Source organism: Pan paniscus, chromosome 1 (assembly GCF_029289425.2).
Source record: "Pan paniscus chromosome 1, NHGRI_mPanPan1-v2.0_pri, whole genome shotgun sequence".
NCBI classification, from domain to species: domain Eukaryota; kingdom Metazoa; phylum Chordata; class Mammalia; order Primates; family Hominidae; genus Pan; species Pan paniscus.
This window is the reverse complement of record NC_073249.2, coordinates 183,887,839-183,948,786: the sequence shown is the minus strand read 5'-3', so window position 1 is coordinate 183,948,786 and position 60,948 is coordinate 183,887,839. Positions and strand designations below refer to the sequence as shown.

The following is a 60,948-nucleotide window of genomic DNA, read 5'->3' as shown; positions in this document are numbered from 1 at the left end:
CAACAGCGAGACTCCGTCTCAAAAAAAAAAAAAAAAAAAAAGGGATTCAAAATAATGATGTTAAGGAAATTCAGGAAGCCGGGCACAGTGGCTCATGCCTGTAATCCCAGTACTTTGGGAGGCCAAGGCGGGTGGATCACTTGAGGCCAAAAGTTCAAGACCTGCCTGGCCAACATGGCGAAACCTCATCTCTACTAAAAATACAAAAAAATTAGCTCAGCATGGTGGTGCATGCCTGTAATCCCAGCTACTTGGGAGGCTGAGGCGCAAGAATTGCTTGAACCCAGGAGGCAGAGGTAGCAGTGAGCTAAGATCATGTCAGTGTACTCCAGCCTGGGTGACAGAGTGAGACTCAATCTCAGAAAAAAAAAAAAAAAAGAAAGAAAGAAAGAAAAAAGCCTATATGACATATAGGACACCATCAAGAAAATAAACATTTGTATTTTTGGTATTTCAGAAGAAGAGATGGCAAAGGCATAGAAAACCTACTTAATGAAATAATCACTGGAAATGTCTCAAGTCTTGAGAGAGAAATATAGACATCCAGATATGGAAAGCTCAAAAGTCTCCAGATTGATTCAACCCCAAAAGGTCCTTTCTGGGACACATTATAAAACTGTCAAAAGTCAAAGACAAAGAGAATTCTAAAAACAAGAGAAAAGCATCAAGTCATATATATAAGGGAATTCCCATCACACTAACAACAGCATAAACCTTACAAGCCAGGAGAGAAAGGACTCATATATTCAAAGTGCTAAAGGAAAAAAAAAAAACAAAACAAAACTACTAGCCAAGAATACCCACCAAAGGTATCCTTCAGAAATGAAGGAGAAATAAAGTTTTTCTCAGATAAGCAAAAACTGAGGGACTTCATCACCACTAGACTGGTCCTAAAAGAAATGCTTAAGGGACTCCTACATCTGCAAGCAAAAAGATTATATCAACACTTATGAAAACACAGAAAGGTATAAAACTCACTGGTAGAGTTGATATACAAATAAAAAAAAGAATCAAATATTATCACTAGAGAAAAACCACCAAATTGCAAGGATAAACAGTAAGAAAGGAGTAAATGATATATAAAACAATCAGAAAACAATTACAAAATGACAAGAGTAAATCCTCACCTATCAATAGTAACCCTGAATATAAACGTTTCAAATTCCTCAATTAAAAGATATAGAACAGCTGGATGGATTTAAAAAAAACCGAACTATATGCTGCTTACAAGAAAGTCACTTCACCTTTAAACGTATAATAGACTGAAAGTGAAGGGATGGGAAAAGATATTCTACACAAATGGAAACCAAAAGCACGCAAGGATAGCTATACTTTTATCAGACAATATACACTTTAAGTGAAAAAACGGAGACAGAGGTCATTATATAATGATAAAGGGATCAATTCGGAAAGAGGATTGTGAATATATATGCATACAACACCAGAACACCCAGATATGTAAAGTGTATTAGAGCTGAAGAGAGACCACAATACAATAATAGATGGGGACTCCAACACCCCACTTTCAACATTGGACAGATCATCTGGACAGAAAATCAACAAGGTAATATCAGAATCGGAAATTCATTTTTCTATTTTTTTCCTCCTTCTTCCTTTACATAGAAATATGTTTTTCTATGTTTAACTTTATCTATTAACTTTTATCTATAGCTGGTTAGATTTTTCTCTCTTTTTTTTTCTCTTTTGTTTTTTATGACCACAAAGATCCAGAAGATATCTACAGTTGGTTCGAAAGTTATATTTTATACTTCTGGAGGTTTCCCTAACTTACCTACACTCACTTTTATACTTTTTACATACATAATCACAAGGTCCCACAATAGGCTGTCTGCAAGCTGAGGAGAAAGGAGAGCCAGTCCAAATCCCAAAACTGAAGAACCTGGAGTCCAATGTTTAAAGGCAGGAAGCATCCAACACAGGAGAAAGATGTAGCCTGTGGTCATTTCTCCAGTGCCAGAATGCATAATTGGCATAGACATACTTACCAGCTGGCAGAACCCCCACATTGGCTCCCTGACTGGTAGGGTAAGGGCTATTATGGTGGGAAAGGCCAAATGGAAGCCATTAGAGCTGCCTCTACCTAGAAAAATCAAAAACAATATGGCATCCATGGAGGGATTGTGGAGATTAGTTTCACCATCAAGGACTTAGAAGATGCAGGAGTGGTGATTCCCACCACATCCCCATTTAACTCTCTTATTTGACTTATGCAGAGGACAGATGGATCTTGGAGAATGACAGTGGATTATCATAAGCTTAACCAAGTCATGACTCCAATTGCAGCTGCTGTACCAGATGTGGTTTCATTGCTTGAGCAAATTAACACATCTCCTGGTACCTGATACGCAGCCATTGATTTGGCAAATGCTTTTTCCCCATTCCTGTCCATGAGGCCCACGAGTAGCAATTTGCCTTCAGTTGGCAGGGCCAGCAATATACCTTTACTGTCCTACCTCATGGGTTTATCAACTCTCCGGCTTTGTGTCATAATCTTGTTTGGAGAGACGTTGATCAATTTTCTTTTCCACAAGACATCACACTGGTCCATTACATTGATATCATTATGCTGATTGGATCCAGTGAGTGAGAAGTAGCAAACACGCTGGACTTATTGGTGAGACATTTGTGTACCAGAGGATGGAAAATAAATCTGACTAAAATTCAGGGACCTTCTATCTCAGTAAGATTTCTAGGGGTTCAGTGGTGTGGGGCCTGTCAAAATATTCCTTCTAAGGTGAAGGATAGGTTGCTGCATTTGGTCCCTCCTACAACCAAGAAAGAGGCACAACACCTACTGGGCCTATTTGGATTATGGAGGCAACACATTCTCTACGTGGGTGTGTTACTCTGGCCCATTTATTGAATGACCTGAAAGGCTGCCAGTTTTTATTGGGGTCCAGAACAGAGAAGGCTCTGCAACAGGTCCAGGCTGCTGTGCAAGCTGCTCTGCCACTTGGACCATAAGACCCAGTAGATCCAATGGTGCTTGAGATGTCAGTGGCAATAGAGATGCTATTTGGAGCCTTTGACAGGACCCCATAGGTGAATCACAGTGGAGACCTCTAGGATTTTGGAGCAAGGCCCTGCCATCTTCTGCAGATAATGTCTCTTCTTTGGAGAGACAGCTCTTGGCCTGTTACTGGGCTTTGGTGGAAACTGAACATTTGACTATGGGTCATCAAGTCACCAGGCAACCTGAACTACCTATCATGAACTGGGTGCTTTCTGACCTGTCTAGCCATAAAGTGGGGCATACACAGCAGCATTCCATCATCAAATGGAAGTAGTATATATGTGATTAGGGTCGAGCAGGTCCTGAAGATACAAGTCAGTTACATGAAGAAGTGTCTCAAATGCCCATGGTCTCCACTTCTGCCACCCTGCCTTCTCTCCCCCAGCCTGCACTGATGGCCTCATGGGGAGTTCCCTATGATCAGTTGACAGAGGAAGGGAAAACTGGGGCTTGGTTCACAGATGGTTCTGCATGATATGCAGTCACCACCTGAAAGTGGATAGCTGCAGCAGTACAGCCCCTTTCTAGGACATTCCTGAAGGACAGCGGTGAAGGAAAATCTTCCCAGTGGGCATAACTTTGAGCAGTGCACCTGGTTGTGCACTTTGCATAGAAGGAAAAATGGCCAGATATGCGATTATGTACTGATTCATGGACTGTAGCCAATAGTTTGGTTGGATGGTCAGGGACTTGGAAGAAGCATGATTAGAAAATTGGTGACAAAGAAATTTGGGGAAGAGGTATGTGGATGACCTCTCTGAGTGGTCAAAAACTGTGCAGATATTTGTATCCCATGTAAGTGCTCATCAATGGGTGACCTCAGCAGAGGAGGATTTTAATAAGTGGATGGGATGACCCGTTCTGTGGACACACTCAGCCTCTTTCCCCAGCCACCCCTGTCATTGTCCAATGGGCCCATGAACAAAGTGGCCATGGTGGTAGGGATGGAGGCTACACATGGGCTCAGCAACATGGACTTCCACTCACCAAGGCTGACCTGGCTACAGCCACTGCTGAGTGCTCAATTGCCAGCAGCAGAGACCAACACTGAGCCCTTGATATGGCACCATTCCTTGGGGTGATCAGCCAGCTACCTGGTAGCAGGTTGATTATATTGGACCTCTTCCATCACAGAAAGGGCAGAGGCTTGTCCTCACTGGAATAGACACTTATTCCAGATATGGGTTTGCCTATCTTGCATGCAATGCTTCTGCCAAGACTACCATCCATGGATTCATGGAATGCCTTATTCACCATCATGGTATTCCAAAGAGGATTGCCTCTGACCAAAGCACTCACTTTACGGCTAAAGACGTGTGGCAGTGGGCTCATGCTCATGGAATTCACTGGTTTTACCATGTTCTCCATCATACTGAATCAGCTGGATTGACAGAATGGTGGAATGGCCTTTTGAAGTCACAATTACAACACCAACTAGGTGACTGTACTTTGCAAGGCTGGGGTGAAGTTCTCCAGAAGGCTGTGTATGCTCTGAATCAATGTCCAGTATATGGTACTGTTTCTTTTATAGCCAAGATCATGAGTCCAGGAATCAAGGGGTAGAAGTGGAAGTGGCACCACTCATCATTACCCCTAGTGACCCACTAGCAAAATTTTTCTTTCTGTTCCTGTGACATTATGTTCTGCTGACCTAGAGGTCTTAGTTCCAGAGGGAGGAATGCTGCCGCCAGGAGACACAACAACAGTTCCATTAAACTGGAAATTAAGATTGCCACCTGGACACTTTGGGTTCCTCCTACATTTAAGCCAACAGGCTAAGAAGAGAGTTACAGTGTTGGCTGGGGTGATTGACCCAGACTATCAAGATGAAATCAGTCTGCTGCTCCACCACGGAAGTAAGAAAGAGTATGCATGAAATACAGGAGATCCATTAGGGCATCTCTTAGTATTACCATGCCCTGTGACTAAGGTCAGTGGGAAACTACAACAGCCCAATCCAAGCAGGACTACAAATGGCCCAGACCCTTCAGGAATGAAGGTTTGGGTTACTCCACCAGGCAAAAAATTATGACCTGCTGAGGTGCTTGCTGAAGGCAAAGGGAATAAGGAATAGGTAGTAGAAGAAAGTAGTCATCAATACCAGCTATGACCACATGACCAGATGCAGAAATGACTGTAGTTGTCATGAGTATATTTCTCCTTCTTTTGTTAAAAACATGTTTGTGCATGTGTACACTTGTACTAAGAAAATTTTCTTCATTTTTATTTCCTTTTTTCCTTTATCATGTGATATAAGATTTATTGACTTCATATCAGCATTTAAGTGTTGTTAATTTTACGTAATAGCATTTGGGTTGGGGATTGGTGCCCAAAAGATAGTTGTATTATGTTAGGTGTAATTATGTCTTTATTTGAAGATTATGTTTTTATTGTCTTATTTGAAGATTATGTATGATCTCAGGAGATGTGTATGGGTTCAAGTTGACAGGGGGTGGACTTGTGATGGTTAATACTGAGTGTCAACTTTATTGGAATGAAGAATGCAAAATATTGTTCCTGGGTGTGTCTGTGAGGGTGTTGCCAAAGGAGATTAACATTTGAGTCAGTTGACCGGGAAAGGCAGATCCACCCTTAATCTGGGTGGGCACAATCTAATCAGCTGCCAGCGTGGCCAGAATAAAAAGCAGGCAGAAGAACATGAACAGACTAGACTGGCTTAGCCTCCCAACCTACATCTTTTTCCTATGCTGGATGCTTCCTGCCCTTGAACATTGGACTCCAAGTTCTTCAGCTTTGGGACTCAGACTGGCTTCCTTGCTCCTTAGCTTGCAGATGGCCTATTGTGGGACCTTGTGATTGTGTGAGTTAATATTCCTTAATAAACTCCCCTTTATATATACATCTATCCTATTAGTTCTGTCCCTCTAGAGAACCCTAATACACATACAATGGAAGATTATGCAGCCTTTGAAAAGAATGAAATCCTGTCATATGCTGCAACGTGGATGAAACTTTGGGACATTATGCTAAGGGAAATAAGCCAATCACAAAAAGCAAACACTGCAACACTGCATGATTTTACTCAAATGAGTTATCTAATGCAATCAAACTCATAGAAGCAGAAAGTAGAATGGTGGTTGCAAGTCTATAGAGTGAGGGAAATAGGAAGTTATTATTCCATGGGTACAGAGTTTGAGACATGTGAGGTGAAGATGTTCTGAAGATCTGTCATATAACGATGTGCACATAGTTAACAAGACTGTAGTGTACACTTAAAAACTGAGAGGGTAGGCCGGGTGCGGTGGCTCATGCCTATAATCTCAGCACTTTGGGAGGCTGAGGTGGGTGGATCACCTGAGGTAGGGAGTTCGAGACCAGCCTGGCCAATATGGTGAAACTCCGTCTCTACTAAAAATGCAAAAATTAGCTGGGCGTGGTGGTGGGTGCTTGTAATCCCAGCTACTTGGGAAGCTGAGGCAGGAGAATCGCTTGAACCTGGGAGGCAGAGTTTGCAATGAGCCGAGATTGCACCACTGCACTCCAGCCTGGGTGAAAAGAACAAAATTCCGTTTCAAAAAAAAAAAAATTGAGAGGGTAAATTTATTTTATGTATTTTTTTTTAACCACGAAAAAATAAAAAGAAAGAAATGAGCTAAGGCAAGAATTGGCTTTACCGTTTATGTCCTAGAATGCACAGATTTGGAAGGAAAGATATGATAGGGGTTCAGGAGTCTCAAAGAGCAAAACCAAGACTGCTCAAAACTTTTGTAAAGCACCCTTTACACTTCTCAGTTATGTAATGGGAAATAAGTCTGTGTCTTGGATTAGACCAGGGATATTGCTTTTTCACTCAGTACTATTGTTTCAGTTGTCCTCCAGATAGCAGCCATTAAACTGAAGAATAGAGGGATGGGATGGATGGTATAAGGAAATTAGAAATGGTCTTTGTTGTCTAAATAATTAAATGCCATTTTAAAAAGATTAGATTTCCCTAACAATCTAGAGTTAAAGCTTCCCATGATTTCAAAGTGTCAGGGAGGTAATCAAGAGACAGAGAGAGAGAGTTAAATGCATGCCAAGATTCTTAATTTGTTTGGGGTAAAGATTTAGATACCGTGAGTTTTAGGCAATCATAAGAAAAAAAAAGTATAAATGTGAGTGTAGGTAAGTTAGGGGAAATCTCCAGAAGTATAAAAATATAACTTTCAAACCAGTTGTAGATATCTTCTGGATCTTTGTGGTCAGAAAAAAGAAAAGAGAAAAAAGAAAAATCAAACCAGCTGTAGATGAAAAATTAAACATAGAAAAACATATTTCTATGTAGAGGAAGAAGAAGGAGAAAAACAAAAATGAATTTCCAATTCTGGTAATTCTGTGGACTAAAAAACCATTTATAAAGCACCTACAGTTGTGCAATTGCTACATAAAACACAGCAAATATCCACTTAGATGCATGCAACTTTTTTCTTTAGTTTACAGAGACTCAGTTTGTATTTATTTATTTTTTGATTATACAAGTAAATTTTAATGAAAACAATGTGCATACATTTTGTGGCTAAATCTAATTATAATGCTCATTATTGGCATAGAACTTTCCAGTTTATAAAGAACTTAAAAAAAACCTTGTAGTTATGAGGTACATGTGCAGGTTTGTTATATAGGTAAATTGTGTGTTGTAGGGGTTTGCTGTATGGATTATTTCATCATTCAGGTAATAAGCATAGTACTCAGTAGGTGGTTTTTCAATCCTCATCCTTCTCCCACCCTCTACTGTCAAGCAGGCCCTGGTGTCTATTGTTTCTTTCTTTGTGTCCATGTGTACTCAATGTTTAGCTCTCACTTATTAGTGAGAACATGCGAACATGCAGTATTTGGTTTTCTATTCCTGCTTAGTTTGCTAAGGATAATGGCCTCCACCTCTATTCATGTTGCTGGAAAAGACATGATCTCGTTCTTTTTTATGCCTCAGTAGTATTCCATGGTGTATATATACCACATTTTCTTTATCCAGTCTACCATGGGTGGGCACTTAGGTTGATTCCAGATCTTTGTTATTATGAATAGTGCTGTGATGAACATATGCATGTATGTGTCTTTTACGGTAGAACAATATATTCCTTTGATTATATATCCATTAATGGGATTGCCAGGTCAAATAGTACTTCTGTTTTAAGTTCTTTGAGAAATAGCCAAACCACTTTCCACAGTGGCTGACCTAATTTACACTCCCACCAGCAGTGTGTAAGCATTCCCTTTGGTCTGCAGCCTTGCCAACATCTGTTATTATTATTATTATTGCTTTTTAATAAAGCTGACTGGTGTGAGATGGTATCTCATTGTGGTTTTGATTTGCATTTATCTAATAATTCGTGATGTTGAGCATTTTGTCATATGCTTGTTGGCCACGTGTATGTCTTCTTTTGAAGTGTCTGTTCATGTCCTTTGCCCACTTTTTAATGGGGTTGTTTCTTGCTTGTTAATTTGTTTAAGTTCCTTATGGATTCTGGATATTAGACCTTTGTCAGATGCATAGTTTGAAAATATTTTATTCCATCCTGTGGGTTGTCTGTTTATTCTATTGATAGTTTCTTTTGGTGTGTGGCAGCTCTTTAGTTTAATTAAGTCCCATTTGTCAATTTTTGTTTTTGTCACAATTGCTTTTGGCATCTTTTCATGAAATCTTTGCCAGGGCCTATGTCCAGAATGGCATTTCCTAGGTTTTCTTCAAGGATTTTTATAGTTTTAGGTTTTACATTTAAGTCTCTAATCCATCTTGGGTTGATTTTTGTATATAGTGTAAGGAAGGGTTCCAGTTTCAATCTTCTGCATATGGCTAGCCAGTTATCCCAGTACTACTTATTGAATAGGGAGTCCTTTCCTCTTTGCTTGTTTTTGTTGATTTTCTCAAAGATCAGATGGTTATAGGTGTACAGCTTTATTTCTGGGCTCTCCATTCTGTTCTATTGGGTTATGTGTCTGTTTTTGTACCAGTACCATACTGTTTTGATTACTGTAGCCTTGTAACATAGTTTGAAGTTGGGTAATGTGTCATGCCTCCAGCTTTGTTCTTTTTGCTTAGGATTCCTTTGGCTATTCAGGCGTTTTTTTAAGTTCCATATGAATTTTAGAATATTTTTTTCTAATTCTATGAAGAATGTCATTGGTAGTTTGATAGGAACAGTGTTGAATCTGTAAATTGCTTTGGGCAGTATGGCCATTTTAACAATATTGGTTCTTCCTATCCATGAGCATGAAATGATTTTCCATTTGTTTCTGTCATGTCTGATTTTTTTCAACAGTATCTTGTAATTCTCATTGTAGAGATCTTTTACTTCCCTGGTTAACTGTATTACTAGGTATTTTATTTTATTTTCATTTTTTGCAGTTATTGTGAATGAGATTGTGTTTTTATTTGGCACTCAGCTTGAATGTTATTATTGTATAGAAATGCTACTGATTTGTGTATTTTGATTTTATATCCTGAAACTTGCTGAAATTGTTTATCAGGTCTAGGAGCTTTTGGGCAGAGACTACAGGGTTTTCTAGGTATAGAATCATATCATCTGCAAACAGAGATAGTTTGACTTCCTCTTTTCTTATTTGTATGCCTTTTGTTTCTTTCTCTTGCCTGATTGCTCCGGCTAGGACTTCCAGTACTGTGTTGAATAGGAGTGGTGAGAGCAGGCATACTTGTCTTGTTCTGATTCTAAAGGGGAATGCTTCCAGCTTTGGCCCCTTAATTATGCTGGCTTTGGGTTTGTCATAGGTGGATCTTATTATTTTGAGGTATGTTCCTTCAATGCCTAGTTTGTTAAGAATTTTTAATATGAAGATATATTGAATTTTATTGAAAGCCCTTTCTGTATTTATTGAAATTAACATGTGGTTGTTTTTAGTTCTGTTTTCATGATGAATCACATTTATTGATTTGCATATGTTGAGCCAACCTTGCATCCCAGGGATAAGGCCTTCTTGATCATGGTGAACTAGCTTTTTGATATGCTGCTGGATTCTGTTTGCTAGTATTTTGCTGAGGATTTTCGCATTGATGTTCATGAAAAATATGGTCTGAAGTTTTCTTTTTCTGTTGTTTCTCTGCCAGGTTTTGGTATCAGAATGATGCTGGCCTCATAGGTTGAGTTAGGAAGGAGTCCCTCTTCTTCAATTTTTTTGAAATAGGTTTAGTAGTAATGGTACTAGCTCTTCTTTATATATCTGGTAGAACTTGGCTGTGAATCCATCTGGTTCTGGGCTTTTTCTGGTTGGTAGACTTTTTTTTTTTTTTTTTTTTTTTTTTTTGAGATGCAGTCTTGCTCTTGTTACCCAGGCTGGAGTGCAATGGCGCGATCTCAGCTCACTGCAACCTCTGCCTCCCATGTTCAAGCGATTCTTCTGCCTCAGCTTCCCAAAGTGCTGGGATTACAGGCGTGAGCCACCACACTTGGGTGGCTTTTTATTACTTACTTAATTTTGGAACTCATTATTAGTCTGTTCAGGGTTTCAGTTTCCTCTTGTTTCAATCTTGAGAGGTTGTATGTTTCCAGGAATTTATCCCTTTCCTGTAAGCTTTCTAGTTTGTGTTTGCACAGAGGTGTTTGTAATGGTCTCTGAGAGCCTTTTGTATTTCTCTGGTGTCAGTGTTAATGTCTCCTTTGTCATTTCTGATTGTGTTTATTTGGATCTTCTCTCTTTTTCTTTGTCTATCTAGCAGTCTATCAATCTTATTTATTTTTTCAAAGAACCAACTTCTGGTTTTATTGATCTTATGTGTGTGTGTGTGTGTGTGTGTGTGTGTGTGTGTGTGTGTGTTTCATTCTGTTCAGCTCTAATTTTGGCTATTTCTTGTCTTCTGTTAGCTTCAGGGTTGGTTTACTCTTATTTTTCTAGTTCCTCTAGGTGTAATGTTAGGTTGTTAACTTGACTTACATCTTTGTAACTTTTTGATATGGGCACTTAATGCTATAAACTTCCCTCTTAACACTGATTTAGCTGTGTCCCAGAAATTCTGGTATTTTTATATCTTTGTTCTCATTAGTTTCAAAGAATTTCTTGATTTCTGGCTTTATTTCATTGTTTATGCAGATGTCATTCAGGAGCAGGTTGTTTAATTTCCATGTAATTGTATGACTTTGAGTGATCTTAGTATTGATTTCTATTTTTATTACACTGTAGTTCAAGAGTGTGGCTGGTATGATTTTGCTTTCTTAATTTTGCTGAGAATTGTTTTATGGCCAATTTTGTGGTCAATTTTAAGGCATGTGCCATGTGCAAATGAGAAAAATGTACATCCTGCTGTTTGGGGGTAGAGAGTTCTGTAGATTTCTGTTAGGTCCATTTGGTCAAGTATTGAGTTCAGTTCCTGAAAATCTTTGTTAGTTTTCTGTCTCAGTGATCTGTCTTATACTGCTAATGGGGTGTTGAAGTCTCCCACTCTTATTGTGTGGTTACCTAAGTCCCTCTGCAGGTCTCTAAGAACTTGTTTTATGAATCTGCATGCTCCTGTAATGGATGCATATTTATTTATGATAGCTAAGTGTTTCTTGTTGAATTGAACCCTTTACCAATATGTAATGCTCTTTTTTGTCTTTTTCCATCATTGTTAGTTTAAAATCTGTTTTGTCTGAAATTAGAATAGCAACCCCTGCTTTTTTTTTTTTTTCCTTTGCTTTGTTGTATATGTTTCTCTATCCTTTTACTTTGAGCCAATGGGTGTCACTGCATGTGAGATAGATCTCTTGTAGACAACATAGATTTGGGTCTTGCTTCTTTATCCAAATTACCACTCTGTGCCTTTTAACTGGGGGCATTTAGCCCACTTACATTCAAGGTTAATATTGATTTGTGTTTATTTGATCTTGTCATCATGCTGTTAGCTGGTCATTATGCAGACTTGATTGTGTAATTACTTTATAGTGTCAATAGTCTGTGTGTTTTTGTGGTGGCTGGTAATGGTCTTTCCTTTCCATATTTAGCACTCTCTTAAAGACCTCTTGTAAGGCAGGTCTGGTGGTAATGAATTCCCTTAGCATTTGCTTGCCTAAAAAGGATCTTATTTCTGTTTCAGTTATGAAGCTTAATTTAGCTGGTTATGAAATTCTTGAATGGAGTCTCTTTTCTTTAAGAATGCTGAATGTAGGCCCCTAGTCTCTTTAGGTTAATAGAGTTTCTGCTGAATGGTCCACTGTTAGTCTGATGAGGTTCCCTTTATAAGTGACCTGCCCCTTCTTTTTAGCTGCCTTTAATATTTTTTCTCTCATGCTGACCTTGGAGAATCTGAAAACTATGTGTATTGGGGATGGTCATCTTATATAGTATCTTGCTCAGGTTCTGTGCATTTTCTGAATTTGAATGTTGGCCTCTTTTGTGAGGTTGGGGAAATTTCCATGGATGATATCCTCAAATATGTCTTCAAGTTCTTTGCTTTCTCTCCCTCTCTTTCAGGGATACCAAAGAGTCATAGATTTGGTCTCTACATAATCCTGTATTTCTCAGAAGTTTTGTTTATTCTGTGTTTTTTTTTTCTGTTGTTGCCTGAGTTAATTCAGAGAACCAATCTTCAGGCTCTGAGATTCTTTCCTCTGCTTGGTCGATTTTGCTGTTAATACTTGCAATTGTATTATGAAATTTTTGTAGTGTTTTTCAGCTCTATCAGATTAAGTGTGCTTTTTTCTTTAAATGCCCACTTTATTTTTCAGCTCCTGTATCATTTTATTGTGTTCCTTAGATTCTTTGGATTGGGTTCAACTTTCTCTTGAATCCCGATGATCTTTGTTCCTATTTATATTCTAAATTCTATGTTTGTCATTTCACCCATTTCAGCCTGCTTAAGAACCATTGCTGAGGAACTAGTGTGGTCATTTGGAGGTAAGAAGACACTCTTACTAGGGTTTTTGTGCTGGTTCTTTCTCATCTATGTGGGCTGATGCTCCTTTAATATTTGAATGTGCTGTCCTTTTGATGGGGTGTTTTGCTTTTATATTCTTTGATGCCCTTGGGGGTTTGATAATGGCATAATGTGGGTTCAGTTGATGGGCTTTGTTTATAGAAGATTTCAAGAGGCCAAGGCAGAGCTCAACACTCCTGGGCTTTGTACTCTAACTCTGGGGGCATGGTACTGAGCCCCCAGCTTTGTTGTCTGGTCCCCCAAGGTTAGGAACTTGTTACACTGGAGAGGCTGAGGTATTCCCAGACTGCTGGCCACACAACATTCCAGTGGAGAGTGCCAGCCAAAGTACTTCACAGGGGCAGTGGCAGCAGGATCTGTGCTCACTTGCACATGCTAGCATCTGCAGAGGCACAGTGGGGTGCACGCACATTAGCTGGGATGGGGCACTGGCAGGAGTGGAGCAGCAGTGTCTGTCATTACCAGCTTTCAAGAAAATTAGGAAAATTCCTAGAGGTAAAAAACAAACAGGAAGCTGAAAACCAAGTGATAAGTGGGTGCTGACACTTTGGATGTTCTGAGCATGTTTACTGGTCTTATAAGTCAGGGCTGTGAGTCTAATGACAAGACAATGACAAGAAAATGGGGACTTGGATTTATGCAGGGTGAAGATTTGTAACTGAGATCTCTGGACAAAGATGATACCCTCAATTACCTACACCTTAGTGAAAAAGTGATCTAGGAGAGAAAGAAAACCAAAACACTTTGCTTGCTTTTATGGGCTTGTATTGAATGGTATTGATCTGGTTTATATATTGAAATAATTAGAAGAAGATGTTTGCAGTAAGGCATTTAAAATTCTGTAATTATTCAGGTAAAGGGAAAAATATTAATTTTTGAGATTAAGCATTCCTGTGAAAATGGTAAGGAAGGCACTAAAGCAATAAATTGAATTCCAATTAGTAAAGGGGAAAACCTGGATTAATGAAAACAAATCAATCCCAAAGAAAAATAGGACAAATAGAAATATTTGTCTAAATAAATGTGAAATGGAATGAACTAACCAGTTAAAACACAAAAATTTTTCAGATTAGTTAAGAAAACCCCTGTGGCTTACTCCTGTAATCCCAGCACTTTGGGAGACTGGGGCAGGAGGATTTATTGAGGCCAGGAGTTCCAGGCCAACCTGGGCAACATCCCTGTAATCCGAGCTACTCAGGAAGCTGAGGCAGGAGGATCTTTTTACAGGAGTTCGAGGCTGCAGTATGCTATAATCATGCCACTGCACTTCAGTCTGGGCAACAGAGTGAGACCCTGTTGCTAAAGAAAAAAAGAAGGAAAGAAAGAAAAAAAGAAACCCTCAAATCCTGTTATATGTTATTTATAAGAAATAAACCTAAAATGTAAGCACACAGAAAGGTTGAAAGTACAAGAATTTAAAAAATTATCCCAAGGAATTACCAATTAAAAGAAATTTAGTGTGTAGAAAATATAGACTTTAAAGAAAAAAGCATTATTAGGGATACAAATGGCCACATAATGAGGAGTTACAATTCATTAGTAATATATATTTCCAAAGTTATAAGCACCTCAAAAGTTATGTGTAGCCTTGTTTCTTTGAGTGGAAGCTCTAAGAATCGGTGTGTATTTTGCCACAGTGCTCTTTTTCCACTGCTATGGCAACGAGGATTGTTCTAGGTAGTACCTTCTCCATCAGCCCAGGTCCCAGACTGAGGACGAGGACAATACTCCTAGCCAATTCATGATGGACATGTGTCATGAGCAAGAAATAAATCTTTGGCTGGGTGTGGTGGCTCACGCCTGTAATCCCAGCACTTTGGGAGGCCGAGGCGGGTGGATCCCGAGGTCAGGAGATCGAGACTATCCTAGCTAACATGGTGAAACCCCATCTCTACTAAAAATACAAAAAATTAGCTGGGCATGGTTGCGGGCACCTGTAGTCCCAGCTACTCGGGAGGCTGAGGCAGGAGAATGGCGTGAATCCGGGAGGCAGAGCTTGCAGTGAGCCAAGATCGCACCACTGCACTCCAGCCTGGGTGAAAGAGTGAAACTCCATCTCAAAAAAAAAAAAAAAGAAAGAAAGAAATCTTTGATGGGTTCTTCTTTTTTGACAGCTTTATTGAGGCACAGCTGACACAATTTGATAAGTTTTGACATAGGTTTGCACCTATAAAGCCATCACCACATCAAGATAATGAACACATCTATCACACCTAAAAGTTTCTTCATGCCCTTTGTGATCCCTTTCCCTCATCCCTCTTCTCTGTCCACTGGCTTTCAGGTGAACATTGAATCTGCTTTTGTCACTGTAGATTAGCTTACATTTTCTAGAATTTTGTATAAATGGGATCATGCAGTATGTATTCTTGTTTTGGTTGGTCTGCTTTCTTTCACTCAGCATAATTATTTTGAGATTCATGCATTATGTAGTGTATATAAATATCCATTTTTATTGTTGAGTTTTATTTCATTGGATGGCCATACATTTATATGTTTATCCATTCACCTCTTGATGGACATTTTGAGTGTGTCCAGTTTGGGGTTATTACAAATAAAGCTGCTATGAACATTTCTGTAGAATTCTTTGTATAGCCAAATTGTCACAGGATCCTTAGGGTGTCACTTTTCCAGCTGGAAGCCTCTGTGGCCAGTGGCACCTTTGCCCGAGTTGTGCTTGGGTCTACTAGGCTCATTCTGCCCACTCAACCTCACAGGCTGTGCTCAGCTTGTTCTACTGGCCCGGATCCCATGCCTGCCAAGGGTGAGCCAGGTGCAGAGTGATGAGAGGTGCATGAGAGAGGTGCATGGGGTCCAGCCACTGCACACAGCCAGGCACACCAGCTGCTGTGGGTGGGCAGCTCCAGGTGCTGGCCCAGGTGCTGGCTCCATGGGAGGCTGTGGCTGGACCAGGCATACTGCACGTGGCTTCCACTGTGGGCTCCAGGGAATGTGGTGCCTCCAGGAAGCTTGGAGATACCAGGAACCACAGAGCCCCAAAGAGGGTGTCACAGCCCTGGCTCAGAGAGCCCTTAGGTTTGGACTCCCTGAAGGACTGCAGCTCTTCTCTCCTTCTCATCACTTGCAATGTGGCAAGCCAGTGGGAGGGGGTGGGATGTGTTTCAGCCCTGTTTGTGTTACAGCTCTTTCAGCCCTACCATTTGGCGGGTCCCGAGTTCTTGTCCTGCATCCAGGAAGAATGAGGTATGCAGACAACTGGAAGGTAAGCAAGGCGAAAAGGTGCTTTATTGACCAACAGTACAGCTCTCAGGAGACCCAATGTAGGTAGCTCCTTTCCACAGGCAGTTCATCCTGTCAAGTGCAGCCCTCAGAAGAGAGGAGACCCAGAGTGGGTAGCTCCTATCTGCAGGCAGGTTGTCCCAACATCTGTGTGACTCTGAGTCTGGCTGAGTCTGGGTTTTTTATGGGCTTCAGAAGGGAGGAAGTGTGTGCTTATTGATCCATGGGTGGCCACACGTGGGCCCAGAAAAAGCACCATAAGTTCTCATTCCAGGCTGCAGACTCCATCCAGAACTGACAGCCCAGTTCCCATGCTCCAGGACGTTTCTGGCATGAAGATGGGGCTTCACCGGGGACCTGCCCAGAATCCTGTCAGCCTCCTGCCACCATCAATCATGTCATCCACAGTGCCCAGGCTGTTTGTGCTGAGGGGTGCCTGCAGGCCCATGCCTAGATGCCCTCAGAACCCCCTCAATCTCAAAGTCTGGAGGTGGCCGAGGCAGCATGGGGCTGGTGTGTCAACGCCACCCTGAGTGCACTCCCACACCCTGCTGGGTTGTGACAGTGCCCAGGCTTGGCCTCAACTTTGTTCCAAAATCAGAGCATGCACTGGATACAGGGATAGGCCAGGCAAGGGGAGCAAGTACTTCCAAGCCTGCAGGAGCAGGGGGGCTTCCTGGGCCCCCGAGAGTGCAAGGATGCCTGGATCCATAGCCACAGCTGGGTGGCTGCAGCTGTGCCTGGGATGGCAGGTCTCCCACCCTGCCAACTTGGAAAAAGTTGGGGCTCCTACCTGTTTCCAGCTCCCAGCTCTTTGGTGCATGCAGTTCCAGCTGGGTCTCCTCCATTGCAAAGCCAGCAACTTTGCAGTGGCCACTCTAGATGGGCTGCAGCTGCCATCAATATGCTTTCATTTCTCTTGGGTAAATAAATAACTAGAAATGGCTGGCTCAAGTGGTAGGTATATGCTTACCTTTTTAAAAAACTGCCAAACTGTTTTCCAAAGTATACTGTTGTGATTTTCATGTTTGTTTCCCTAGTGGCCAATGATGTTGAAAATATTTTTATGTGCTTATTTGCATCCATATATCTTATTTGGTGAAGTGTCTGTTTACATATTTTTTTCCATTTTTTACTGGGTTGTTTTCTTTTTCAATTCAAAATTTCTGGTCCTTGAAAGATACTTTAAACAGAATGGAAAGACAATTGGATATGTGTGAATATAAATAGTAGCACAGGGAGATCTTTATAATAATATAATTGTTCTGTATCTTGATTGTTGTGGTGGTTACACAAATATACACATGTGATAAAATGATATAGAACTATACACATACATTGTATCCATGTGTTATTCCTGGTTTTGATAGTGTACCTTAATTATGTCAGATACAACCATTGGGGGAAACTGATTGAAGGGTATACAGGGACTCTGTACTATCTTTGCAACTACCTCTGAATCTAAAATTATTTCAAAATTAAAAATTTTAAAATAGACAATTCACAGACCTTCTAAAGTAAATTGTATGTGGATGATTGATTATAAGGGGAAAAATAAAATGGATCCCTATCTTACAACATACACAAAAGTCAATTCCTAGAGTATTTGAGACCTGTATATAAACAGAAAAATTGTTAGACAAGACAATATAGAAGATTATCTTTTTGACTACTGGATAGGAAAATATTTCTTAAATTGGTCAAAAATGGACAAACTAAAAGAAAGAATATCAATGAATTTGACTACATTAACATTAAACATGTCACATAAAAAGAGTGAAAAGGGCCGGGCACAGTGGCTCACGCCTGTAATCCCAGCACTTTGGGAGGCCGAGATGGGCAGATAACCTGAGGACAGTAGTTCGAGCCCAGCCTGGATGACATGGTGAAACCCTGCCTCTACTAAAAATACAAAAATTAGCCGGGCATGGTGGCACATGCCTGTAATCCCACCTACTCGGGAGGCTGAGGCAGGAGAATCACTTGAACCTAGGAGGTGGAGGTTGCAGTGAGCTGAGATTATGCCATTGCACTCCAGCCTGGGCAACAGAGCAAGACTCTGTCTCAGAAAAAAAGAGTGAAAAGATGAGCTACAAAATGAGAGAATAATTGCAACACATAAAGCTAAGTAAGATTTGATATGTAGAATATGTAAATAATTTCTTAAGTCAATAAGAAGAGACAATTCAGTTAGCAAAATGGACAAAAAAAGCATTATTTCCACTCAATAAAAAGCATAAACAATATGTAAACATATTTTAAAATGTTCAGGTTCATTCAAAGTCAGGAAAATGTGTGTTGAGACCACAGTAAAATCCAGTTTCACAACCGCCAAATATAAAAGTTGGATAATACCAAATGTTAACTAGAATATGGCATAATAGGAACTTTCGTATGTTTCTAATATTGGTATAAATTGGAAAATTCCCATAGGAAAATTGTATGGCATTACCTTAAAAAGTTGAACATGCATGTACCCTACAATCTAGCAATTCTACTACAAGGTATATTCCCTAGGGAAACTCTTGCATGTGGGCACCAAGAAACATGTAGAAGACTGTGTATAGTAGTACACAAAAATAACAAAAGCAACTGGAAAAAACTGAAATGTCCAATATTATAGTTTTGAGATTTATCTATGTTGTCACATGTATTCTTTGATTTTTACTGCTCTATAGTTTTATAGAGTATGAATTTTATTGTATTCTTTTTAGGGGAATGCTGCAAATTATTTATTATCATTAAAGTCACTAAAGCCAGACCATTTGTTTTTTTGTTTTTTTTTTTTTTGAGACGGAGTCTCACTCTGTCAAGAAGGCTAGAGTACAATGGCACGATCTCGGCTCACTGCAACCTCCACCTCCCAGGTTCAAGCCATTCTCCTGCCTCAGCCTCCCAAGTAGCTGGGATTACAGGTGCCCACCATCACGCCCGGATACTTTTTTGTATTTTTAGTAGAGATGGGGTTTCACTATGTTGGCCCAGTGGGTCTTGAACTCCTGACCTCGTGATCCGCCCACAAGCCAGACCATTTTACTAGTGAGCTTTTACTAAACTTTCAAAGGAACTGATGATTCTTATCTTATACATGTTGTTCCAAAGGGGAAAAAATTTTCAACTCATTTTTAAGAGGTTGAAATAATGTTGATAACAAAAACATTTAAGGGCAATAGAATGGACAATCTTATTTATGACATGGATGCAAAAATTTTAATAAAATATTAATTTTAAGTCCAGTATTAAATTTAAAAATAACACATTCACAAAGTATAGCTTATTCCAGAAACGTAAAGAGTTTTCAAAATTAGAAACTCCATCAGTGCTTTTGGCTTCCCAGCCTAGTCTCATTACTTCATCTGAGGCAATGGCACAGGCAATGAGAACAATGTAAGCAATCAGCCGCTACAATTACTCTGATCCAAGCCAAATTATACAGAGGACTAGGGGAATGAACATTTGGGTTCATTCCAGACAATAAGGCTAATGACTTCAACACAGAGATAAAACAGATGTGTAACTGCATGATTTATTTATTTATTCATTCATTTTTGAGATTGAGTCCTGCTCTGTCGCCCAAGCTGGAGTGCAGTGGCATGATCTCGGCTCACTGCAACCTCCACCTCTCAGGTTCAAGCAATTCTCCTGCCTCAGCCTCCCGAGCAGCTGGGATTACAGGCACACATCACCATGCCCAGCTAATTTCTTTGTACTTTTAGTAGAGATGGGTTTTTGCCATGTGGGCCAGGCTGGCCTTGAACTCCTGACCTCAGGTGATCCGCCTGCCTCAGCCTCCCAAAGTGCTGGGATTGCAGGCATGAGCCGCCGAGCCCAGCCCAACTGACGATTTATTAACATAAACTGACTTGGCTAAAGTTGACAGGAGAAACAACTGTTCTATGGATCTAAAACCTAGAAACTTTCTTGACTGTAGAAACTCAAGATAATCTTTTCATTTATGACATTATCTCTTTGTCTTCTGCTTAAATCTCTTGAAAATGCCTCCCCAGTCCTCCTCCTAAGGTAGAGCTAAGTTCTCTAATAGCATTTGCATGTGGTATTGCCTTAGAAGATCACTATTTTACAATCATGAGCGTAATAAGCAGATTCAAGCAAGAATCATCAATGGATGCTAAAACCAGTGGGTGAAAGATTGTTGCAGAAGAGGATGTTCACACAGTTTCGAAGTATATTCTATAGGTTATGTGATTAATTACAAACAGGGAAACATGTTTGTAATGGAGATCTGATGGACACTACCTTAACCAAGTGGTCAAACTTATCACCAATAATGAGACAAACTGACATTAGGTGCCTCTTGATGTGAAGTAATAGGAAGTATGCAGCATCATGTATGTAGTATTTTTGCCAAAATGATTAACCTGAATCTAACTATGGGAGAAGAGTGAGATGAATCCAGATTGTAGAACATTCAACAAGGCAACTTCTTTGGACTTTTCAAAAATATTAGTGTTATGAAAAACTATATATATATGTGTGTGTGTGTGTGTGTTATATGCATACATGCATTTCTGTGTATACTATTCTAGATTAAAGATTAAGATTCAAGGGCTAGGCATAGTGGTTCATGCGGTGTAGTGGTTCATGCCTATAATCCCAGTACTTTGGGAGGCCAAAGCAGGAGGATTACTGGAGTTCAGGAGTTCGAGACTAACCTAGGCAACATGGCGAGAACTTGTCTCTATTTTTCAAAAATGTAAAAAGAAAAATTAAAGGATACTAAAAATGCCTGACAACCATATGCAATGTGGTATCCCTAATTAGATCAAATAAGAAAAAAGTTAGAAAAGAAATTTTGGGGAGAATTGATGAAATTTTAATATGTTATATATTTAGATACAATTATATTAATGTTAAATTTATTGGATGTGATAATGGCATTGTGGATATATAGGAGAATGTTCTTATTCTTAAACAGAGGCATGCTGAAGTGTTTTGATTTAAAATGCCATGATGTCTGCAACTCTCAAATGGTTCAACAAAAAAGAAAAAAATATATAGATAAGTAAAATGTGGCAAAATGTTAACAATCAGTGAATTTAGGTGATGGAGAAACTATTAATTCATTATACTATAATTTCACCTTTTGTGGAGATTATTTTTTGTTATTATTTTATTTTATTTGAGACAGAGTCTTGCTCTGTTGCCTGGGCTGGAGTGCGATATCGTGATCTTGGCTCAGTGCAACCTCTGCCTCCCGGGTTCAAGTGATTCTCCTGCCTCAGCCTCCCTAGTAGCTGGGATTACAGGCACGAGCCACCATGCCAGGCTAATTTTTTGTATTTTTAATAGAGACAAGTTTTGCCATGTTGGCCAGCCTGGTCTCGAACTCCTGGCTTCAAGTGATCCGTCCACCTCGGCCTCCCAAAGTGCTGGGATTACAGGCGTGAGCCACTGCGCCCGGCCGATATTATTTTCCAAAATAAAAAGTTGGGGAAAAAAAACTGAAAACAAAACAAAACAAAATGTACCCTTTTTCTGACACCATTCACTTGAAAAAAAAATTAACAAAATAGAATCTTATTGTAATTGGAAAGAGGCAAGAGCAGTAAAAGATAGAAAGAATATATGCAGTGCAGCCATTTCGGAGACGTTAATCTTACTTGGTTGACCACCCACTGTGTTCTTGAAACCCTCACAGTGATGGTCACAAGAATAGAAACATTTCATAACTTTTGTTCGTTTCTCTCCTCTCTCTTCATAAGATCTAGCTGATCTGTATAGTTTCTCTTGAATTTGCTGACTTAACTAATTTTATTTCTTTTAGGTAATCTTGATGCCTTTCCCTCTTCTTATATGATAAATTCACCTTCTTAATGATGTCTTTTCTTTTCTGCAAAACCCCTTTAATCAGAATAAATAGAGTCCCAGGCAGGGCAGAGTTCACTGGGGGTGTCCAAGTCGGATTCACCCACCCTTTCGGTTCCAGCCTAGGCACGGCTACAGCTTTCGAGAGGAGAAGCAGTCTCTTCCTTGTCCTGGTGTCCCAGCGGGGTCACTGGGAGGGACCAGTGTGGTCTCAGGGCGCTGGGCGGGCCTGCGAGGCCCATCGCGGGCCACCTAGGCATCCCGTTCATCTGAGCAGGGCAGGGGGTGCCGCAGCCTCCTGGGTTGTCCCAACCCTGCTCCTTTCCTCCCTCTCCTTCCTCTCGTAGATGGAGTGAAGCTTGTTGATTAAGAAGATTTTGTCTTCCCCCTCGTTGCTGATCTGCTCCTTGAGCAGGCAGATGACCTTCCGCTGGTCCAGCACCACCTGGATGTTGAGGTAGATCACGGCCAGCAGCAGGGCCAACACCAGGAAGACGAAGAAGGTGTTTTCCACCAGGTACCGGTGCGCCCAGGGCAGCCAGGAGCCCCTGGGGCCCGCCGCCTCCCGTTGGGGCACCCACATCCTGCGGGCCTCGTACATGGTGTCCAGGGTCCGGAAGGGGCCGCAGATGGCTGAGGGCGTAGCAGAGGCCAGACGGCATAGCAGAGGAAGAGGCGGCACCCAGGAAGGCGGGGAAGCAGAGCAGCGTGAGGAAGACAGTGCTCACGTGGGAGGCCAGCCAAGGCCGGAGCAGTGCCTGGCAGTTGGCCAAAAGGCTGGTCTACTTGACGTAGAAGACGAGCAGCAGCTTGATCTGCACCGCGCGGAGGAGGGGCGAGAAAGAGCACCCCCAGCCAGGTCAGAGTCGGCCGGTAAATCAGCTCCAGAACATTCCGGGCAATGTCAAACTCAGGCTTCCGTCTCCTCTTCAGCTTCTTCTTGGAGATAATCCTCCACATCAATTCCCCGAAAAGCGTGTCCAGCACGTGAGGACGAGTCCATCACCAGGAACCCGTACAGCACGGGTTCCTTCCAGCACTGGCCCTGCAGGGCGCCCACCCTGCGGCCCTGCCAGTGGTAGCACAGTGTCCCCAGGATGGCCAGCTTGAGGATGAAGTTCCTGCAGATGGCCACGTACAACTCCAGCACCGGGGAGTCATGCGGCTCCAGGGCGGTCAGGCCAAGGCACGGGTAGGGGCCCCCCAGGTTGAGGAGGCCGACCACCAGAGGCAGGACCAGCAGCGCGGGCTCCTGGCCAGCAGCCTCCGGATTCTGCATCATGAACTCCGAGAAGATGTGGACAGCCACAGCGCAGCCCAGCGCAGTCCCCAGACACAGGAGCCACATGAGCCCCAGCACGGCCGCCTGCCGCAGCCTCCCGCACACGCTCCTGGGGCTCTGCCGCAGCTGCTGCTCGGGCCAGCAGCTCCTTCTCCCGGTGCGAATGTTGTCTGTTGTCTTGCTGAGGGGGGGGGGGCCGCTTCTGCCTCACCTTGCAGTCCCAGGAGCAGAAGATAGTGACGGCGTGGATGCCAGAGGTGCTGCCCACCCGGTATTAGCATTAGCTTAGCATTACTGTAGTGGCTGTAATACATGACGATGTGGGTGAAGCAGCCTGTGTCTTTGAGGAGCTCCAGGCCAGAGCAGACGCGGGCAGGGCCCGGCGGGGCGGGCGTGAAGGCGGCCTCCGGACCCACGATGAAGGCCACGAGCAGCAGCAGCAGGAAGGCGTTGAAGGCCAGCAGGGTCTTAAGGAAGAGGAAGTAGGAGAGCACGTTGGAGCTGAACTAGTCCCTGATGCGCTTCAGGACGTAGCGCCACGGCTTCAGGGCCTGCAGGCCCAAGAGCAGCTCCAGCCCCAGGCTGTGCAAGGCCAGCACACAGACATATCTGAGCCAGCCACAGAAGGAGCAGACTCTGCCATGGCCCCGCAGGCCCCTCCACTTCCCGCTCTGGGTCCGGCTCTTCTCTCGCAGGCCGCGTTTCTCAGCCAGGCTTAGGGGCATCCCTCGAAGCACATGGTCCCGCTGCGCCACAGCCAGGCCCTGGAGCTCCTTCACCAGGAGGCTCCGCTTCTCCTCCTCTTCCTCCCAGGACGTGGGGTCCAGCTTCAGGTCGTACAGACGCAGGCTGTGCCGGGAGGAGCGCACCAAGTCTGCGAGCAGGGGCCGGCCAATGGTGAGGCTGGGAATGCTGGCCAGGACGCAGAGTGTGGCCGTGCTGTGGGTGCTCTCGGGCCCCAAGAGTGTCTGCTGGCCACTCGTTGTGGCCACCACCCCGCTCCCTCTGCTACAGCTCCAGTCCCTCCTGGGCCTCCCAGCGGCTCTGCTCTTGGATGAGCGAGTGGAAGGAGTAGTGCATTTCAGTCTCATGGTAGGGGCTGGGCTCCTGGCTGGGAGGCGCCAAGGTGGAGGGAATGATATCTTTTCAACAAGTGGAATTCACGTTAATAAATCAAAGGAGGAAAACTGTATGATCATTTCTCTTAATGACGAAAAGCAAGCAATAAAATTCAGTTCCCCTTTAAAAATAAGAAGAGAACCTCCTTAATATGAAAGAGGGTATCTATAGCAAAACCTCTATCAAACCTCATACTTTAATGTGTGAGGAATGCTTCTAAACTTTGGAAGCATTTTATTTAACAGTAGTAACTAAACGGGCCAATAAAATGGGGGTACTTCTGTCACCATCAATGCTCACCATGATATTAGAGGTCCCGATCAATACAATAAGATCAGAAAAAGAAAGAGGGAGTATAAGGATTGGAGAGGAAGAGATTTATTTTCAGATTACACGATAATTCACATAGAAAATAATGATGATAAGAATAGCTAATTTTTTTTTTTTTTTTGAGACAGGGTCTTGTTCTGTTGCCCAGGCTGGAGTGCAGTGGCACAATCTCAGCTCACTGCAACCTCTGCCCCCTCCGCGGGCTCAAGCGATCCTCCCACCTCATCTTCCTGAGTAGCTGGGATCACAGGCATGCGCCACCACCCCCAGCTAATTGTTTTGTATTTTTTATAGAGACGGGGTTTTGCCACGTTGCCCAGGTTGGTCTGGAACTCCCGGACTCAAGTAATCCACTGGCCTTGGCCTCTCAAAGTGCTGGGACTACAGGCCTGAGCCATTGGCACCCAGCCAAGAATAGCTAAAATTTATTGAGCACCTAATATGTGCAAATGCTGTGCAGTAAGCATTACATGTATAATGCCTTTAATGTATAATTAATGCCATTTAACCCTACTTTAAAAAAAAAAAAACCCTAGAAGATAGGAACAATTATTCCTCACATCTTACAGATAGTGACTATTATTTGAATTGTTTTATTTGGGAAAAGTGCTTCTTACAAAAGGACAGCTGCAAAATACAGAGACCTCTGCAACAATTATTTGTATTTTCATAAAGTGAAAGAATGGGTGGGATCCAAGGAATCAAAGCAGTAAATGGACAAACCAGGAGCATCCCTGAGTTACTTTCAGGAAACAAAGCGACAAAACACAAAGGTAAAATTTCCAGTCAAGGAATTCTTCAAACAACTTAACTTTAGCTAGTCTTAGGGATTCCCAAGCCCTCCCCTTCAGTGGAAAAGTATGACTTATTACTGCAAACCCATTAGTCCACTACAATAAACACCTTAGAACAGAGTTTTGTATCACATCTGTCTATGTGAAAACTCAGGGGTGGAATGAGGCAAATACCCACAAAAAAACCCCACAAAAACTCGACAACAAAATGCCCCAAATGAAGACAAAGGTTTTTCAGAAAGTGCCTGTACTGGAAAAGCTAGATCATAAAACATTAAATACAACAGTGTATCCAAGACCCAGTTTGTGTTAACATATGGGATAACCAGGTAGTTTTAACCTCTATGGCTAACCCCATTTCTCTGTTTATATAGACAGAGCTAGCACTGCTATATTGACAACTACCAATATAGTGCTTTGCCCTTTAAGATCTATCTGCTGTACAAGGCTTAAACTACTAAACCACTTTTTTCTGCTAAGGCTAAGAATACTGCATCTATGTAGGGATGAGAAGCTTTTCACACACCCACACTCATACGCATCATGTCAGCCCTTGGGAGTCAACTTCCAACTCTGCATTGATGTTATGCCTCTGTATCTTTTATATGTATTCTTTCTCAATTTTCCTAACATGCAAAACAGTAGAAATCTCAACACATTTGCACCTGGTTCTGGTTACCCAGTAGTATCACTTATGTACAATTAAACAAGAGACCAAAAACCACAGAACAAATGCACGTGGTAGGGATTACAGGATAGGGAACAGATATAAAAACACAGATGTGCAGATTTCACCAGAAACCTCAAGGATCCACGTCCCATGTCTGGAGCAGAAGGCTATTGGCCAGCTTAGGTCCCTTCACCCATCACTCCTATTCTTGGACCCCAAAGCAGGACCACTGCTTTTACTTTTGAACCTGGGGTCCTCAAAATGAGTGTGTGAAAAGTCCATAAACACAATCTGGTTGAAAACAGATGGCGCAACACACCTACACTAACTGACGGTTAAATTCATGTTACAAAAAACTAACTTTAAGATTTATTTTTGTAAGTTTTTTCAACAGGGAAAACACACTCCTCGGGGAAAGGGTAGGGGTTGAGAAGACAGGCCCTGGGTAAAAATTCTTACCGCAGCACTTGGAGTTGATAGGCCTGCCTAGGAGAGAACACAGGCACTGCCACACCACCACAGGGGACAGCTGCTGTCTGGGGTCAGCAGACCAGTTCACACGCCATGCAAGGTTGCTATAGATCCAAGTCATAAAAATCTTCCAGCTTATCATGAAACAAGTCCCACTCATATTCAGAGTCTGTCAGTCTATCGTCCCTACCTGCAGCCCAAAGCATAAGCAACATCTTGCCCAGCTCAGAGGTGACAACCTCTTCTTCATCGTTGTCAGAGGGGTTGCTGTTCTCTCTTTCCTCAATGAGTTCCCAGAAGTGGTTCCTTCGTTGGGCCCAGGATCGGGTTGATGTTCCCACTTTCTGTCTCTGTGGCTCCTTTCTATGGCCATCAGGGTACACATGCTTGTAAAAACAGTTCCCTCCAAAAGGGCAGCTCCCATGTTCTTTATCAAAATACCTGCACGCCTTGTTCCTCATCGCCTCCTTGTATTTCTGAATGAATTTCTGCTTCTCTTCTTTCTCCTCCTCCCAGTACTCACTTGGAATGACAAAGTTAGATGTGATATGGCATTCTGGGCAGGACTTTATGATCTTGCTCTCAAATTGCTTAGCACTTCTCCACTTGCAAATGCACTTGAGAGAGTAGGTGTGGTTGCCGTTGGAGAGGATCCTGAAGTGGCACTTGTTGGGGTTGGCTTTCTCATAGACTGCCTACCTCCATGCAGATCCCACACACCATGTCCTTGCTGTGCTGCACAGCCAATGAGAGCTCCACGTCCTTCTTGTGAGCCTCAATGCACGATTTTACATGCTGTGATCTCTAGGCAGCAACCATCGGATGCAGGACCTGCACCCCACACATGTCACATGAATCTCCGTGGAGATAACACAGAGTTCTCCCCATATTGGCACTCTCCCACTGCAGCATAGGGGCACAGCTGCTTCTTTGTTTCCACAGCGGTTTGCTCTTTCTTTGATTCTTCTGAGCCCTGCAGGGGAGCTTCAGTGCAGGAAGGCACAGTACAGCCACAGTAGGGTTGCCCAGGAACAAACTCAATAGTATTCACCCAGTCCTCTGAACCTGCTCATATAGTTGCAAAGTTTGAATTTCTTGACTCAGCTTTGCCTGTATTCATTTCGACAAGTGGTCCAACTATCGATGAGAGACTTGAGGAAGCAGCCAGGGACAACGTTTTAGTTAGCTCTGTAGCAGTTGCTTCTTCCTGTTTCAGTGGCTTGCTATGTTCATATCTGCAGCGGTCTCCATAAATGCAGTACCCTTGCTGAAAATAATTGCACACTACACCATACAGACTGTCAGAGAGGTCATATGAGTAGTGACAGTTATCTCCTTCTTACAAACCCCATGCATAAAATACCTGCAGGTGACCTGCCATCACTGCCGCTCCTGCTCCTGATATTGTGGCTGTAGTTCTGGGAGCTGCAGCATCCACCATTATTGTTTATGATAGCACAATTATTATTCCCATTTTACAATTAGTGACGCTAAGGCACAGAGAAGGTAAGAAATTCACTCAAGATCAAACCTAAACAGTTTGTTTCTAGGGCCTGAAGTTTCAACCACTATCCCATATTATAACTTACTGTCATCAACACAATTTCGTGGCAGACAAAGAGGTATGAAAGGTATTCAAGCTCTGGTGGAATAAAATTAATATGTCTTTACAGCTGAAGGAGAAGGCATATCAGTGATTCTCAACCTTGGCTGTATATTAGAGCCACCAGAGGAGATTTGAAAAATCCTGATGCCTAGGCTTTAGCCAGACCAATTACAGCAGAATTTTGGGAGATGGGTGGAAAGGTCACGCATGTAGTTGTTAAAAAACAAGTACATTAAAATATCATAAGATGGCCAGGCACAGTGACTCATGCCTGTAATGCTAGCCCTGTGGAAGGCCGAGGTGGGCGGATCACCTGAGGTCAGGAGATCGAGACCAGCCTGGCCAACATGGTGAGACCCCATCTCTACTAAAAATACAAAAATTAACTGAGTTGGGTGGCATGCACCTGTAATCCCAACTACTCGGGAGGCTGAGGCAGAAGAATCACTTGAACCCAGGAGGTGGAGGTTGCACTGAGCTGAAAGCATTCCAGCCTGGGTGACAGAGTGAGACTTTGTCTCAAAAAAAAAAAAATTCTTAAGAGGCTCACGTATCTACTCAAATTGTGGTAGAAGTTTCTATTCTTGCAACCTGAGTGAGGTTGCAAACTTTGACCAGATGAATTACAGAAGGGTGTAATCTGAATCCAGTAGAAGGATATGGACTAGAAGTCCCCTGTTGTCATGGTGACTACAAAAAGGACTCACTGTATCCACATGTAGCTCAGGTAGAATCATTCTGGAAGCCTGCAAAGTTCAGATCCTGTTCCCCAATGTCAAATCTCTAACCGATAATGACCTTATTGTGTTAATAAATTTTCAACTCTATAGCTTCAACTTGTTTAAGATGTCAACCCCAGTTTTCCTGACAAGGTAACTATCTCACAGCCGTGAACTGTTGAGCCAGTCACCTCAACTTGGCCCCCTGAGATGGTAACTCTATCATGGTTGTCAGTTCTTGACCTAGTAATCCGAACTCCCTGGAGATGCTAGAACTCAGTGAGTAAGTGGCTTTTCAAACCTGAAAAGGCTAGAATTAAAAATAGAGATGATAAATAAATCAAACCTATTATGTTAATAATTTTATGTTTATAATAAGTTCATGTGTGGGGGAGTATGGTACTTAAAGTGCAATTTTAATATAATATGGCATATTGAAGAATCCAATAGATTAGCTTAATTTGATCAATTAGATCTGTGAGGTGTATGAAAATTTAATTAGGGTTATAAACAGTATTGAAATATTTGACAATTAGACCTAATAGATTTACATGTTTAATATACATAATAATTTTTAGTTGAGTACTTGGGAAGGATTTGCTTATCAGGGATGGAAAGTTTTTATTTTTATTTTTAATTTATATTTATTTTAAAAAATTTTCCACAGGTTATTGGGGTACAGATGGTGTTTGGTTACATGAGTAGGTTCTTTAATGGTGATTTGTGAGATTTTGGTGCACCCATCACCTGAGCAGTATACACTTCACCCTATTTGTAGTCTTTTATCCCTCGCCCCCTCCCACCCTTCTCCCCAAGTCCCCAAAGTCCATTGTATCATTCTTTTTTTTTTTTTTTTTTTTTTGAGATGGAGTCTTGCTCTGTCACCCAGGCTGGAGTGCAGTGGCGCAATATCCGCTCACGGCAAGCTCCGCCTCCCGGGTTCACACCATTCTCCTGCCTCAGCCTCCTGAGTAGCTGGGACTACAAGCGCCCGCCACCACGCCTGGCTAATTTTTTGTATTTTTAGTAGAGTTGCGGTTTTACCGTGTTAGCCAGGATGGTCTCGATCTCCTGACCTCATGATCCACCTGCCACGACCTCCCAAAGTGCTGGGATTACAGGCGTGAGCCACCGCACCTAGCCCATTGTGTCATTCTTATGCCTTTGCATTCTCACAGCTTAGTTCCCACATATCAGTGAGAACATACAGTGTTTGGTTTTCCATTCCTAAGTTACTTCACTTAGAAGAACAGTCTCCAATCTCATCCACGTCACTGCAAATGCTGTTAATTCATTCCTTTTTATGGGTGAGTAGTATTCCATTGCATACATATGCCACAGTTTCTTTATTCACTCATCAATTGATGGGCATTTGGGTTTGTTCCACGACTTTGCAATTGCGAATTGTGCTGCTATAAACATGTGTGTGCAAGTATCTTTTTCATATAATGACTTCTTATATTGACTTACCCAGTAGTGGGATTGCTGAATCAAATGGTAGTTCTACTTTTAGTTCCTTAAGAAGCCTTCGTACTGTTTTCCATAGTGGTTGTACTAGTTTACATTCCCACTAGCAGTGTAGAAATGCTCCCTGATCATCTCATCCATGCCAACATCTACTGTTTTTTATTTTTTGATTGTGGCCATTCTTGCAGGAGTAGGGTGATATCACCTTGTGGTTTTGATTTGCATTACCCTGATCATTAGTGATGTCAAGCATTTTTTCATATGTTTGTTGGGTATTTGTATATCTTCTTTTGAGAATTATCTATTCATGTCCTTAGCCCACTTTTTGATGGGATTGTTTGTTTTATTTCTTGCTGATTTGTTTGAGTTCATTGTAGATTCTGGATATTAGTCCTTTATCAAATGCATAAATTGTGAAGATTTTTTCCCACTCTGTGGGTTGTCTGTTTATTCTACTGACCGTTCCTTTTGCCATGCAAAAGCTCGTTAGTTTAATTAAGTTCCAGCTATTTATCTTTGTTTTTATTGCATTTGCTTTTGGGTTCTTGGTCATGAAATCCTTAAGCCAATGTCTAGAAGGGTTTTTCCAGTGTTATCTTCTAGTATTTTTCTATTGTCAGGTCTTAGATTTAAGTCCTTAATCCTTCGTGGGTTGATTTTGGTTTAAGGTGAGAGATGAGGATCCAGTTTCATTCTCCTACTTGTGGCTAGACAATTATCCTGGTGCCATGTGTTGAAAAGGGTGTCTCTTCCCCACTTTATGTTTTTGTTTGCTTTGTTGAAGATCAGTTGGCTGTAAGAATTTGGTTTATTTTGGGGTTCTCTATTGTGTTCCATTGGTCTATGTGCCTATTTTTATACTAGTACTATGCTGTTTTGGTGACTATGGCCTTATAGTATAGTTTGAAATCAGGTAGTGTGAGGCCTCCAGATTTGTTCTTTTTGCTTAGTCTTGCTTTGGCTATGTGGGCTCTTTATTGGTTCCATATGAATTTTAGAATTTTTTTATAATTCTGTGAAGAATGATGGTGGTATTTTGAAGGCAATTGCATTGAATTTGTAGATTGCTTTTGGCAGTATGGTCATTTTCACAATATTTATTCTACCCATCCATGAGCATGGGATATGTTTCCATTTGTTTGTGTTATCTATGATTTCTTTCAGCAGTGTTTGTATTTTCCTTGTAGAGGTCTTTTGCTTCATTGGTTAGGTATATTCCTAAGTATTTTATTTATTTATTTATTTTTGTAGCTATTGTAAAAGGGGTTGAGTTCTTGATTTGGTTCTCTGCTTGGTTGCTGTTGGTGTATAGAAGAGCTACTGATTTGTGTATATTAATCTTGTATCCGGAAACTTTGCTGAATTCTTTGATCAGTTCGAGGAGCTTTCTGGAGGGGTCTTTAGGGTTTTCGAGGTAAACAATCATATTGTCAGCAAACGGTGACAGTTTGACTTCCTCTTTACCGATTTGGATGCCCTTTATTTCTTTCTCTTGTCTGGTTGTTCTGGCTAGGACTTCCAGTACTATGTTGAAGAGAAATAGTGAGAGTGGGCATCCTTGTCTTGTTCCAGTTCTCAGAGGGAATGCTTTCAACTTTTCCCCATTCGGTCTTATGTTGGCTGTGGGTTTGCCATAGATGGTTTTTATTACATTGAGGTATGTCCCTTGTATGCTGATTTTGCTGAGAATTTTAATCACAAATGGATGATGGATTTTGTCGAATGCTTTTTCTGTCTCTATCGAGATGATCATGTGATTTTTGTTTTTAATTCTGTTTATGTGATGTATCACATTTATTGGCTTGCCCATGTTAAGCCATCCTTGCATCCCTGGTATGAAACCCACTTGATCATGGTGGATTATCTTTTTGATATGTTGTTGGATTTGGTTAGCTAGTATTTTGTTAAGGATTTTAGCATGTAAGTTAATCAGGGATATCAGCCTGCTGTTTTCTTTTTTGGTTATGTCCTTCCCTGGTTTTGGTATTAGGGTGACACTGGCTTCATAGAATGAATTAGGGAGGGTTCCCTCTTTCTCTATCTTGTGGAATAGTGTCAAAAGGATTGGTACCAATTCTTCTTTGAATGTGTGGTAGAATTCTGCTATGAATTTGTCTGGTCCTGTACTTTTTATTTGTTGGTAACTTTCTAATTACCACTTTAATCTCGCTGCTTGTTATTGGTCTGTTCAGGGTATCTAATTCTTCCTGATTTAAGCTAGGCGGGTTATATTTTTCCAGGAATTTACCCATCTCTTCTAGATTTTCTAGTTTATGTGCACAAAGGTGATCATAGTAGCCTTGAATGATCTTTTGTATTTCTGTGGTGTCAGTTGGAATATCTCCCATTTCATTTCTTATTGAGGTTATTTGGATTTTCTCTCTTCTTTTCTTGGTTAATCTTGCTAATGGTCTATCAATTTTATTTATCTTTTCAAGGAACCAGCTTCTTGTTTCATTTACCTTTTGTATTTTTTTCATTTCAATTTCATTTAGTTCTTCTCTGATCTTGGTTATTTCCTTTCTTCTGCTGGATTTGCGTTTGGTTTGTTCTTGTTTCTCTAGTTCCTTGAAGTGTGACTTTAGAATGTCAGTTTGTGCTCTTTCAGTCTTTTTGATGTAGGCATTTAGGGCTATGAACTTTTCTCTTAGCACTGCCTTTGCTGTATCCCAGAGGTTTTAATAGGTTGTGTCATTATTGTTGTTAAGTTAAAAGAATTTTTAAATTTCAATCTTGATTTTGTTTTTGACCCAGTGATCATTCAGGAGTAGTTTATTTAATTTCAATGTATTTGCATGGTTTTGAAGGTTTCTTTAGGAGATGATTTCCAGTTTTATTCCACTGTGGTCTGAGAGAGTGCTTAATATAATTTCAATTTTCTTAAATTTATTGAGGCTCCTTTTGTGGCCTATCATACAGTCTATCTTGGAGAAAGTTCCATGCACTGTTGAATAGGATGTGTATTCTGGGGTTGTTGGATGGAATATTCTGTATATATCTGTTAAGTCCATTTGTTCCAAGGTATAGTTTAAATTCATTGTTTCTTTATTGACTTTCTGTCTTGATGACCTATCTAGTGCTGTCAGTGGAGTATTGAAGTCCTCTACTATTATTGTGTTGGTGTCTATCTCATCTCTTAAGTCTATTAGTAATTGTTTTATAAATTTGGGAGCCCCAGTGTTAGCTGCATATATGTTTAGAATTGTGATATTTTCCTGTTGGATAAGGCTTTTTACCATTATATAATGTCTCTGTCTTTTTAAACTGCTGTTGCTTTAAAGTTTGTTTTGTCTGATATAAGAATAGCTACCCCGCTCACTTTTGGTGTCCATTTGCATGAAATGCCTTTTTCCACCCTTTTACTTTAAGTTTATATGAATCCTTATGTGTTAGGTGAGTCTCTTGAAGGCAGCAGATAATTAGTTGGTGAATTCTTATCCATTCTGCAGTTCTGTATCTTTTAAGTGGAGCATTTAGGCCTTTTACATTCAATGTTAGTATTGAGATGTGAGGTACAATTCCATTCATCATGCTATTTGTTGCCTGTGTACCTTGATGTTTTTTGTTGTTGTTGTTGTTTTATAGGTCCTATGAGATTTATGCTTTAAAGAGGTTTTGTTTTCATGTGTTTCCAGGATTTGTTTCAACATTTAAAGCCCCTTTGAGCAGTTCTTGTAGTGGTGGCTTGGTAGTGATGAATTCTCTCAGCATTTGTTTGTCTGAAAAAGACTGTATCTTTCCTTCTATATGGAGCTTAGTTTTGCTGGATACAAAATTCTTGGCTGATAATTGTTTTGTTTGAGGAGGCTGAAGATAGGGCCTCAATCCCTTCTAGCTTATAGGGCTTCTGCAGAGAAATCTGCTGCTAATCTGATAGGTTTTCCTTTATAGGTTACCTGGTGCTTTTGTCTCACAGCTGTTAGGATTTTTTCCTTTGTCTTCATTTTAGATAACCTGATGACAATGTGCCTAGGTGATTATCTTTTTGCAATGAACTTCCCAGGTGTTCTTTGCACTTCTTGTATTTGGATGTCTAGGTCTCTAGCAAGGCTGGGGAAGTTTTCCTTGATTATTCCCCCAAATATGTTTTCCAAACTTTTAGATTTCTCTTCTTCAGGAACACCGACTATTCTTAGGTTTGGTCATTTAACATAATCCCAGACTTCTTGAAGGCTTTGTTCATGTTTTCTTGTTCTTTTTTCTTTGTCTTTGTTGGACTGGGTTAATTTGAAGACCTTGTCTTTGAGCTCTGAATTTCTTTCTTCTACTTGTTCAATTATATTGCTGAGACTTTCCAGAGCATTTTGCATTTCTCTAAGTGTGTCCAATGTTTCCTGAAGTTTTGATTGTTTTTTCTTTATGCTATCTATTTTCTTGAATATTTCTCTCTTCACTTCTTTATCGTTTTTTGGATTTCCTTGCATGGGGCTTCACCTTTCTCTGGTGCCTCCCTGATTAGCTTAATAAACCTGCTGAATACTTTTTCAGGTAAATCAGGGATTTCTTCTTGGTTAGGATTCATTGCTGGTGAGCTAGTGTGACTTTTGGGGGGTGTTTAAGAGCCTTGTTTTATCATATTACCAGGGTTGCTTTTCTGGTTCCTTCTCATTTGGGTAGGCTCTGTCAAAGTGAAGGTCTAGGGCTAGAGGCAGTTGTTCAGATTCTTTTGTCCGATGGGGTGTTCCTTTGATGTAGTACTCTCCCCGCTTCCCCATGGATGTGGCTTCCTGAGAGCCGAGCTGTAGTGATTGTCATCTCTCTTCTGGGTCTAGCCACCCAGCAAGTCTACCAGGCTCTGTGGTAATACTGGGGATTGTCTTCACAGAGTCCTGTGATGTGAACTATCTATGGTTCTCTCAGCTGTGGATACCAGCTCCTGTTCCAGTGGAGGTGGCAGGGTGGTGAAATGGACTCTATGAGGGTTCTTGGCTTTTGTGGTTTAGTGCTCTATTTTTTTGCTGGCTGGCCTTCTGCTGGGAGGTGGTGCTTTCCAGAGAGCATCTGCTGTGGCAGTATGAAGAGGAACTGGTGGTGGATGGGGCCCTAGAACTCTCAAAAGTATATGTCCTTTGTCTTCAGCTATCAAGGTGGGTAGGGAAGGACCACCAGGTGCGGGCAGGGCTAGGGATGTCTGAGCTCAGACTCTCCTTGGGTGGGTCTTGCTGCGGCTTCTGTGGGGGATGGGAGTGAGGTTCCCAGGTCAATGGAGTTATGTTCCTAGGAGGATTATGGCTGCCTCTGCTGAGTCACACAGGTTGTCAGGGAAGCAGGGGAAAGCTGGCAGTCACAAGCCTCACCCAGCTCCCACACAATCCAAAGGGCCAGTCTCACTCCCACTATGCCCCCGCTAATAGCACCGAGTCTGTTTCCAGGCAGTGGGTAAGCAGGGTTGAGAACTTGCCCCAGGCTACCTGCCTCCCAGCTGCAAAAGAAAAGGGCTTTAGTTCTTCCCGCACCTGTGGAGTCTGCACACAGGATTCACATCCTCCCCCAAGTTCTAATCAGGAGGCTTCTCAACTAGTTCAAATTGTTACAAAGTTCATCTGGAGACTTTCTTCTCTCTGTAGCATTTTCCCTGCACCTCTGGCCACCCTCTCAAACGAGCCCTGTGATGCCAGGCAGGAATGGCCTGCTTAGGGACTCAGCAAGCTCCCAGGGCCTTTCCCACTGCTTCCTCTACCCCTGTATTTCACTTGGCTTTCTAAATTGACTCAGCTCCAGGTAAGGTCGAAATCTCCCAAAAACTAGACCTTCAGTTTCCCTGGTGGCGGTGTGTGTTCAGGGGCGGAGGATCTCCCTTTCCCACTTCCGCAGTTTGGGTACTCACAGTATTTGGGGTGTCTCCCAGGTCTTGCAGGAGCAGTTCACTTCCTTCAGAGGGTCTCTGTGGGTCCTCACAGGATTCCTGACTTATTCCTGCAGTCGTTCTGGAGCTAAAATTCACCATGCAAGCCTCCACATGCTGCTCTGTCCATCAGAGTCAGAGCTGCAATCTAGTCCTGCCTCCTCAGGGATGGAACTTGATCGATTAGGCATATGACAGGTACAGAATAAAAAAAGGATATAAAAATTTACAAATTCAGTTAAAATTCTAATATAATTACATTGTATAAGCTTATAAGTGAGACTGTTTAAGAGTTTAGATAGTTCTACCTGAGTTACTTGAACAATTATAAAAGATCCCCTTAAACTGAATTATTTTATATAAGTTCAGTTTATAAGTATACTATTCTATCTGTAAATCTATATAATAGATATATATAATAGACTTACAGATAGAATAGTATACTTATGAACTGAATTTTAAGACATAAATAAACCTAGGTATTGAGTTTTAAATTAATAAATTAAATATTAACTTAAAACCTAAGCTCTTGTAAGTAGTCTTTTATTTTGTGCTCACAGAATCTGCCCTCAGACATGAAAAAAAAATTACACGACACTATTGTTATCTGCATTTAACAGACGAAGAAACTAACACTTAGAAAGGTTAAGAAGCCAGAATCAGCTCCATGAATGTCTGGCTCTAAAACCTGTGTCCCCACTGAACATATGGCTTCCTTGACTGACCAACCCCCTAAAGAGCCAGGTGACTTGGGAACAATTAAATAAAATTTTTCGAAGTAACTTTACCAAGGTCTGATTATATGTATTATAGATTGATTTTATAGATAAGCAGTCAATTTCAGCTTAAGGAAAGATAATTTTTTGGCTCATGTGGCTGAAAAGTCTGGCCTCACACATGGTAGCTACAGACTGTGTTGGCTCCATTCAGAGACAGGCTTTCTTTCCCTTTGTGGTACAAGACCACTGGAGCTATCCCTCTGGGCTAAAGTATAGCTAAAACATGGACTGCCTCTCTTCTAATTGTTCTCACAAAAGAATCATTGCATCTCACTGATGAGTAGGTCATGGGTCCATTCTGGAACTAATCACTGTGACCAGGGGAAGATGATGCTTTAATGGTCATGCCTGGGGTCAGAAGTTGACCCTTGGAGTTCGGGGTGGAATTAACTATACCATAAACATATGGACTGAGAGTAGGGAAGGAGCAATCTTCCTTGAAAAGGGTGATTGGATGGCAGGCAGCCAAAATAGATGTCCAGTATAGTAGGCAACCTTACCTCTCTCACTTCAAAGTTCTTTGTATTACCTCACTCTATCATTCATATTTACTGCTGACATTTACTCTTTCTTTTGACCAAGAATCATGATACTACACTATAACTTAATTGTGTGTCCTTTATTTCTCCTGTGACTGCATGTTGAAGGCAAGGGATATCTGTCTTGCTTTTCTTCAGCGACCTACGTAAATGCTTGTCTAAACGAATAAAACCTAGATTACAGGAGACTGGGTTTGTTACTTAAGAGAAGAAATGTTGGAAAAGTGTTTTTAGGGTTTTGTAGGTGGTAGCTCTGTAGTGTAAGGAGGAAAAGTCAAATTCACTAAACGCTTATTGATAACTTCTTTGTGTTGGGCTGATCTCTCTTGCGGACAGTGTTCCAGTGGCCCTCAAAGAGCAACCAGTCTAAGCCAGGTGTGGTGACTTGCACCTGTAGTCCCAGCTACTCGGGAGGCTGAGGTGGGAGGATTGCTTGAGCCTGGGAGGCTGACGCTGCAGTGAGCCATGATTGTGCCATGCACTCCGGCCTGGGTGACAGAGCAAGACCCTGTCTTAAAAACAAACAAAAAACAAAGAGCAACTAGTCTAGAGGAAGAGACTGGATGAAGGGTATTGGTTACTGTGATTTGGTTTTGGCCTAGATCTAGGTTATTATGGATTGCCTAGAGCCTTGGTAATAGATTGAGTACTGGAGAAGGTTTGGGTTGCCATATATGACGTTGGTTGGGTTAAAGATTCTTATTTTTCATTTATTGAGCATCCATGTCAAATTCTTGACACTTAGAGCCTGGGGCATGGGAATAAGCAGGTCAGAAGACTCCCAGGATAGGCCCAGGTCTTAACTCAGGGTTATACCCATTACTCTAACAGTGTGAGGAACCTACCTAAAAATAGAGATTGAGATACTCACCAAAGCACAGACATAGGGGCAGACTGGGATAAAGCACAGACCCATGCTGCCAGGCACCCAGTGAAACAGTGCATTTTCCCAAAGACAGCATGACTCCTGAGGTGGAAGCATTACTGCCCAGTTTCAGAGGGAAGCTGTGAGGGGTGTCTGGGCTTGAGACTCAGTTTAGTAGAATTGCTCATACTTTTTACTTGGGCTGTGCAGAGGAAAGACATCTATAAAAAATTGCACTCATTTGGAGAACCTGACTGTGGTCATTTTGAAGCCAAGGCTTGCTTAGAAAGTGTGGAAGTTAATAAAGTAAAGGAAATTGATAAAGATCTGCACAGGGGTTTCCTCTGCCCAATCCTCCCACCTTCCCCTTCAAACTTAAACTCGAGCCTGCTGCTCTCCGGCCTAGCATTGCTCTTGCCATGGCTGTCAGTGATGCTGGAGTGCGAAAGCAGATAAAGCATATGATGGCTTTCATTGAATAAGAAGCCAATGAGAAAGCAGAAGAAATAGATGCAAAGGCAGAAGAAGAGTTCAACATAGAGAAAGGTCAGCTTGTAGAAACCCAAAGACTAAAGATTATGGAATATCATGAGAAGAAAGAGAAACAGATTGAGTAGCAGAAGAAAATTCAGATATCCAATTTGATGAATCAAGCAAGGCTCAAAGTCCTCAGAGCGAGAGATGACCTTATCACAGACCTACTAAATGAAGCAAAACAGAGACTCAGCAAGGTGGTAAAAGATACAACCAGGTACCAAGTGCTGCTAGATGGACTGGTTCTCCAGGATTTGTACCAGTTGCTGGAGCACCGAATGATTGTTCGTTGCAGGAAACAAGACCTTCCTCTGGTAAAGGCTGCGGTGCAAAAAGCAATCCCTATGTACAAAATTGCCACCAAAAACAATGTTGATGTCCAAATCGACCAGGAGTCCTACCTGCCTGAGGACATAGCTGGTGGAGTTGAGATCTATAATGGTAATCACAAAATAAAGGTTTCCAAAACCCCAGAAAGCCGGCTGGATCTCATAGCCCAGCAGATGATGCTAGAAGTCCAGGGAGCCTTGTTTGGAGCAAAAGCCAACAGGAAATTTTTGGACTAAGCCTTCAGGAGGTGGAGCACGTTCTCAGCTCTCCTGCTGTGATGTGGAAGATTCTGATATTTGAAGAAACGCGAATGTTTCTGTAGCTTCCTCTTTACTGCCCCAATATTGCTTTGCATTTATCAGTGATGCCCCTCTGACACTAACGCCTTGCCTAATTATTCACAATGGTGGGAAGCTTCATGTAATATGATCAGGACCCACCTCCAGTTCATCTGAAAGTAACACAGCATCCAGTTGGTTCTGCAGCACTAGGGGAGGGGGCAGATGGTGGTTGCATGGGCTTCCTGGGTCTCGGCTTTCCATCTGGCCTAGAGGTGATGTGTTTGGTGTTCCTAGCCCTGCAGTCCCCACTCTTGAGGCTTAAGGCGCATGTGGCACACCACTCCTTCCAGCAGTAGTCGCTTCACTGTTACCTGTTTAGGCCTAGAAGTTTTCTCTCATCTGTAAATGTGATTTAAAATCTAAGCCATGAATATGCTTTATTTATTAAAAGAGCTATGTGGATTTTTAAACAATGTGGAAATCATGTTGTACTGTCATCAAAGATAAAAATGTTTTAAAAAAAAGAAAACAAGTATAATTTAAAAAAATTTTTAAAAATGAAAGGAGCAGAGCCAGAAGAGGAGCCATGCAGACTCCAGGAAAGAACAGCTCATGTTGCCTTTCCCTCCTACCTCCCTGGAGGGAGGAGCTAGCAAGGGAAGATAGCCACTGTGACACTCCTTTCTCAGCATATGTGGGTCTGAAGTAAAGGTGGAGGTGGACTTCTGGGAGTGAAGAGGGAATAGCCTACCCTCCTGGCCAAACACAAACCCTGATGCTATTATATCTGGGCTCAGGACAGCTGTCCATTTCTCACCACTTCGATTAGGGTTTTCAAGAGAAACATAATGAACCTCTATTAGGGTTTTCAAGAGAAACAGAACAAATAGATTATATATTTGTTCTGTTTCTCTTGAAAACCCTAATAGAGGTTCATTATGGAAATTGGCTCACATGATTGCAGAGGCCAAGAAGTCCCACATTATGCTCTCTGCAAGCTAAAGAACTAGAAAAGCAAGTGGTGCAATTCAGTCCAAATTCAAAGGCCTGAGAATGAGGGTAGCTGATGGTATTACTACCAGTCCAAGGCTGAAGGCCTGAGAACTGGAAGAAGGTGGGGAGTGGTGCAGGGAACTGCTGGTGTAAGTCCTGGAGTGTGAAGGCCTGAGAATCAGGAACTCTGATGTTCAAGGGCAAAAGAAGATGGATGTCATAGCTCAAGAAGGGAAAGAGAAAACTTTCTTCCTCTTTTTTTTTTTTTTTTGAGACAGAGTCTCACTCTGTTGCCCAGGCTGGAGTGCGGTGATGCAGTTTCGGCTCACTGCAACCTCCACCTCCCAGGCTGAAGCGATTCTCCTGCCTCAGCCTCCTGAGTAGTTGGGATTACTGGCGCCTGCCACCATGCCTAGATTTTTTTTGTATTTTCAGTAGAGACAGGGTTTCACCAGTTGGCCAGGCTGATCTCAAACTCCTGACCTCATGATCTGCCCACCTCGGCCTCCCAAAGCACTAGGATTACAGGCGTGAGCCACTGCGCCCGGCCACCTTTTGGTTTTACTCAGGTGGACCCTTAATGGATTACATGATAACTGCTCACACTAGTGTCAGTGGATCTTTTTTACTCAGTCTGCTGATTCAAAGCGAATCTCCTCTGGGAACACCAGCATAGACTCACACAGAAATAATGTTTGACTAGCTATCTGGGCATCCCTTAACCCAATCAAGTTGACATATAAAATTAACCATCACAAGTCTGCCCCTTGTGAACTTGGCATATGTATCTCCTTAAACCATAGTTAATCTCCAAATAATGACAATAACAAGGTCATAATTCCACTTAACATGATACAACTATCCTGCATACAACAAAAAATGCAGTAATCCCTTTTCCAGAAGAGGAGGTAAAGTCTGTGAGTGACGTGTAGTCTTCTGATATCCCATACTTAAAATACTAAGATGTCTTTAAAGTATTAACAATACTAGTACTTAGAATACTAGTATAAAGTCAATACATCTTATGTTACATAAGGGATAAGAAAGGAAAGAAAACAAAGATATTTGTTTAATATATGTGTACATACACACATTATTTTAAAAAAATAGGGACAAAATATTCATGACAATTACAGTCTTCTTTTCTGTAACTGATGACATGGCTGTAGCTCATACTTACAACTACCATCTTCAACTACCCATCCTGTATTCCCTTTGCCTTCAGCAAGAACCTCAGCTGGTTATGCTTCTTAACCTAGAAGGCCAAGGTTGGTTTGAGGGTGGAGGGGAGGTAAACCAAACCTTCATTCCTAAAGGTCTGGGCCATTCATAGTCTTGCCTGGTTTGGGTTGTAGTTTTCCATTGACTTTAACCACAGGGCATGGTAATACTGAGACACCCTAAGAGATCTCCTGTGTTCCAGACATATTCTTTTTTACCTCTTTTATGTCAGATTTCCCCATGGTAGTCTGGATCAATTACCCCAGCCAACACCATAACTCCCTTATTGGCCTGTTGACTCAGAGGCATAAGGAGCCCAAAGTGGTTGGATGGCAGTCTTAACTTCTAGTTCAATGGAATTTAGTTCAATTGTGTCTTCTGGTGGAAGCAGTCCTCCCTCTGGATCCAGCAGAGCATACCTTTGTAGAAACAGGAAGCAAAATTTTTGTTAGTAGGTCACTAGGGAATCAGTGTGTGGTGCCCTTCCCATTTCTACCCCTTCATTCCTGGACCTATAAATCCTGACTATGGGAGAAACAGTACTGTATGTTGGACATTGATTCAGAACACATACAGCCTTCTGGAGAACCTTTGCTTCTGCCTTGCAAAGTATTGTCACTTAGCTGGTTCTGTAAGTGAGTCTTCAAAAGGCCATTCCACTATTCTATCAAGCCAGCTGCTTCAGGTTGTGGGGAACACGACAAGACCAATGAATTCCATGAACATGGGCCCACTGTTGCACTTCTTTGGCTGTGAGGTGAGTTTCCTGGACAGAAACAATGCTGCATAGAATGCCACAATGGTGGATAAGGCAAGATGTAAGTCCCTGAATGGTAGCTGACAGAAGCATTGCGTGCAGGGAAGGCAAATCTGTATCCAGAGTAAATGTCTATTCCAGTAAGGACAAAATGTTGCTCCTTTCATAATGGAAATGGTCCATTATAATCAACCTGCCACCAGGTAGCTGGCTGATCATCCTGGGGAATGGTCCTATATCGGGGGCTCAGTGTTGGTCTCTGCTCTTGACAGATTGAGCACTCAGAAGTGGCTATCGGCAGGCTGACCTTGGTGAGTGGAGGTCCATGCTGCTAAGCCTACACATAACCTCCCTCCCTGTCACTATAGCCACTTTGTTCATGAGCCCATTGGGTATTGACATGGGTGGCTGGGGAAAGAGGCTGACTGATATCCACAAAATGGATCACCTTCTTCACTCAGTTATTAAGATCCTTCTCTGCTGAGGTCATCCTTTGGTGATCATTCATATGGAACACAAATATCTTCATGTCTTTTGCCCAATCAGAGCAGTCTTTCCATATACTTCTTCCCCAAATTTGTCACCAATATTCCAACCATGTTCCTGGTTGGAACCAGGAACACCAATATTCCGTCCCAGTCCCTGGCCATCCAGCCAAACCATTGGCTATAGCCCACGAATCAATATATTATCGCACATCTGGCCATTTCTGCTTCCAAGCAAAGTGTAGAACCAAGTACACTGCCTGTCGTTCTAACACTGGGAAGATTCCCTTTCAGCACTGTCCTTCAAGGATGTCCCAGAGAGGGGCTGTAGTGCTGTACCTGTCCACTTTCAAGTGGTGCCTGCATATTGTACAGAACATTCTTTAAACCAGGCCCAAACCTTCTCTTTCTCTGTCAACTGATCATAGGGAACTCCCCATGAGCCCATAGGTACAGGTTGAGAGAGAGTAAGAAAGCAGTGTAGTAAGAGTGACCATGGGCATTTGGGCCACTTATTCATGTAACTTACTAGTGCCTTTAGGGATTGCTCTGAACTTACTGCATATATAACACTTCTATTTGATGACGGGGAGCTGCTATGCACACCCAACTTTATGGCCTGGTGAGTCGGATAACACCTCATCCATGATGGGCAGCTCAGGTAACATGGTAACTTGGTGGCCTATGGTCAGGTGTTTAGTTTCTACTAAGGCACAGTAGCAGGCTAAGAGCTGTCTCTCAAAAGAATAGCACTGTGTAATGTTTCAGTCAATGATGGACCGCATATACTGCTGTGGCTCCATAAAATCATAAAACTGTATTTTGTACTGTACTTTTCTATGTTTAGATACATGAATACTTACCATTGTGTTGCAGTTGCCTACAGTATTTAGTACAGTAACATGCGGTACAGGTTTATAGCCTAGGTGCAATAGTCTAATTGTAGAGTAGGCTATAATATCTAGGTTTGTGTAAGTAAACTCTATGATATTTGCACAATGGCAAAATCGCCTAACAACACATTTCTCAGAACATATCCCTGTCATTAAGCAACTCATGACTGTAGTTATCTGCCAATAATGGAGGGCCTTGCTCCAAAATCCCAAAGGCCTGCACTGTGATTCATCTATGCACGCCTGCTAAATAGGCTCCCAATGGCATCCCTATCTGCCATAGACTCACCAAGCACCATAGGATCTGCTGGATCATATGGGCCAAGTGGCAGAGCAGTTCACACAGCAGGCTAAACCTATTGTAGAGTCTTCTTTTGTTCTGGGCCTCATTTAAAACTAGCAACTTTTTGGGTGGCTTTGTAAATGGACCATTTTGGAGGCAAAATCCAAAATTCAAAGAGGCCCATGAGGTATTGTGCCTCTTTCTTGGTTGTAGGAGGGGCCAAATGCTATAACTTAATTTTTACCTTAGAAGGGATATGTCCCACACCACTAGCCCTCTAGAAATTCCACTGCGTAGAAGGCTCCTGAATTTTAGTGGCATTTATTTCCCACCCTCTGACATGCAAATGTCTTACCACTAAGTCTCAAGTATACTTGTTGCTCACTAGGTCCAATTAGCATAACGTCATCTATGTAATGGAAGAGTGCGATATCTTGTAGAATGAAAAAATGATCAAGATCCCTGAAAACTAAATTATGGCAGGACTGCGAGTTGATGTACCCCTGAGGTAGGATGGTGAAGGTATATTTCTGATCTCCCAGCCAGAAGAAAATAGTTTCTGGTAGGCTTTATAGACAGGGGTGGCAAAAGGCATTTCCCAGATCAATAGATGCATACCAGGTACCAGAGGATGTGTTCATTTGTTCAAGCAATGAAACCACATCAAGTATAGCAGGTGCAGTTGGAGTCACCAGTTGGTTAAGCTTATGATAATCCACTCTAATTCTGTAAGATCATTTGTCTTTTGCACAGGCCAATTAGGAGAGTTGAATGAGATGTAGTGAGAATCACCACCCCTGTATCTGGTGTCACTAATCTCTGCAATGAAAGGAATGCAGTTATTGCTTCTGTTTTACTGTTTTTCTAGGTGGTGGCAGTTCTAGTGGCTTCTAGTGGCCTTTTCCATGATAATATCCCTCATTTCATTGTCAGGGAACCAATGTGGAGGTTCTACTAACTGCTAAGTATATCTGTTCCTTATGCATCCTGAAACTGGGGAAATAACTACAGGATGCGTTTGGGGACCCACTGGGCCCCCTGAGAGATGGAACTGAACTAAAATTCCATTAATCACCTGGCCCCCATAATCCCCTACTCTGATTGGAGTGCCACAGTGACATTTTGAGTCTCCTGGAATCAAGGTCAGCTCAGAGTCAGTGTCCAGTAGTCTCTGAAAGGTCTGATGATTTTATTTTCCCCAGTGCACAGTTACTGTGATTAAAGACTATAGGTCCCTTTGAGGAAGGTTGAGGGAAAGATGAACAGCATAAATTTTTGGTAGTGCACCAAGATCCTTCCTCCAGGGGACCTGTATTTCCCTTAATTCAAGGGGTTCTGGATCTGTAAACTGGCTCAAGTCTGGGAATTCATTGAGGGATTGTGACTCTTTTAAAATGATTTGAGTTAGACTTATTGTTCACTTGACCTGGAACCTTTCTGCTTATGCAGATCACTTCTAGGAACACCATGATTAACTAGTCAATGCCGTAAGTCTGCAGGAGTCAGGCTATTCCTATTGCTGCTTTGGCTCTGCTGTCCATTATAGTAACTATGCCCACCATACCTTTGACAGTTTAGTGCTGCTACTTGGCCCCTGCCACCACGTAATCTAATTACTCTGACTACCTTCGTTTTCCAGTTCAGTGGCTGTGATTCCCACTGTAAGATCTGGCCTACAGAAGAGCGTGATCAAGGATGTTGGAGAACCCTTCATAAATTTCATTTATTTATTTATTTAAAGATGGAGTCTTGCTCTGTCACCCAAGCTGGAGTGCAGTGGCGTGATCTAGGCTCACTGCAACCTCTACCTCCTGGGTTCAAGTGATTCTTCTGCCTCAGCCTCCTGAGTAGCTGGGATTACAGGTGTCCACCACCACACCCGGCTAATTTTTTTGTGTATTTACTTTCAGTAGAGATGGGATTTCACCATGTTAGCCCGGCTGGTCTCAAGCTCCTGACCTCAACTGACCTGCCCGCCTTGGTCTTCCAAAGTGCTGGGACTACACCCTCATAAATTTATTTCTGAAAGTATTGTGCAAGATATGACTTCTGGACTCTCTTTGTATGGGTTAGTAGGTCTTAAATGACAAATCCATTGTGACATTCAAAATTTCCCAAGCCTTTGAACCCCTTTCTCTACATTAAACCAGAGAGATTGGGCATTTCCAACTCGCTCATCATGGGCCACCTTTTGATCCATGTTTCAGCCAAAAAACAAATGATTAGAGCCCTAACTTCCCCAAGAGGCAACATTAAATGCAGAATCTCTGCTTAGTGGGCCCATATCAATAAATTAGGCCTGTAAAGAAGGAGCAAGATTGGAAAATAATAAATTAGGCCATCCAACTTTATGTTCCTTCTGCCATTATTATATACTTTTAATATCCATTCCCACACATGTTCCCTAAATTTATGCTTATATAAGAAGAAAAATCAAGTAATTCTTTTGGAATATAACATATCTTCTCATGAGCCATAAATCACTTTAAGGGCCTGCTGGGACTTGAGTCTAGTTAGGGGTGTAGAAGAAAGAGGAGTGGTGGGGATGAGTCCTGAGAAGAATCAACATTATCTTGCTTAGCAACTGCTTTAGTGGAGGCCACTACCATCCCTCAGGCAATTTAGGATTAATCCCATTCGGCAGAGGTAGAAAAGCCAGTACCACTGCAGTGGGGGAGGTCATTTTTGTTGGGAGTGAGGAAGCCACTTTTGCTGGGGTTGGGGAAGCCACTTCTGTTGAGAGTAGGCAGGCAACTTTTTCTGGGGGTGGAAAGAACTCTTCCACTAGCAAAGGAGACTTATCAGGATTTAAGACTCAATGTCCTCAGCTTCATTAGGGTCTTCCCCTAAGTCCCCGTCCTAACATATTGGATGGGACATTATTTCCCAATGAATACCCTCACTTCAACAGTAGGCAGGGTGTAAGGCTGCCTACTTACACCCTGTAGTAAGGCTGCGTGTTCAATTTGCATTGTAATTCAGCCAATTACAAGATGAAATCTTCTGTTTCATTTGCAGCAATTTCAGTACTGAGGTTTTAGGAGATAAGGCTCTCCCTCAGGGCACATGTAGAAGCTCTTAGATCATTTATTTGAAGCTCAAGCTGGTAATTTGAATCTCTGAGCGCATCCTCCTCTTTCACCATTTTGTTCAGTGACATTAGGAGCAACCAACCAATGGCATTATATTCCTTGGTTTTCCAAAAATGTTTGAAAGTATCACATACAGAGTTACTTAGGTTTTTACTTCTTATATTTGGTAAACTAGGAGCATCTAATGCATATCTTTATAAATAGCTCATGCAATAGACTACTAGAGTCCTTAGCATCTTGAAATCTAAGAAGATTGAAGAGCCAATTCCATAAGCCCCAAAACCAATTCAGCAAACTCATCCTTAAAATTCTGTTGCTCTAGAACCACTCTCAGTATCAAAATCTGCATTAGTCAGGGTTCTCGAAAAAACCAGAACCAATAGGATATTTATATAGATATTAAGGGCAGATATATTATAAGAATTGGTTCAAGTGATTGTAGAGGCCAAGAAGTCCGTCCCATGATATACTGCCTGCACACTGGAGAAACAGGAAATATGGTAGTGAAATTCAGTGTGAATTTGAAAGCCTGAGAAACAGGGTAGCCAATGATATAACTCCCAATCCAAGGCTGGGGGCCTGAGACCCAGGTGGCTGCTGCTCTGACTCCTGAAGTCTGAAGGCCTAAGAATCAGGAGCTCCAATGTCCAAAGGAAGGAAATGGATGTCCCAGCTCAAGAGAGAGAGAGAGAGAATTCTCCCTTCCTCTACCTTTTTATTCCATTCAGATGGGCCCTCCATGAGTTGGATAAGACCTGCTAACACTAGGGTGGGTGAATCATTTTTACTCAGTACACTGACCCAAATGCTAATCTCTGGGAATACTCTAAAAACATACCCAGAAATAATGTTTTACTAGCCATTTGGGTCTTCCTTAACCCAGTCAAGTTGACACATAAAATTAACCATTATACCATTCAAAGCCTGCCAGACACATCCTCTGACCCAGGTGCCCAGCTTGGGGGTGGAAGAGATCCAGTATAGGAAGTAGGTATTTCGAGAGCACATTCAAGGCAGACTTAGGAAACAAAATCCCAAAGGCAGCCAAAAGAATACTAATTTGAATCCTCCAAAAAGGTTATCTTCAAACTGGGTATTCATACCTGTGGATGTCCAAAAAAATTTCCAAGGAATATGTGAACATATTTAGCTTTAAGGGAATCGATGTCCAAATCCCGATCTTTACTTTCTGCATGTACTCTTTTCAAAAACTAATCTTCCTGAGAGGAGTAACATCAGTAATACAGCATAATAGGACATCTCAGACCTTGTTCCTCCATAGACACTGACTTAATATATGGTCCAAAAAGCTTTTATGAGAATTCTAGAAACTAGTGTCTGAGGCAAGTTCAAAGTCAAGAACAGCTATATTAAAATGGGTAAGAAGAACCATTTTCATTTAACCTACAATAGCCCTTTCCCAAAGCCAGTACAGCTTGGTGCTTTCAGGAGTAAATGCCCAACTTGAAGCTTCTACCTTGAGAGTGAAACAGAAGAGTAGAATGTGCGTCCAACATTCAGGCTTTTCAGGGGGCTCCCTGAGGGACCGGTTTCTGTCTTGCCTGACATTGAGTGCTGATAAAGTTAAAAAAAAATTATATACATATATACATATATATACGTATATATACACATATATACGTAACATATATACATATATACATATATACACGTATATATATACATATATACATATATGTGTATGTATATGTGTGTGTATATATATACACTATATATATATATATATATATATATATATATATATATATATATATACTCTGAATCCCCCGGGGACTGCGGAGAACAAGAGACATCAACAGCTTGTTGTAGACCCTGAGAACTTGCAGTACTGTAGACAGACACCAGAGAGAGAGCAAGAGACTACAAGCTTCTGAAAAGACACCAGCAAACCTCTCGAACTGGGAAATCACAGGCACAAGCCCAAGAATACGTATCTCCAGAAAAGGTTTGAGAGACCACTCCCCCAAACTGTTAGTTGAGCTGAATGTTTAAGGTTTTCCCCTTTATGAAGCCAATCCATTAAAACTGGAAGACATGGTCATTTTTTCAAATCCACAAACTCTTGCAAAAAATAACAAGACATATGATGATAGTGGGAAACATGGTCCAAGGACCAACTATGTCTCAGAAATGGAACCCTAAAGAAACAGAGATCTATGAATTACCTGACAACGAATTCAAAATAATCATCTTAAAGAGGCTCAGTGGGCTACAAGAGAATCAGATAGACAAATGAAACCAGGAAGTGACCCATAAAAACCAGAATACCAACAAAGACGCAGAGACCGGGTGCAGTGGCTCAGGCCTGAAATTCCAGCACTCTGGGAGGCTGAGGCAGGAGGACTACATGAGCCCAGGTGTTTGAGACCAGCCTGGGCAATAGAGTGAGACCCTGTCTCTAAAAAGAAAAAAAAGAATCTGTTAAGAAAAAGACCAAATGGAAATTCTGGAGTTGAAAAAAACAATAACTGAATTGAACAATTCACTAGAAGGGATCATAACAGATTTAATTGAGCAGAAGAAACAATCAGGAAATTTGAGACAGATTATTTGAAATTACTGAGTCAGGGGAAACAAAAGAAAAGATGAAGAAAAGTTAAGAAAGCCTAAGGGACTTATGGGATACAATATATGATCCAAAGAAGCCATCCCTGAGACACATAATAAACTGTCAAAAGTCAAAGAGAGACTCTGAAGGCAGCAAGAGTAAAGTGACTCATCAAGCACAAGAGAGCTCTTATAAAATTATCAGCAGATTTCTCAGGAGAAACCTTACAGGACAAAAGGGAGTGGGATGATATATTCAGAGCACTGAAAGAAAACCTGCCAAGCAAGAATAGTATTCAGGAAAACTGTCCTTCAGAAACGAAGGACAGAAATTTGGTTTCCAGTCCAGCATGCAAGGAGCTTAGAAGGTAACACTCCATCTAAACAGGTTAAAAGGCTGAGCAACAATAACAAAACCAAACAAAAGCTGAACAACTCTTCTTAGATTTGTTAGAGGAATGAGACCACTAGGCAGATTGCTGCCGCCAAAATTGGAGAGACAGGAAATACAGGCAGTCACAAGTTACTGGAAATGCAACAGATGAGCAGAAGCCTCTACAGGAGGTTTGAAAACAGGAATAGGAAAACCTAAACTGTAACTGCCCCAATTTTTGGAGAAACAGTGTGGACAACTCAGAGAGTTAAAAATTCCACCAGGGGCCAGGCATGGTGGCTCACACCTGTAATCCCAACACTTTGGGAGGCTGAGGTGGGAGGATTGCTTGAGCTCAACAGTTTAAGACCAGGCTAGGCAACATGGCAAGACCCCATCTCTTTAAAAACTTTAAAAATTAGCTGGGTTTGGTAGTGCACTCCACTAGTCCCAGCTCCTCAGGAGGCTGAGGCAGGAGAATCGCTTGAGCCCAGAGGGGTTGAGGCTGCAGTGAGCCATGAGCATGTCACTGCACTCCAGTCTGGGTGACAGAGCAAGACCCTGTCTCAAAAGAAAAAAAACATTCCAGGGGTACTGAGTTATGGAGATGCCCCAACACTTTTGTGATTCTTACCTCTCAGAGCTCTACCAGATCCTCACAGTAAATCTCAGAGAAAAATCCCTTCATGCTTCCAGCAGAGGGAGGGGAAATAAACCATTTTGCAGTATGCCAGAGCATTCTGTTGTTTGTAAAAAGGTCTACCCTCAGGAGAAAGAATTTTGCCAGAGCCTAACCTACCCCAGGGAAGGGAAATACCCAACTCCAGCAGTCTGTAGCCTCCCACCTGGGGGAAAGGAAATACCAACTCCAGCTTCCTCTAAGCTTCCCTGTAGGAGAAGGGAGATACCCAACTTCAGTCTCCTCTAGTGGTTTTGCCCCCACCTAAGGGGAAAAAACAAAAGCTGAGAAGCACTGGTGAAGTTCACAGCCCAGACCCAAAGCCTCACCAAAAGACTGAGACCTAATAATAGAACTGTAGAACACTTCTCCCTCCTGCAACACCGCACTTCTACATTACTAAAGATCTATATCTTTTTTTTCCCCCAAGACGGAGTCTCACTCTGTCACCCAAGCTGGTGCGCAGTGGCTCAATTATAGCTCACTGTAGCCTCAAACTCCTAGGCCCAAGTGCTCCTTCTGCCTGAGCCTCCCAAATAGCTGGGACTACAGGCATGCTTAGTTAAGGTTTTGTTTGTTTGTTTGTTTAGAGATAGGTCTCACTCTGTTCCCCAGGCTCTAAAGGCCTATTTACCACAGTTCCATTTACCCAGTACAAAACTGCTCATTTTTTTCCAACAAAAAAATTAGAAGGCACATTAAAAGAAAAAAAACCACAGCTTGAACAAATAGTGCAACCATCAGAAGCAGACACAGACATGGCAAGGATGTTGGAATTCCCCTAATCGGAATTTAAAACTACTATTGTGTCTGAAATTGGCGGGCTCTTGGTCTCACTGACTTCAAGAATGAAGCTGCGAACCCTCGCGGTGACTGTTAACAGTTCTCAAATGTTGTGTGTCCAGAGTTGATTTCTTCTGATGTTCACACGGGTTCAGAGTTTCTTCCTTCTGGTGGGTTTGTGGCCTTGCTGGCTTCAGGAGTGAAGCTGCAGACCTTCACGGTGCTACAGCTCATAAAGACAATGGGGACCAAACGAGTCGGCAGCAGCAAAATTTACTGCAAAGAGCAAATGAACAAACCCTCCACACCACAGAAAAGCAGCTGAGCACATTGCCACTGCTAGCTCAGGCAGCCTGCTTTTATTCCCTTATCTGACCCCACCCACATCCTGCTGATTGGCCCATTTTACAGAGAGCTGATTGGTCCATTTTACAGAGAGCTGATTGGTCTGTTTTACAGAGAGCTGATTGGTCCATTTTGACAGGGAGCTGATTGGTGCATTTACAATCCCTGAGCTAGACACAGAGTGCTGATTGGTGTATTTACAATCCTCTAGCTAGAGGTAAAAATTCTCCAAATCCCCACCAGATGAACTAGACACAGGGCACTGATTGGTGCATTTACAAACCTTGAGCTAGACACAGCGTGCTGATTGGTGTATTTACAATCCTTCAGCTAGACATACAGTTTCTCAAAGTCCCCACCAGATTAGCTAGATACAGAGTGCTGATTGGTGCATCCACGAGCCCTGAACTTGAGACGGAGTGCTGACTGGTGCATATACAGTCCTCTGGCTAGACATAAAAGTTCTCCAAGTCCCCATCCAACTCAGGAGCACAGCTGGCTTCGCGGAGTGGATCCCGCTCCAGGGCTGGGTGCGGAGATGCCTGCCAGTCCCGTGCCATGCACCTGCATGCCTCAGTCCTTGTGCAGTCGATGGGACTGGGCACTGCGGAGCAGGGGGCGGCGCCCGTCGGGGAGGCTGGGGCTGCATGGGAGCCCACCGCCACAGGGCTTGGGCATGGTGGGCTGCAGGTCCTGAACCCTGCCCTGCGCAGAGGCGGCTGAGGCCTGGTGAGAATTCGAGTGTGGCCCAGGCCGGCAGTGCTGGGGGACCCGGCGCCCCCTCCGCAGCTGCTGGCCCGGGTGCTAAGCCCCTCACTGCCCTAAGCCAGCGGTGCCAGCTGGCCACTCTGACTGCAGGGCTCAGAGCCCACACCCACCCGGAACTCGCGCTGGCCCGCTAGTGCCGTGGGCAGCCCCAGTTCCCGCCCGCGACTCTCCATGCTCACCTCCCTGCAAGCAGAGGGAGCTGGCTCCAGCCTCGGCCAGCCCAGAGAGGGGCTCCCACGGTGCAGCGGCAGGCTGAAGAGCTCCTCAAGCATGGCCAGAGCGGATGCCAAGGCCGAGGAGGTGCTGAGAGCGAGCAAGGGCTGCTAGCACGTTGTCACCTCTCACTATGATTAATACGTTAAGAGCTCTAATGGAAAAAGTAGATAACATGCAAAAACAGATGGACAATTTAAACAGAAAGATAAAAATTATAAGAAAGAATAAAAAAGAAATGATAGAGATAAGAAAAAAACCACTAACAAATGAAGAAAGCTTTTGATGGACTCATTAGTACACTGCAAATGGCTGGAGAAAAAAGAACCTCTGAGCTTGAGGATATGTCAACAGAAACTTTGAAAACTGAAAGTGAAGAGAAAAAAGACGTGAAAAAAATGAGAAAGAATATCTAATTACAAAAAGTATAATATAGGCATAATGAGAATACCTGAAGAAGAAAGAGAGAAAGGAACAACAGAAACATTTGAAGCAATAATGCCTGAGCATTTCACCAAATTAGTGCCAGACACCAAACCACAGATCAGGAAGCTCAGAAATAACCAAGCAAAATAATGCCAAAAACAAACAAACAAATAAACTACACCTAGACATATAATATTCAAGCTGCAGAAAATTAAAGATGAAGAAAAAAATTTTGAAAGAAGCCAGAGGAAAAAAGCCACTTACCTATAGGGGAGCAAAAATAAGAATTATATCCAACTTCTTCTCAGAAATCACGTAAGCAAGAAAATAATGGAGTGGAATACTTAGTGTTGAAAGAGAAAAAGCCAAAAACCTAGGATTCTATACACAGTTTCAAAGCAATCAGATTAAAATAAATAATAAAAATTATATCAGCAATCAATGAATTGAAAACAGGAAATCAATAGTGAAAATCAACATAACCAAAACCTGTTTCTTTGTAAAAATCAATAAAATCATAAGGTTCTAGCAAAGCTAACTAAGAAAAAAAGAGAAAAGACATGAATTACAAATACTGAAAATGAAAGAGAGGAGATCAATTCAAATCCCATGGATGTTAAAAGAATAATACATGAATATTATGAACAACTCTATGCCCACAGATTTGACAACCCAGATGAAATGGACCAATTCCTTGAAAGACACAATCTGTTAAAACTCACACAAGAAGTAGACAATCTGAAACAGGCTTGCATCTGTTAAAGAAACAGAATCAATAAATAATAAACTCCTCAAACAAAAAGTACTAGGCTCAGATGGATCCACTAGTGAATTCTACCAAACATTTAAGAAAAAAATTATACCAATTTTCTAAACATCTTCCAGAAGATAGAAACAGCTCATTCTATGAGGCCAGTATTACCCTAATATTAAAACCAGACAAATACATTACAAGAAAACTACAAATCGATTTGTCAATTTAAAATAGATAAATAAATTTAAAAGAAAACTACAGACAAGTATCTCTCATGAAAATAAATGCAAAAATCCTTAAAAATATATTAGCAAAGCACACCCAATGATGCATTAAAAAAATTATATACATGACCAAATGTGATTTATTCCAGGCATGCAAGCCTGGTTCAACATTAAAAACACAATTGGCTGGGCGTGGTGGCTCACGCCTGTAATCCCAGCACTTTGGGAGTCTGAGGCAGGCAGATCACCTGAGGTCAGGAGTTTGAGAACAGCCAGGCCAACATGGCCAAACCCTATCTCTACCAAAATACAAAAATTAGCTGGGTGTGGTGGTGGGCACCTGTAATCCCAGCTACTCCAGAGGCTGAGGCAGGAGAATTGCTTGAACACAGGAGGCAGAGGTTGCAGTGAGCTGAGATTGCCCCATTGCACTCCAGCCTGGGTGACAGAGAGTCTGTCTTAAAAACAAAACAAAAACAAAAACAAAACCTGAAAAAACAACCCTCAATTAATGTAATCTATATGTAATTACATCAACGGGCTAAAGAAGAAAAATCAAAGGCCAGGCGTGGTGGCTCACGCCTGTAATCCCAGCACTTCAGGAGGCCAAGGCGGGCAGATCACAAGGTCAGGAGATGGAGACCATCCTGGCTAACGCGTTGAAACCCCATCTCTACTAAAAATACAAAAAATTAGCCGGGCATGTTGGCATGTGCCTGTAGTCCCAGCTACTTGGGAGGCTGAGGCAGGAGAATTGCTTGAACCTGGGAGGCAGAGGCTACAGTGAGCCGAGATCACGCCACTGCACTCCAGCCTGGGTGACAGAGTGAGACTCTGTCTCAAAAAAAAAAAAAAAAAAAAAAAAGAAGAAGAAGAAGAAAACGAAGACAGAAAAGGAGAAGAAGAAGAAGAGGAGAAAGAAAAATCACATGGTCATATCAGTGCATACAGAAAAAGTATTTCACAGGACTGGGCGTGGTGGCTCTCACCTGCAATCTCAGCACTTTGGGAGGCCGAGGCGGACGAATCACTTGAGGTCAGGAGTTCGAGACTAGCCTGGCCAACATGGTGAAACCCCATCTCTACTAAAAAACAAAAATTAGCTGGGTGTGGTGGTGCACACCTGTAATCCCAGCTACTCAGGAGGCTGAGGCAGGAGAATCACTTGAACTGGGAGGCGGAGGTTGCAGTGAGCTGAGATTGCACCACTGCACTCCAGCCTGGGCAACAGAGTGAGAGTCTGTCTCAAAAAAAAAAAAAAAAGAAAGAAAGAAAGAAAGAAAGAAAAAGTATTTCACAATATCCATCATTCATTCCTGATAAAAACTCTCAGGAAGCTAGAAATAGAGGGAAACTTCCTCAACTTGATTAAAGAATGTTTACAAAAAACCTACAGCTAAATATTATACTTAATGGTGAAAAATGTGAAGCATTATTGTTGCTAAGATCAGGAACAAGGCAAGGATGTCCTCTTCACTATTCCTTTCCAACACTGTATTGGAAGTCCTAGCTTATGCAACAAGACAACAAAATGAAATAAAAGGTATACTGATTGGTAATGATGAAATTAAACTGTTGTTGTTGGCTGATGACATGATCGTCTATATAGAAAATCCAAAAGTATCTACAAAATAACCACTGGAACTAATAAGCAATTAATTATAGCAACATTGCAGGATACAAGGTTAATATACAAAAGTCATTTGCTTTCTATACGCCAGCAATGAACAAGTGGAAATTAAAACATACTACCATTATATTAGCACCCCCCATATTGAAATACTTATGTATAAATCTAATAATATATATACAAAATCTCCTATTTTGTGGATATGGATATAGTAACACTGTGGTATATTGTTTGAATATATAAAGAAGAGTAATGTAAGAGTTTTATTGTAAAATGACAATATCAGCCTGACGCGGTGGCTCATGCCAGTAATCCCAGCACCTTGGGAGGCCGAGGCAGGTGGATCATTTGAGGTCAGGAGTTCGAGACCAGCCGGGACAGTATGATTAAACCCCGTCTCTAGTAAAAGAAATTACAAAAATTAGCCTGGCATGGTGGCAGGCACCTATAATCCCAGTTACTCAGGATGCTGAGGCAGGAGAACTGCTTGAACCCAGGAGGTGGAGGTTGCAGTGAGTCGAGATCATGCCACTGCACTCCAGCCTGGGGACACAGAGAGACAGCATCTCAAAAAATAATAAAATAAAATAAAATGACAATATCACATATCAGAAATTAAATCTCCTGCAAATATTTGAATTTAAGAAGACAAATTTGTAACTTCAATCTAAAAATAAGCAAAGAGATAGTTTTTCAAACTTTTTTTTTTTTTTTTTTTTTTTGAGACAGGTTCTTGCTTTGTCTCCCAGGCTGGAGTACAGTGGTGTGATCATAGCTCACACATTGCAACCTTGACCTCCTGGCCTCAAGCAATCCTCCCACCTCAGCCTCCTGAGTAGCTGGGACTATGGGCATGCACCACCACACTCAACTAACTCTTGTATTTTTTGTAGAGACAGGGTTTCGCCATGTTGTCCAGGCTGGTCTCAAACTCCTGAGCCCAAGTGATCCACCCTCCTTGGTCTCCCAAAGTGCTGAGATTACAGGTGTGAACCACCAGGCCTGGCCTCAAAATTCTTTTAGGACGTATGTGAGCAAAAAAATTTGAAGATAACTACTCTAGAAGAAAGACAGAGATGTGGAATTCGTTTTGAGACAGTGGCAGAAGATGGAAAAACTGATATCCTAGGTTGGGGTCAAAACCACCCTCCTCTTGAACCATAATTCAAAATCAAGCTCTTTCTCCATGACAATTGTGAGGCACTGGGATCCTGTCCTTTATGAGGAGACTAGGACAAAAACAGTGAGTCCGAGAACAAAGGAAATCCATTACCACTTAATAAACACGCTTAAGTCTTCTCATCCATTGCTTCATGCAAACGTGTATGGAATAACTTTTGTAAAAGATTGCACATTTTAAGGGGAAATTTGTGATTCCCCTGCTCCCTGATAAAAACTGGGTAAAGGAAAGCCCAAGTAAATTGACAGGTCCTTACCAGCTGTCATTTCAAAGCATTAGTCAAGGCCTTTGATAAGCAAAGTGGGGACTGGGCAAGCTGGTTGGAGTTTGGGCCCAAAGCCTGAGCTGGGAAAGAGGCCAAGGGATGACGGGATGACAGGAGTAAAACTCCGTCTCAAAAAAAAAAAAAAAAAAAAAGAATATAAAAGATCTCTGGGGGCCAGGCGTGGTGGCTCATGCCCGTAATCCCAACACTTTGGGAGGCCGAGGCAGGTGGATCATGAGGTCACGAGGTCAGGAGTTCAAGACCAGCCTGGCCAACATGGTGAAACCCTGTCTCTACTAAAAATACAAAAATTAGCGGGGTGTGGTGGTGGGGGCCTGTAATCCCAGCTACTTGGGAGGCTCAGGCAGAGAACTGCTTGAACCCGGGAGGTGGAGGTTGCAGTGAGCCGAGATGGTACCACTGCACTCCAGCCTGGGTGTCAGAGGGAGACTCTGTGTCAAAAAAAAAAAAAAGAAAGAAAGAAAACAAAAGATCCCTGGGAATTCACAGAAACCTTGGGGGTGATTACCAGACTTTCTGGAACATTTGGAAGGGGGAAGATGATGTAACTCCAGCTGACATCTGCATTACAATATATATTATCTTATTTCATTTTAATATTACAACAGAAAAGAAACAGAAGATCAGAAAGGTGAAGTGACTTGCCCAAGATTATTCAGCTAAATAGCAGTGCAGGAATCTTAAATCAGCTATTTCTGACTCCAGAAACCATATTTTTTCCAAGACCCAGCATAACTGAGGAGAAAACGTGGCAACAAGTGTGTACTCAGTTAGGTAATGGTTCAAAGAATTGAGCAAATGCTTCATAGAGAAAGTGACAGCTAATTTGGTATTTTGATATCAGATAATCTTATGGAGAGACCAAAGGCAGACCAGGAGAAAGGGGATTGAACAAAAAGTTTTAGGGTGAGGAGCTGTCCTGGGAACATAGAGTACATCAAGCTTCACTGGAGATTAGGGTGTGGAAGGAGTGTATTGGAAGATAAGGTCTGCAAAGGCCAGAATGTGGTTAAGGAATTTGGGCTTTATCATGAGAAAGTGGGGAGTATTAACCCATAGAATAATGTGGTCAGACACATTTTTAGGAAGATCATTTGGGAAGCCAGGGTCAGGGTTACCAGATGGATTTGTTGTAGTAGGACCAGTCAAGGGTTCCCTCCAAAGCAACGTAGTATCTCTGAAACCCTGAAAGTGTGAGGTTAAACCCTGCCCTGATCAAAATGTTCACAAAACAGCCACTAGTTGGCAGGAATGTGCCAATGAATGGATGAGCCAGACTCCCAACTAGCAGTTTCTGTTCTCTCATTCCTTGAGCTGTGGTGGGGTGTGATCACCTAGTGGATAACAGGAGTAGGTGGGAGGGCAGTCTCTTCGGAGGAAACTTCAGAGGCCCAGAGGAGAAGGAGAACGTGATCAGAGAACAGAGTGGATGGATGGCTGGAGGATAGGGTTGGGGTTGAGTGGGGGCAGTGGTGAGGGAGAGAGCTTGATCATGAATGACTTGAATTTTCAGGTTAAGAAACACAGACATTATCCTGAGAGAAATGAGGAACCCAGGAAGGTTTTTAAGTAGGAGAGAGACATAACTAGATTTGAATTTTAGGAAGATCATCGATTGCAGTGTGGAGAATGAGGAGGAAGCAGGAAGCACAGAGATCAGTGAGAAGGCAGTTGCAGTGATCCTGGGAGAGGTGATGAGTGGCCAGCAGTAGGCCAGCAATTGCAATGGACAGACGGACCAGAATTGTAGGAGACTTATGAAATAAAAATCACAGAATGAAAAAGGGGTCATTAAAAATGTAGTTGACAGAAGAGAATATCCTTTCCCTATTATTAAATACAGCCTGAATTGTCAGATCGTCTACCTAAAATTGCACTGTAAGAACTCAGATTTCAGAACTTCTTGGCTTCTAAATTCTACTTCATTCATTCAATAATCCTGACCAGAGTCTGTGGTGGGAAGGGGGGACCAAGGAATGGCTCAGTCCTGTTCCTGCAGCAGCTGCCCTCCCCCACACCCCCGCCCTCGTCCCCGCCCCCGCCCCCAATGGGGTGGAAAGACACTCAATTCCGGTACAGAGTGGAGAGCGCTTTGATGGAGGAAATACAAGCCGATGTAGTGTTCCCGGGAAAACCTGATCCAGAAGGCTTCCAGGGAGAGGAGATTTTGCGCCTAAGATTTCAAATGAAAGATCTCGTAACACCGTCAGTGAAACAACTAAGCACTGCTGGGAAAAGATGGTGGCCTGCAGAACAGTCCCGTTATCTATCTACCCCTTTTCGTCAGAAACCGTAGACGTCACCTTACGCGGGATAGGAACCTGGGTGAGCTACGTCCCCAGGGATGCCCAGCGATACACAAGTCACCGTCACCCCCTCCAGTGTAAACCGCATCGCCTGGCAAGCAGGCGCCCAGGTCGTCCCCAAGGGCCAGCGCCTGGAACCGCCAGGGTGTGATTGGTGGAGTCTTGGAGCCCGCCCCTCGTCGGGCCCAACAATGCGCCTCTGATTGGTGGAGACGCCACCTGGCCCCGCCCATCCCCAATCGTGTCAGTGCGCCGCCGGTGGCCGGGCTTAGGGGACCGCTGTGAGGTCTGGAGAGGATGCGCCATCGACCCCGGCAGTAGGCGGCTGAACCTTGGCCCCAAATCTTCTACCCGGGGCGGATTGCGGCCCCTAGAGGAAGGGCGTCAGGGAACCGACCGGCAGCTGTGCCGTCGCGGCACTCTGGACCACGCTGAGGGCGGGCCGGGTTCCCTGCGCCTGCGCTGACATTTTGCAGTTTGGGAAATGGCGGTGCTCGGGGACGTCGATACTGACCCAGGGCGGGAGGCAGCTGCGAGTGGATTGTCGGGCCTTTTCAGACCGGGGTCTGAACCTCTGGGCCGGGGCGGGGCTGGGGTGCTGCCTGGCTCTGCCAACGTTCTGGGCCCTCGAGTGTGAATGAGCTCCGCCCGCCATCCGCCTTGTAGTCCTCGCGTCCGGCCACCGGCGCGGGGCTCCCACCCATCCCCACCCCAACCACCCCACCCACCCCACCCCACCCCACCCCGTCTGTTTCCTTTCTGGTCCAGTGGGGACAGCCCTGAGTGAGCAGCGTCGTAGGAGTAAGATACCTGGGCCCCCGGCCTCTCCTTCTTGCCCTGCCCCCGCACCCCCTCCCGCACGGGGACCCGGATAACTCCTTTCAACAGAAATCTTTTGGGAGCACACGATAAGGCTTCCTTTCATCTGGCCTCAGCCCTTCACCAGTTAACCGCCCTGTCCCCAGGCTCAGGCAGGGCATATTCTTCGCAACCTGCTCTTCTTTGCTGAGATGCAGATGGATGTCCTCATAGATTCTTTATACCTAATGGTAATACATATAGGTATTTCCATTTGCTAAGTACCAGTTTTCCTTTC

General features: G+C 42.5%; 3 pseudogenes; 1 reads left to right on the top strand and 2 right to left on the bottom strand.

Moving 5' to 3' along the window:
* Nucleotides 1–21,176: 21,176 nt before the first annotated feature.
* LOC100977658 (transmembrane channel-like protein 6) lies at nt 21,177–26,184 on the bottom strand (annotated as a pseudogene).
* Nucleotides 26,185–26,193: 9 nt separating this feature from the next.
* Nucleotides 26,194–27,999, bottom strand: LOC100977319 (E3 ubiquitin-protein ligase makorin-1-like; annotated as a pseudogene).
* Nucleotides 28,000–38,791: 10,792 nt separating this feature from the next.
* LOC100991924 (V-type proton ATPase subunit E 1-like) lies at nt 38,792–40,404 on the top strand (annotated as a pseudogene).
* Nucleotides 40,405–60,948: the final 20,544 nt, after the last annotated feature.